The sequence below is a fragment of the Rhamphochromis longiceps genome, linkage group LG5, assembly GCF_057381845.1.
Source record: "Rhamphochromis longiceps isolate RC_006_pf linkage group LG5, R_longiceps_female_GT1.1, whole genome shotgun sequence".
Lineage (NCBI taxonomy): Eukaryota > Metazoa > Chordata > Actinopteri > Cichliformes > Cichlidae > Rhamphochromis > Rhamphochromis longiceps.
In genome coordinates this window covers 16569741-16620913 of record NC_140561.1, presented here as the reverse complement: position 1 = coordinate 16620913, position 51173 = coordinate 16569741, and the positions used below count along the sequence as shown (strand labels likewise).

The 51173-nt window shown below is 39.1% G+C and overlaps 2 protein-coding genes across 2 annotated transcripts; both read left to right on the top strand.

Moving 5' to 3' along the window:
* Positions 1-6382: 6382 nt before the first annotated feature.
* On the top strand, positions 6383-10463 carry LOC146669511 (keratin, type II cytoskeletal 8-like). Its single transcript, XM_085406144.1, has 9 exons — positions 6383-6791; positions 8092-8300; positions 8399-8459; positions 8562-8657; positions 8766-8930; positions 9040-9165; positions 9255-9475; positions 9565-9617; positions 9727-10463. The coding sequence occupies exons 1-9, from the start codon at positions 6468-6470 to the stop codon at positions 9813-9815; spliced, it is 1344 nt and encodes a 447-aa protein (XP_085262270.1). The 5' UTR covers positions 6383-6467; the 3' UTR covers positions 9816-10463.
* Positions 10464-30478: 20015 nt separating this feature from the next.
* Positions 30479-35691, top strand: LOC146669510 (uncharacterized). The gene is made up of 7 exons (XM_085407804.1): positions 30479-30547; positions 31713-31892; positions 32353-32465; positions 33205-33280; positions 33381-33536; positions 33984-34073; positions 34514-35691. The coding sequence occupies exons 1-7, from the start codon at positions 30479-30481 to the stop codon at positions 34727-34729; spliced, it is 900 nt and encodes a 299-aa protein (XP_085263930.1). The 3' UTR covers positions 34730-35691.
* The last annotated feature ends 15482 nt before the right edge of the window (positions 35692-51173 follow it).

The window sequence follows — 51173 nt, the reverse complement described above, 5'->3', positions numbered from 1 at the left end:
GGCATGCACTATGAAAATCCAAACATGCTGAGGGTTAATAATAATAACGGTTAAATATATGACAACTTTGTTATATTTGTTAAACCTCTTAGCATATTAAGATTTGCAGCAAAACAACTGCTAAGGCTGCTGGGAATACCGATAGTTGGTAGGTCTAGTAGGCAAACTGAAAGCTTGAAAGAGTTTGAAAGTTTGGGCGATCACAAAAGTCAGTTGGATTTTGTAGCGGCTTGCTTTGAAATTTGATCTCTCACACACAAACCCACATACCCACAGAGAGACAGAAAGACACACACAGACGCGCGTACAGTTTATATTTGTTCATCACCTCAGACAGAACTGATGCTGTTCAGTTGTGGCACAACTGTTGAAACAACATAAAGAAAATAGAACAGAAATGAGAAAACAGACAGTGCAGGTACTGTCTGTGACATCAAAAGCAGGTGTTTTCAAATGCCCACAAGCAAATGAGCTGGTTGCTAGGCTTTCATTTGGCTAGACAACTTTCTTCCCGGTGTGACAAAGGGTGAGTCATCGAGTTAGTCTGCCGTTTGTGCCAGAGTTCCCATGCGTGCCTACAACAGTAGTAAGGTGGTTTTTGAGCACGTCTCTGTGTGTTTCTGTGCGCGTGCATGTGTGTACACTACAAGTTAAAATGTTAAAGTCCAAAACTGTAAAGCAATATCTCTTGGTGATGTCTTACTGAACTGCGTGGGTATGTCTGAGCGTGTGTTAGCATGCCAACAAACTGTCAACATTGTGACTGTGAGAACTTTGTGAACAGCAGCAGCTCTGCAATGCAGCTTAGCATCTTAGCATCGCTTTGTTGTGTTAACCTTTATAAATGTGTCCCAGTTTAACCACATTCTCCTGGTTTGGCATCTACAAGATATTTCAATGCATGACTTGTGGCTTGTGCTGTGTTGTAAGGGTGTGCACCTTGATTTTTTTTTTTTTTTTCCAGGTGGTGAAATTCTGAGGCCTAAGAGTAAAATCCAGGGCGACATCACTCCCTCCTAAAGAACACACCCACAAACTTAAGCCAAAGCAAGCACAAAGGGGGCCATTGATGTGTCCAAAGGTTTTGGCTTCTCTCTTTTATGTCCACTATTCCTTTCATGTTTAGTCAATAGTTTACATTTGATTGTAAAGTCCACTTAATACATAAGGCTTTGATAATTTTCTAGCGAGAATACAAATGAACATTGCAGAACACAGGACAGAAAATGTGTGCAATTCTATAACATGGAAAGAAATGTGCTTAACATAGAGTAATTGTGGTGCTGTACAAAGACACTGAAGTCACAAATGAAGAAACGTGACCCTGTTTCAGATCTGGATTAAAGTGATCAGACAAGTGTGAATATCTGTTGGTATAGAAGTGAGAGAGACAGATGTACATCCTTTATTAATTCAGTTGCAGAGAGAAGAGAGAACATCACAAATTAGCTGTTTATATGAGCATACTTTATCAGTATGCTAATATACAGAGTGGTACAAATATTCGTTCAACAGGTCAACTTGTGGCAGTGTCTTAATGAATTTCTTTGGATTTCACAGTAATCAAGAGGTTGAATTATTCATGAGTACCAATATTTACTATGAAATGAATATCCACATTAATGCTTTGCTAGGTATGCATTTGTATCACATAATGTTATAAATGCAAGTATTTACCAGGTTACTAAATGCTTCTTAGACAGCTCTGTGTAACTTCCTGGTTTGCTTATGCACAACAAATCTTTCATGATGATGCTATCCTAGCATGGGTGGTGACTTTGTTTGACTTCAGGTGTATCGGCCAAGTTTCTCTGGACCCCCCGAACCCTGGACTCTAACACTAACACACAGTTAATTCTATATTTGTTGTAAGTCTACTTAACATCAAAGGTCGATGTAGCTTGCTGATGTTTCTGTACCCAGTGGTTTAAATGCAAATCTGTATGTAAAATATGTACGTATGCAGGCACGTTAAACGTAATCTAAAGGTTGATATCTGGGTAAAGAATGTAAATAAAAGACACAAGGGCATGCATATTTATAATTCGTTTTTTTGTGGGCGGATGTCATGCATGGTGGTTTTTACTATTAAAAACCACCATACGAAGAATTTGGTATCACCTCTCTGAAAAACTCAAAATAGTTTTATAACTGGTGAAACTGTTGCACAACTGTTTCCTTGGTCACAGACTCAAGAATTCGTAAAGATTAGACTTATTAATCAGACTTTCACAACCTGCTTATTTTGACAGGAATGTGCTCCACCCAAAGTCACATCAGACACGAAGATGACTATCTCACCCACAGTGGACAGATATAGTGATCTGATAAACTAAAAGTAAATAAAGTAAAAGGAGCAGCAATTGTTTTAATTATTAAAAGGAGCGACGAAATAATTATGAGCGTCCATTCCAGCTTGACGAAAGAGAATGCACTTTGTTAAGTGCGTTAAGAAAAGAACTGAGTTCAAACTAACAAGATGCAAGGCATAGCTGCTCAGCAGGTTTTCTGCAGCTAGAGGCAAGGCCAGAGGCTAAGCTTCAAAACAACAATGGAAAGTTTAGATCACATTAACAAGAAAAAGAAAATGCAGGTAACGTTTCGGCTCTTCAGAAGTGGAGTTCCTTGTTTTGTGCTTCACTTTTACTACCAAACTTTTCTTTGAACTGGACATGAGTAATAAACAGAGAAGGTTGCATGTTTAGCAGATTTTCAATTACAACCTGAAACATTTCATTTTTTAATATATTTGACTTGAATAGGGATCATAATGTAGAAAATGAACATGTTGTTGTATCTAGTAAGACTAGGAAGTAGCAATACTCAGATTCAAATTTTATGCCACCTCATCTGCCTAGATGCTGCTTTATGGATGTAGTTGTTGTCCTAACCATGCAGCAGCGTACCTATTAGTTAACATGTGCCACCAAGTGATCCTAATAAAATGTTTCAATGTGGTGAGGTGGGAACAACTTCTGAAATCAACTCCCCCAGCCTGAACATAAATGTTCAGTTTTGTTAGTATGTTGCCTTAAATGGGATACAGCAATGCAACTTACAGTACTAGTTAGATACTCATCTCAAATGTGCACTGCATTCACAGATTGAACATAGGTTTCATTCACTCCATTTGATTCCTTATTGAAAAAGTCAGTATGAAGAGGCATAGCCTACCAAACCACACCTTCACAGTGTAAAACTGTCCACACCCTGGTCACACATACTACAGTGGTACAAAAGGGAATTCCAGAAACTAGGTTATAATATGTGCCGTAGTTTTTTTTTGTTTATGAGATATAAAATTATATCACTTCACAATGGCACTTTTTAAATGTTTTGAGACCTTTATTCAACCATAACTTGCAGCCTATCACATGTTCCGTCAGTCAGGTGTGCAGCTGGAATAGCGCTGTTACTGAACTCCCCATAATTACTGAGCTATGCTCTGATAGTTTGCTCCTTCACAAGTATGTAAGACAGGCACGAGAAAGCCATTCAGAGTGGGTGGAGACAGGTTTTTAGAGTAAACACTGGAGCCTGGACACATATAAAGAGTTGGTCACAGTTCTTGAAGCCCAAAAGAAATAACACTGACACATTTTAACTCATTTTAAAGGCTTTATACATCTTCACAGGAAGCCTGACTTCAGTGTTTTGGGTTTTGCACTTCAGATTACTCAGACTTGACCAGCTTGAGCTTTTTAATTGTGACAATTGTGTGACAAAATTTAATTGTGTGATGGGTCATGGCTGATGACATTTTAAACAAAGACAGACAAAACGTATAGCGATAGTGATCTGTCGTGATCACTTTGTTGCTACATTTACCAAGATTTTATTTGAATTTTTTATTTTTGTCTTTGCTTTTCTACTGGAACTGCACCACTCCTAATTCCTGTTTATCAAATATCTCAATGAAACAATTGTTTGGACCAGATACCAGGGCCCCACCCTGTTTGGTGATTCCTACTGTGTGGGTTGACTTATTGGCACTCAAGTTTGCACGCTGAGAATTGCTGTGAAAATACCGCACAGCATTAGAGACAGCACTGAAACTGATCTGTTTATGCAGGTAACATAATCCCGGGTCTCTAACTGACTGTAATGCAACTGTTTGAATTCAGTGAGATACAAGAGTGGAACATGCATTTTCTCAGAATCACAGCTGGGCAGCAGCTAGTTGAGCTTTTAGAGTAAATTCCACACCACGGTAGAAATTAAAGGCATGTGCATGTGAAAAGTTGGGGAAGAATGAAAAAGAATGCAGACCACTCCCACAAAGGTACAGAGGTGAGAAACTAGTGTGCCAGTGTTTAAGTATGGGAGCGGTGGGTGCGGTAAAGTAAGCACAAAAAACAACCACTCAATCTTGAATGCACATTACTGATTCATGGAGCAGATTATTTTCAGTCGAACAAGGAAGAACAAACTATAAGCGTAAAGCATTATTTTATACAACAATGTTCTGGCAGCACTTATGTTGAACTCTGCCTGGGGCATTTGACTAAATAATACTTTATTCTTGAAGTTTATTCCTTTCTTTGCAGTAATCCATGCTTGAATCTCTCAGGTTTGCGTAAATACTGATAACACAGATGAGTTAAGATGTCTAGAATCAGTATTCAAAATGCAAAACAGTGTAAAAGCAAACAAGTCCAATGCAAATGTGTATTTAACTAGATGCACAATGTGATACATGCACTTTTAATTGTAACTACAGGAAAAGATTGTTTGAAGTGAGTGCAGTTTCATGTTGGATTCTTATTGTTTCTGTTGTGATGCAGATGCCTCATTTGCATTTGCATGTAGTGAACTATATGCAGTATATTTTTAAAACTTGTTTTAAGGACTGTGTGGACATTTGTTTTGCTATAGCTATAACTATACTGTACTGTGCAGCATGCTAACACAATGCTAACACAATGCTAACACAATGCTAACAGCACGCTATTCTTTTAGACGCAAACATTTCTCTCTAGAAAACTAGCAACACTAGGCTGGGCCATTTGTTTTGAATCATGACAAATGTCTTTACAAATGGCAATCATAGATGGTAATATTATTCGACTCCACGTACCAGACCATGTATGGCTGCGGTGGTAGATCTGTTATACTAGAATGGGCACTGGTACATTCAACTGCTCATGAATTTAGCCTGTTATAATTAGGTGAATATGGAAATACAAACTTGCTAAATATCAGGTTCTTATAATGCTGTTCGGATGATTGGTTGGGAAATGATTTGTTTGGCAATGCTTCCAATGCTACCTTGATGCCAGGGACAGTAGTCAAACCGCTGGTGCACATCTCAGCTACATATTCTGGCCTATACTCTCTAATAAGTGTTTCATGAATGTCATTACTGCTGAAAAGATTTCATTGTTCATGAGAATTTTAGTCACTTTCTTGTGCTTCCTAAAACTGATCTTGACTTCGAATGATTTAATCGTAGTTTTGATCAGAGAGGACAATACAAACGAAGTGAATACTAGTGATAAAATAGCACATACGACCGTACAAGCACCATCCAAATTTTGGTTATTTATTGATGCATTTTGTTATGATGTCAGTGAAAAGCTTACACAACTTAAACAGTAGTTAGGGTGGAGCCAGCTTCATCTAATTAATATATAATGATGGGGTTTTTTGTTTTGTTTTTTACAACTTTTGGACCATTGTATGGTCTGATCCAGTGCTTTATGTTAAGGTGTTACTAAGAACTAATCAGTAACTGTTATGGTATGTAAGATATTGCCATATAAATTTAGCAAAGGAAAAGTATGGTATGTGCAGCATGACACATGTCACACTTAAATATATTAACCTGATTGCATCTGCTAAATAGACAGTACATAATGAATGCACTAATGAGACAAAGAGTCATAATTTGAGTAAAGCTTAGTATTACTTTGGTGATTTGTTTGTCAGTGGTTGGAATATACAGTATGTGCATGCTTTGATAAGAGAGGAGAAAGCTAGTTTATATGAAAGAATGTACATATCAAGACTACTTGTGTGTTGGTAGTGTATAAGTTTATGTATTTTGTGATATATTTTGACTGTGATTCTAATTTTTATCTTTTGCTTCAGTGGATGCAATAATAAACATAGAGAATCCATAAAAGGTTTTCTTTGTTGTTTTTTTTTATTCCACTTCACTTGGCTCTGCGTTACTTGTTTGCTCCTTCTCCCTTGTCCTGTTGCAGGGTGTGTCCAGGCTTATCTCCCTGACAATCCCTCCCTACCTGTTTTACAAGACTGGCCACTCCTGTCATTGAGAGCAAGAAGCGTGTAAGCTGAGGTGGAGGGAAGGCTTGAAAGCCAAACTCAGAGGGCAGGTGAAGATCCTCCCACCAGCTTGTACAGCCATAAAAGCAGCGAGAGTGTGCTGTCAGACACTCAGAGGGACTTGGCTCTCCTTTTGAAGACTTCTCAGCGTCAGTTTGCTTCTGCTCAACAAGTTGAAAATGTATCAACCCAGGAAGGCAGCATCAGTAGTGAGCTACAGCAGCAGCAGCAGGAGGTCGGTTCCCACCTCAAGCTCCTACTCCATCAAGAGAACCACATATGGTGGTGTTGGTTCGGGTTTTACTCCTAGCATAAGTGCATCAAGCAGTTATGGCCTTTCTAGCCAACCACTACTTGGACAACCAATCACTGCTGTCCAAGTCAACCAGAGCCTGCTGGCTCCTCTGAACCTGGAGATCGACCCCACCATCCAGGCTGTCCGCACCCAGGAGAAGGAGCAGATCAAGACCCTGAACAACCGTTTCGCCTCCTTCATTGACAAGGTTTGTTCCTCTGATCTCTCTGTCTGACTGCCTGTTCTATGTACAATTTACTGCAGGCCTCATTATTGTGGTACAGAGAACTTGCATGCCTCTTGGGCCAGATTTATCTCTTGCTTCTGCTACACGTGAATAGTTCAAAGTTTTCATCTTGGATATGTGAATGAAAACAAAAAGAATTAGAAAGTTAAAAGTAAGTGAATTGTCTAGCACACTAATGGCAATCTGTTTTCAGACGAGTACCACACTCAAAATGCAAATATGCTCTTGACATTAGCAGAACTGACAAAGAAAGGCAGTTGTGACTCTTATCTGGGTGGTGTATTCACCAGTGTCTTACAGCCTTTGCGATTAGAGAAGCATTTGAAAACCTCAATTCTGTCAGAGGTCATGACAGAGTTGATTTTAAACTAGCAGCTCCATTTAAAATCTGCTCTGAATAACAGCTGGCTTATAGCCCCGTCCAAGCCTATCTATCCACTGTCTAAACATGGGTGGCGATTACAATGCAACCACTCGCCTATTCCTCACTTGGCAGACGAGCACAGGGAACAGGGAATTATCTGCACTCTGTCTGCATAGTCCAAAGTCTGCAATTTGCACATTGCACTTATCACCTGGTTGTTATAGGCAACATGAGGACAGAGCTGCAAATCAGCCTTTACTTCATATAGATGTTACAGTCATACTGTCTGCACTGATGGGAACTATGGGTCATGGGTTTCTTCGTGTGAAACTGTAAATGGTATACCTTGACACTCGGACACACAAAACAACAAGTGCTGCAATTCTTTGTCTTCTGTGGTTTAACTGCCACACCCAGTTTTTATGGCTGGAGAGCCAGTGTGGCTTTCAACAATGCACGTAGGATGACTCATAGCCAAATTGCAGACCCAATAAGAGAAATCCTCAAGGCCACGTAGACGTTGGCGAAACATCTGCATGGAATATTCTGCATTATTTAAAGAAAAGAAAAGATAAAATGATACGTGTTCCAAAATAAAAAGGCCTAAAAGTTTACTTTAACACTTTTAGTGTACATTTGAAGAACTGCCTTCACGAGTCACAGCTGTTGTGACTGGGGCGTGGCAAGTCAAATAGATGTCTAGCTGCTCACTCAGTAAAGTTGTGCAATCTTTATATCTGATAACAAAAGTGCTGCACATTATACCCTTCTTTAAAAATTAAAAGAACCAAACCACCAAACAGACCTCAAGCCACATTCATATATGATTCAACGTTAAAAACACATGAAAATGATCAGCATCTGATCTTTTGTCTTAAATTTTGTGCTGTTTTCCAGGTGCGTTTTCTGGAGCAGCAGAACAAGATGCTGGAGACCAAATGGAGCCTCCTGCAGCAACAGACCACCACCCGCTCCAACATCGACGGCATGTTTGAGGCTTACATTGCCAACCTCCGCAGGCAGCTCGATGGGCTGGGTAATGAGAAGGTCAAGCTGGAGTCAGAGCTGAGGAACATGCAGGGCCTGGTTGAAGACTTCAAGAATAAGTAAGTGTTTACATGACACATATACCGACCAGCACCTCCTCTAAAGAGCAGACATAAAAAACGGAGAGGTGCTGATGTATTGCATTGTGTTCCAACAGGTACGAGGATGAAATCAACAAGCGTGCAGCAGCAGAGAATGAGTTTGTGCTCCTGAAGAAGGTGGGAAAATGTCAAGATGACCCTTTAAGTTTTTTAAAAAATGTGTGACTTTTGATGTGGTAAAAGTGACCATTTTTTGTTTGTATGTGACATCATTTCCAGGATGTTGATGCTGCCTACATGAACAAGGTGGAGCTGGAGGCCAAGGTGGATGCTCTTCAGGATGAAATCAACTTCCTCAGGGCTATCTATGAGGCTGTATGTAGTTTCTAATGTCTAATTTAACCAACTTATTGTGATTTCTCTTTTTGCACCCTAATAATTGTTTTTAACTTAACTGTTTTCCATAAACAATTTGTTCTGTAGGAGCTTCGTGAGCTGCAGAGCCAGATCAAGGACACCTCTGTCATTGTGGAGATGGACAACAGTCGCAACCTTGACATGGATGCTATTGTGGCTGAAGTGCGTGCTCAGTATGAGGACATTGCTAACCGCAGCAGGGCTGAAGCTGAGAGCTGGTACAAACAGAAGGTGAGGGAGCAAAGCTGATGCTCATCCCCTCTCTGCTTTTAATACACACTACAAAAGGTCTACTCTCTGGATTATGTTTCTGATGCACCTTGTATTTTTTTCATAATAGTATGAGGAAATGCAGACCTCTGCTGGACAGTATGGTGATGACTTGCGCACAACCAAGGCTGAAATCGCTGAGCTGAACCGTATGATTGCCCGTCTTCAGAATGAGATCGAGGCTGTCAAGGGACAGGTACATTTCAAGGCCTTTTACTCTGAGTACACCTTATAGTGTAAAAAGATTGGCAACTATTAAAGAATGCGTGACATGATTCTCCACAGAGGGCCAACCTCGAGGCTCAGATTGCAGAAGCCGAGGAGCGCGGTGAGCTGGCAGTGAAAGACGCCAAGCTCCGCATCAGGGACCTGGAGGAGGCTCTGCAGAAAGCCAAGCAGGACATGGCCCGCCAGGTGCGCGAATACCAGGAGCTCATGAACGTCAAGCTCGCCCTGGATATTGAAATCGCCACCTACAGGAAACTGCTGGAAGGAGAGGAATCCAGGTGAGATAAACTGAATTGTTTAGTTTCATGGCCCATGCATTAGACTCATATCTAAATTAAACACTAACTCTCTATTATTAAACCATTAGACTGGCCAGCGGAGGCGCCAGTGCAACCATCCATGTGCAGCAGAGCAGTGGTGGTAAGTTTTTTTATAAAAAAAAAAAAAATCATGTATAAAACGTAAGCTAATAGATGACATAGAGAGGATGGATCATCACTTTACATTCATGCTTTGCTTTCTTCTCCAGGACTGTCCAATTCCTACAGTGGTTATAGTAGCGGTGGTGCCATCACCAAGTCTACAGTGTCATCTGTCAGCAGCAGAAGATACTTCTGAAGTCTTTCAAAAAAGGAGAGCCGTCCCCCTTTCCCTTCAGAAACTCTTGAACTTACTCTAAATCTCTAGCTTTTTCATGGTGCTATTCAATGCTGTTAAACATGTTCAACCAGAGTGCTGAATATGCCCCCAAAATCTGTGATTCCTAACACGGAAACTCTTGACTTTGTTCTGTTCAACAACATTGTAGCAGGAGTTTCTGAAGGGATTCTTAGCCTTTAACACACAAGGCCCAGGTCAGTTAGCGAGGGATCATTTCGTTTCTTTCTGCACTGACTTCCTGAGAAAAATAAATAAATAAAAAATGGAGTGCTAAAAACTAGGCAAGGAAAGACCTTTAAAATCGTGTCAGGAAGAAGAGCAAGTCACTGACCAGATCTGATCACTGGAAAAAATACAGGAGTTTGAAATTTGTGTCTTTACATGTTTACAGTTAAACTTTGAACTGATTGGTTATTGTCTCGCTCTTTTTTTTGTTGGTTTTTTTGTTGGTTTTTTACTGTTCTGTTCATTTTTTCCCTGCTTGGTTTTGCTTTCAGACTAAAACTACTTTGAAACCAGATTTATTTTGTAAAGCGACACGACTGAGTGTTGCTGCAAACAACATCGAATAAATCCAAATGAAATAAATCTGAGATTAAAAAAAAAGGTTGTCTCTTACTCTTGTTATTGTTGTTGTAAATGAAATTATTCCTGACTACTTCAAGCTGAGGAAGTTTTTTTTTTTGGTTTTTTAAACAGGAAGATTTCTTTGCTGAGATTTCACATGGGGGCAGTGCTGCCACAGTTTTAGACTTTGAACTCAACCAGGTAGCATTCTCCAAATATCAAAGTCATAATTCATGTTTCAGAGGTTTATTACGTTATCGCTCAGAGTGATCACACAACAGCTGTAAAAAGGACAAAAAATCTGACCTTTTTAATCCAACAATCACTTTGACAGACTGCTGTGTCAGCAAAAGAGAATATCTGTGTAACATGAGCAGTAGAGATAACAGAAACGTAGCGTGGGAGGTTTCAGTTGGGAATTTACTGCATCTGCAACCATATGACACAAACATAGAAAATAGGAAGTGGAAGGCTCCAAAGCAAAGGGTTAGGCAAACAATGGCATTTCTATGATGGTAAGAAATAAGTAATGCCGCAAATCTACGTCTCTGTTTTTCATATTGTGAATGACTTAACAATAGACCGCAGGCTTTTTCTCTAAAATATTAGTTTGTGAAACCAACATGCCTCAATGCTTCAGATTAGAACAATAACACTCTCCACAAAGAGGTGGACAAAAGAGTAGGGAAGAAGAAACACAAGTACTACAGTCTACCCTACATTCACCACGAAATCCAAACACTGTGTCAACATACAGTATTTATATTCAACACATGTTGCAGAACAACTGCTTGCAGGATTTTACGCCTTGACCTTCATATTGTGTGAGCTCAAAAACCAACAACAAAACAGGCCGAGTTATTTTTAAGTGTGCTATTTTCTGCACACTCAAAGGTGTATTTTTAAATGTGCCTCCCGCATTTAAGTCTACATTGGCAGGTTAACAAGAAAAATCCCTTTTATTAGCTTCACCTGGAGCACAAAACTTCTGGCAGTGATCGTACAATTTATTGACTTTAATCCCAGAGGAATTAACGTCAGATCGACTCAACATAATTGTTCCAGACACACGCCAATTGCTGTATTCACTCGTGTTTTCACGTTAAACCAGTTACATCACAGCTGAAACAGTTGTGAGGGAGTTGTCTTTTCACCCTGAGGTGGCCAGAAGGAAATCACACTTCCTACAGTTATAAATGCTACATTTATCCCCAGGACAAACCAACAGTTTTGGCTGAAACACGTTAATACTTGCACAGCTTGCATACCTGCTTTTCAGTGGCACGGTGTTTCCTGCTGTGCAGCACTGTTATTATCCAGTATATGTCTATTTGGGCAATTAAGACAGACTCAATGAACATTCATTGGCAAATGAGAACAGCTACTCCTGTAATGTTGAGCATGAAAACACAAGAGGCGCAAGGATGGAAAGGCACCGGTCATTAACCTCCCTGGAGAGACTGTAGAGTCTATGAGCAGCTTGTCCTTGAAAAGGATCAGTGGTCTTATTGTTTCACACGTAACAATTTCTCTGTGTCAGCAGGGATGGGACAGAAAACAGGTACTGTGCCCCCGTTTTCAAGGAGAGACAACCTTGCAGGAGCACAGATGAAAAAAAAAAAATGCACCATCCCCTCTAATTAACTAGGCTATTCTTTTTTATACATATATAGATAATCAGGATAATAATAGTGATCTTGAACAATAGCAGAAGAATTAAAATGATGACGAATGCTTGAATTAGAACTATGGTGTCTACAAGTACACGTGGCGCTAACACCTGCGGCCTCAGACAAGTGTGGCTGCAGTAGAGAATAAATCAAAAGACACGGGGGAAAAAAGAATTGTCTATGCAGTACTTACTACGACATATTTGTAGTAAAACACAATTATCTGATAATAAACGCCATTTTAAAACATATTTAGTGCTAGGTGAACAAATTCATATTTAAAAACTCACATTGTTAAATATTAATATATTGATTTTAAACAGGATTTGTTCAGTATTACAATAAGTTCCTACTTTTTTTTTCATTTTTGTTACACTCTGGGTTTGATAAATCTTCAGTTTAGAAGTTTAGTCTTCATTAATTTAAAAAATCTGAGAATAAATATGTTTGTTTACAAGAACCCGCTGAACCTGCTGCCTTTGGATTATAGCAGTTAAAGCTGATTTGTAACATGGCATCAATTGTGTTTATAAGTAATACTTTTGAAAAACATAGACGATGCTACTTTTAGCTTCTCCCTTTGCTCTTCCTGATGCAACCCTGATGGATTTGTGTCTTCTCCCAGGATTCAGCTGGGACGTTTTTCTTGTTAGGCGAATTTGCGAACAACTACACTATTAAGCCACTTAAAAAACATTCACGCACCTATATAAAATTATTTGACACAAAGGTCAACCAGTGATGAGAGTATAAAGATCAGCCACTGTTTACAGCATTAGCAAATTCCCTGGTATAAGGCAGTCATATATTTTATTAGAGTAATAAAAAAAAGCTGCTTGATGTAAGTGATTGTTAATAGACCTTTGTGTGTGAATGCATGCTTATGAACATTACAAGTTTGAACTTTTTTTTGAACTGCTAACTGGGTGTGAAGACTAATTATTTAGAAATCTTACAAGGCATGTATGAGCTTTTATATTCAGACAACACACAACAGACCCGAGAGCACAAGATCTCATTCAAAATGAAGCAAATTTCATTAGGAGTCAGATCTATCATAGAAGATGACCTTTGTTTTCTTTGCCCTTACTGCTGTGTGAAGAAACACACTAATGAGCTATTGATTAAAAGTGGGTGGGTGGGTGGGGGGTGCAAGCTCTTAGACAGCATTGGAAGAAATCCTCCGGAGTGATAGCCAAGACTGACCGGACCCTTAACCCAAGTCCTGCACCACGATTGATAAACATTACACCTTCCACAAACCCTAACACCTCTGCCAGTGCTGGTGAATATCAGCAGCCGCGACTGGAAACACCAATAAGCTGTGCGCTGTGGAGTGTGCACGGGTCAGATCACTTAGTGTCTCTGTCAGGTGGTAATGGGGGGCAATGTGTAAGTGTGGGAATGTGGACTGAATTTGACTCAATCCTGAGTGCAGGACTGAATTAAGGACGTGGATGCAAATCCACATTTGCTAGATTGACATTCTTCAGCCACTGCATTTGATTCTGTTTCGAATCATCTAATCGGAGAATCCCGACTGTTTTGGCGTCACACCTCCTGCAACATTTTCTAAAGATGACTCTTGTCCCATCAGCGTAAACAGACAAAACCCCCTCAAAAACAGGATATATCTGACAAAAGGGGAAATATTTACAGCTATAATCTGCTGTAACAGGTAAGCAAGTGAAAGTCAAGGTTTCACAGCCACAGCAAGAAGCATGGAGTAATTGGAAACATGCAGACTGAATGAAGTTCAATGTTAAAAAAAAAAATCTTTAAAAGAGAAGAAATCTAAAAAAAAAAAAAAAAAAAAGCAATGTTTACAAATGTTGGACCTCAGCTGTGTTATTCCAGTCTGTCCTGGTACAACAAAATGAGGTGCGTGTGTAATGTCACGCTATATTAACCCAGTCAGTCCACAGCAGGTGAGAGATAGGCTGTCTTGTGTTAGCGCAGCTGCTTTGTGCCCTCCAGCTGATCTGTTGTAGCTCCTTTCCAGTGTTCAGACACTCCAGCTCTTAAATAGGGTTAGATTTATAGTGATGTCAGCTCTGTTCTTGCAGCTTTGGCCTCAGTAAGAAGCCACTCTTAAGGAATTTTTTCCTTTTTCGTAATTCTTTTATAAAATTTGCATGTACATTTTGGGTGTTAAGCTGTAAAATATGTAACACAATCAGATATTTTCGATTAGTTCTTAATTGTACTTATTAAACAATCATCTGTCCATTTTCCTGAATGCATATCCAGATCAGGGTCATGGGGATATCTTAAACAGTGATAACTAATTCATAGCGTCTTTTCAGTTCCGTTTCATTGGATACAAAGTGATGCTTCCTCTTTTCTTTTGACGCTCGCCACAGAACATGCATTGAAGCAATTGCCTGAATGTTTGCTTATGTATCCTACAGCAATATTTCACTTCTCCGCAGGCACTGGCTCTGTCGTCAGTGACAAGGCACCGTGTTTGAGTGATGGCGCTGTGAGGCGGGACAGACTGATGTGTGGAGACAGATTACCTGTGCCAGGGCACCTATACCAACCTATTCAGCCTGTGGGAAATGATAGATGCCCGGACTAATTTTAAACTCTGAACTAAATTCCTGTTACCAGAGGCAGTGATGGGGAACTGGGACACAGCTGGAGGGTATAGATAAGACCTGCACTCACCTGAGCCTCCACTCTTTCGGTGCCCTTTCAGCTGCCGCGTCGGAAAAAATAAAATAAATAATGACAGGGCATAAATGACTGATTGAACTGAGTGGAGAGTCATTGGGGGCACGTGCTTGTGATGTTGGCTTTGGGCAGCAGCAGTAAAACAATACTATATTAAAACAGCGCAGCTTCAAATACTGATTACAAGACAAAGAAATCATTTTTGTTGACCTCCCAAATTCATGCAACAACTGAAGAAATCCAGAAAACCTTAAAAACTATTGAATAAAAACTTTAAAACATGATCCCCGGAGGATGAATAGTGAATTTGGTGATCTTTGTCTTTTAATTTTAGTCCATAATGAGGTTGCTAACTACTAATGTGAAATGGACTGCCATGTAATGTGCATTATATCCTGGTTCCTGGTGAGTCTTATAGCACCGCTAGAATCTTGTTTTCACTTACCCAATAAAACAGCTTAGACCTCCAAAAATGATGGGACACTGGTGGAGAAGTTGCAGTAGCACTGTCACCTCATAGCAAGAAGGTCCTGGGTTTGAACAGTTGGCCGTAGGTGTGAATGGTTGTCTCTCTGCCCTGTGAGACACTAGGCAAGCAGAAGAAAATGAAATATCCCAGGATATTTCCTCATGATGTGCGCGTCTTTGTTTGTGCTGGTTGTCATAAGTCTTCAAAAATATACAATTTATTTTGTATTTTAGTGCCAACATTATTTCCAAATTCTTATTTTCTCCAGTATTTTTGTTTATTGCATTATAGGAAACCCAATCACAGTGTGCCGTTTAGCACTTCATAAAATAAGATTGTGAACGTGGTGCCATTTGCTCAAAGGACCTCTGAGCCTAGCCTGGCTGAAAACTGAAGTTGTGAGGCGTAACATACTTACATGTAATGTGAATGCAATGTGATTGTACCTGAGGGGGAAAGTGCTTAATCATTTTAATCCCAAAAAGATAACCATTTACTAAAAATGCTGTTCTTTGTTAAACTGCTGTTAAACCGAGAGCTCTACCATCACTACTGCTTTCTATCCTCTTATTTATTTATAGATTTTTATCTTTGATAAAAGTAAGCTGAGAGTTAATCTTCTTTTTGTTTTTTTTTTGGCTTGCTGAGAAATGATTCTTTATAAACAGAAAAAGCACAAATTTTCTGCTTTAGTTAGAGTGAATTGTTGAGTTCCACTGAATTTGATTTGTTCTTATTAGACCAAAAAGGGAAGAAAATTAGTTTGAAGTGCTCGTAGCTTTGGTGAGATTATTGGAAGCATGTGCTCTGTTATATCTCAAGCAACTTTAATGCTCCTCTCTTATTTATTAACTAGTCAGAGAAAAAAAAATCCCTTTATGGTCTTTCCATAATTTATGTCCTGTGGCTTTATTTCCTGGGTTACAGAAGTAAATGTGAAAAGCAATATAATTTGAATAGAACTCATAACCACAAGGTTACCATAAGGTTACCTTGTGTGCTGTTTCATGCGTCCATCCAGGTTTCAGCATGTAGGTAGTTTCATAAAAGAGAGTTTATACTTTGCTGATAAGTTAGTGTGAGTCATTTTATTTTATGATTTACTAGATGCTCTTTTCTTGGGGAAGAAGGGAAAAGCTAGTTGATAGTCTAATTGAACAAGACTGCATGTGGGGAAGTTTTCCACTTGAGGCTAATATAAAATAAAATAGTAAACATCTTAAAACTACACATATAATACCTCAGCACTCCTCAGCACTCTATGCAGCAGAACTCCTGTGTGCTTAGTGATCAAGACAAATTTATTTGTTTTATCTCTCACAAGCAAAGATGTTCAGATAGGAGCTTCCCCTCTTGCTTCCACTACGACGGATATTGGAAAACAGCTTTTTTTTTTTTTGCCTGTCCCATTTGGATCTTTAGCCATGAGAATTGTTGTCTGAAGGCCAAGAAAGATGCCAAGCGGATTTATTTTACCAATTGGATCATCATGACCATGCCATATCGGTCCATTTGATTGACCTTTATTATAATTAGGTATTTATTTGATTTGATTTTCAGTTGTTACAGACGGGACAGACATGACTGGGGGACAGGAAAGGGAGGAAGAATGAACGAAAGAGCGGGAGAGAAAGAAAAACAGAGGGGAGAAGAGATGGTGAGAAGGGGGAAGAAAAAAAAGAAAAACAAACAAAACACCTGGATCACCTGTATGGAGATAAGAAAAAACAGAAGAGAAAGCAAACAAAAAAGTACAACACCATCACAATAAACTAGCTAACAGTAGATAACAGTAGATACTAAATATTACACGTTATTGTGCAGCACACAAGATCGACAGCGCACAATGTGCTTTGAGGTAGCAGCCAAGAAAGGTGTAGTTTGTGTCTGTGTACACCAGTGTGCACACCTGTGTGCATCAGCACACTTGTATTCAAAAGGTTTCTCCATGTAATGATCTGCTAGGGAGTGTGAGGAGCCATAGCCCCGTCCCCCAGAGCATGAAGCAGGTATGGAGGAGATCCAGGCCCCAGACATCCAGAGGCCCCAGAGTACGAGGACCCAAGGAGGACCACCAGGCAAACGGCTTTATAGTGACTGGGATGATTGTATGTGGCCAGTTTGCACACACTTCAGTGACTGATCAGAACGTTTTTTCAGCTGCAAAATGATTAACTTTAGCAATTTTTTTCTATTTGTTTCTTTCTGTCTTACTCGCTCTTTCTTGATCACATGCTTATTACTTTTTTTTTTTTTTTTACCATTTTATATACATTTTTGAACAGGACCACGTTAATTAAATCACAACATGTCATCTATGAAGTATCAGCAAAGCTTTCATGTGTAACCAATTAATGAAAGCAGCCTTAAAGTTGTATGTATGTTTTCATGAGCACTGACAACGGAAAAGTTTTTAAATGCAGTATTGATCTGATAGTCCTTTGGGCTCTGTGGAGACAGGATATAAGACTCATTATCAGACAAATCAATGGGTTTGCTAATGCTGATTGGTGTCTTTAACTTTGCAATCTATAGCAAGGAAATCTCTATCTAGGCTTAAGGACATAGTGCATTACAGAGGCATTACAGAACAGACCGATTTGCGAAAGCAGGGAAAGGATACATGGAGGAAATTATTTCAAACTTTCTAGTTTTAGTATAATTTTTTAACCCCATATCTGACTTAAGTAAGATCAAATTTATCTGGAGCCACATGCAGTGTGAACAATAAAGGGAACAGGACAAATACACCTGAGCACTTTAGAGGCTTCTCAAAGAGGTTGCTTAACACTCTGCAGTTGTATGTTTTTCTAAGGTGCTTAACAGATCTGTCAAAAAAGGTTTCTTTTGACCTAATTTCATTATTGAAATTAGGTCAAGAGAACCAAACTTCTGAGTTATATTTAACTCACAATGAACAATGAAATGAGTTCTGCTCAGTGTACACGCTTGCTGAAATGGATGAAACCATTTCACAGCTATCCCCCAGGTGAGTCCTGTCTGTCGTGGTGATGGAGGATTTCTCCTGGTATGTGCAGATAAAAACAGTCCCAATGATCATTTAGCCATCCTGGCGATCGCGCTCCGTCCACCTCATCCCCGTGTCTGATCTTCACACTACAACCTCCCTGCTCGCCCGCCTGCCAACACCTCATGGGGTGTTTAAGGGAGATAAATGAGCGGCGGCCTTATCGGGTAATAGATATCCTATAGTGGAAGTTGGATAATTGTTCTGTGTTTTCATTCTCCCTTCCCTCAGAGTTTTTTATGGCAGTAAAAGGAAAAAAAAAAGCTCCTCTGGTCATCACTTCATACACACCTACAACACTGACAAACACAGGGGAGGATATTTCAAGAATTTCATCAATCCAAAAAGTGAGTTATATAGAAGTGTTTTTGTAGATTTTAAAGTATGTAATCTATTTAATAAAACACATAAATAAATAATAGTGTGTGTGTGTGTGTGTGTGGGGGGGGTCTAATAAATTTGGGCTTTTTTCTTCCAAACATGATTTATTTCTGCACAAAATCTGAATATCGGCCAATTCAAAATTTGACTAAACGTCGTCTAAAAGCACAAACTCCCGGGATTCAAATCATATCCTATTTTAAGATATGAACACCGAAGCAACAATAGTTCCTTACTTTGTAAAAATTAAGTGCAGTGCTGCAGACTATTGTCAGTGTAATACCACAAAAAACAAGCTGCTTTCAGGCTTCTAGGTACTTAATAATAACACACAAGTCTCGCAAACCTGTAGTTCCCAGCCCTGAAATTTAACCAAGTTAGCTGATTTTTCCTGCATTCTCACTTCTTTCTGCACACACGTTCTTACTATTTAAAGCAGCTGTACACCATTCTCTCATTTTAAATGGTAAATACTGTAGTGTATCTGTTGCTGATTAATATTCTACCAGGTATCAAACCTTATCATCTCTGCTGAGGTTTGATGGCGTTTACATCTACGCCCTTTTTAACTGCACAGGGGGGGGGGGGGGGGGGGGGGGGGGGGGGAGGCAGCTACAGAGACATCGCGCTGATCAACTTTGCGTGTTTTCTTTGAAAAAGTGTAGGTTATTGCTGAAGACAAATTGAGCAAGAGAAAACAAGAAAACCAGATTAAATTGTGTGGTGTTATTGAGGTTATGCAAGACTAATGGGATGTCAGCCCCTATCAGATCAGCCTGGCTCATGACCCTGGGTCAAACTGAAAAGCTTTACAGAAAACACTGTCACTGTGCTTTCACAGCAGCTTTTAAGATTTACTTCCTCGGCGCCTATAAAGAACATGCTGGGTGTAACAATCTAAATTGAAAACTGCTGGAGGGGAAAATGATAGTGTGTCATTGGCAGGGGGGTGCCAGCAGTGGAGGGGACCGTAAAGAGGCAGTGACAGGTCGACGCGTTGGTACCTATCGGGGGAAATGATTGCCTCCGTTAGGAGAAAACAGAGGAGGGGGATGGGAGGATCGGACGTGCAATGTCATCCACACATAGTTTAAAACTTCACAATTCAAACTGTCTTTTTGAGAAGTTTCAAAGACTCAAATCAAGTATAGTAACTTTTACCAAGTATTGCTGTGATACCCTCAAAGCCCAAAATAATAGTTATAGGTCACGGGCCATAAAGACAAGAAATAAAAGACACAAACAAAATCTACAGCAAGGAGAAATATCACCTCAACTCATCACAAGGTCAGTCAGGTGATCTACAGAGATTGAGAAGTCACTGATGACATCTACTGGACAGGTGTTGCACTACCACTCTTAGAAACTATAAAACTACATTCATTTTGTGCCACTTTTGGGCTAGTCATGGATTATAGACACACATTCACCATCAAAGTCTGCGCACAGCTGCAAGTTCTAGAAGTTACTTCTGAATATGCATTTCCTTTTATTTACACCTCAGATCTTTCACCTTTGGCCAAAATAAGCAAACCAAACATAGCTCAAGCTGTATCGGTGAAACTAACCCCCAATGGTTATCATAAGAAACTGCAAACACTGTTATTAAAGACTTGGCTCTAGCAGCTTATGTTTAAACAAAGCATATGCAAAAAAACCTACCCCCATAAACACATGGCTGAGCTTCCCCATCAGCTCGCTCTTCTTTACAGTCGGATGAGATGCAGCAAGCTGCAGCAATCTGCTGTGACTGAGAGAACTGAATGCTGCTTTGTGATCAGCTACAAATATAGAAAATCCATTTGTTCTCCTCCAGCCACAGAACATCAGTCATACAGACAGTCCCAGTCCACCAGGAGTTCACAAGCCTTTGGCCAACTTTCTTGGAGGTCTGTGGTCCATGAAAGGTTTAAAAATAATTGCCCTTTCTCCTCAGTTCTTCTGTGAGTGTATGTGTGTGAGAGAGTGCACTTGAGTTCAGTCGAGTTGTTCAGAAAATCAAAAACAGAAATAGATGTTCAGCAACAAAATTAAACTCAGCTGAAAGATAGCAGCTGTGTAAAATGAAGCCCACACAGTGCAATCCACTGGCAAGGCACTTCATAGTGCTGTAGCTTCACGTCTCTTTTTGTCTTTTCTTTTTGTCATCATATATTTCCAGTAGTGAAGCTACACTGAAGCTATCACATTCAAAGCATTTTTTTTTATTTTAAACACATTTAAAAAGAGAATTTAACTACTTATATTTCCATGTGTAGTTTACATAAGTGAGCAGATGTTTTAATAGAAGCACTTGTTTTATATTCATCCTTTAAAATGAAGATATTCTGAAAAACAGTTGAGCAGTGTTTAATAAAGTAATGTGAAAAAGTTTTATAGGACATCACGTTGGAACGAACTGATCAACAGCAAATATGAGCACCTCTAGAAAAGCACAAGTATTGGCAGTTGATGGTTTCACCACATTCTTCCCAACAGCGCACAGCCAAGCAAATTCAGCCGAAGGTCAAACCGTGCAATGCTCAGGAAAACAGCAAAAAACCAGTAGCTACATCCCAGACTTCACAGGCTTCTGTTAGCATTTTAAATGTTTAAAGATGATGACAGCAGAAAAAAAGACTGAAAAACAAGGGAAATGACAGCAGAGCTTAAGTTTGCAAAGTTTATAAGATGTCAGGAAGACCAAAGTGGAGATGTTTGACCATAATACATTGCACCATATTTTGTGAAAAGCAAGCACAGCATATCAGCACAAACACCTCACACCAGCTGTCAAGCACAGTCTTGTTTTGCTGCAAAAGGATCTGGTTCACCAACAGGACAATGACCCCAAGCACTCCAGCAAATCTACAACAGAATGGCTGAAACAAAAAAAGGAATCAAGTTGTTGCAGTAGGCTAGACCTCAACCCAACTGCGTATTAATGAAGTCCTGAAAACCTGAATGAACTCAAGTGATGTTTTAATGGAGATTAGGCCAAAAAATTCCTCCACAATGATGTCAGAGAGTGATAAAGTCATAGAGAAAGTGAACAGTTCAGTTAAGTTATTGCTGCTAAAGATGGTTCAACTAATCTCCCTCCAGGTACACAGCTAATATACAGGGAGTGCAGAATTATTAGGCAAGTTGTATTTTTGAGGAATAATTTTATTATTGAACAACAACCATGTTCTCAATGAACCCAAAAAACTCATTAATATCAAAGCTGAATGTTTTTGGAAGTAGTTTTTAGTTTTAGCTATTTTAGGGGGATATCTGTGTGTGCAGGTGACTATTACTGTGCATAATTATTAGGCAACTTAACAAAAAACAAATATATACCCATTACAATTATTTATTTTTACCAGTGACACCAATATAACATCTCCACATTCACAAATATACATTTCTGACATTCAAAAACAAAACAAAAACAAACCAGCGACCAATATAGCCACCTTTCTTTGCAAGGACACTCAAAAGCCTGCCATCCATGGATTCTGTCAGTGTTTTGATCTGTTCACCATCAACATTGCGTGCAGCAGCAACCACAGCCTCCCAGACACTGTTCAGAGAGGTGTACTGTTTTCCCTCCTTGTAAATCTCACATTTGATGATGGACCACAGGTTCTCAATGGGGTTCAGATCAGGTGAACAAGGTGGCCATGTCATTAGTTTTTCTTCTTTTATACCCTTTCTTGCCAGCCACGCTGTGGAGTACTTGGACGCGTGTGATGGAGCATTGTCCTGCATGAAAATCATGTTTTTCTTGAAGGATGCAGACTTCTTCCTGTACCACTGCTTGAAGAAGGTGTCTTCCAGAAACTGGCAGTAGGACTGGGAGTTGAGCTTGACTCCATCCTCAACCCGAAAAGGCCCCACAAGCTCATCATTGATGATACCAGCCCAAACCAGTACTCCAGGTTGATGTGGACAAAATACTAATTTGCCTAATAATTCTGCACTCCCTGTATTGGAGATTATGAATCGGAATTTCAGGAGCAGGACCACGCCTCCAAACACGCTCCTTCTGGCTGTCATCTATATAGGTTCCCCCAGTTCTGCAAGCTGTTCATTCTCGTTTACGTGGCCCACCCTCCCTCCCTCCTTGTTCTCAATTCTTTAACGTCTTCATTTCTATTTAGTACGTGGGGATCTGCCAGGCCCGGGAGCCATCGCCTGTCCCCTTCAAGGTCTTCCCCAAACCGCAGCTCAATTCATGTCAAAGCATTCACTTTTACCTACTAAAACGCTGTCAAACCTAAAATGTGGACGTGGGCCCAGCTAGTGAAATGAGCTATTGTACACTTGTACGAAAGCATCTGTTTGTCAAACTCATCTGCGAATTCCCCCTGAAAAACACCAGCCGCTCTCTTTGCTCTCATCTGTACCACTGACCCAAACTTTGATGAGGAGATGCCTGATTTAATAGCACAGAGTGTAAATTAAAAATGTAGATTTTAGACCAGAAAGTAAAAGTAACATGGAGTTGTTCTTTTCTCTCCATGTCCAGAGAAGGGCAACGATTCCAGTTGCTAGTTCCTTTGACCAACAGTCTTAGCAAATGCTTTTCCTAATTTCAGGTCTTATTGATTACAGCATGTTATCTATTAAAAGTAAAAAAGCAGTGTGAGTATGCAGTGTTCTTCAGTTTCCCAGTCTAATCCATCCCTCGCTTGTCTCATCACATATACAGTGTGCTTCTAATGCCAACAGAAAAGAAAGAAAAATGTAACACTCTTCTTTAGACTCAGCAGTTCAGAAGTGACAACTGAAGAGAAACAACGTACCTTTGCACCTTACTACAGAAGAGGATTTGTGACAACTGATCAAGCAACCCAAGCCGAAAAAAATAGAGTTGTATTAAGCTTATCCATGAAGAATGTGCTGACAGATAAGTGGGAAAAGACAATCTCAAACTAGTTATTAAGACTGGAGGAAATTTACTCATGAATAATGTCTCACTACTTCAGGGTGTCGGTAGTTTGGGTTGGATTGGGATCAGGTGGAAGCAAAGTGGGCAGTGAGCACTCTTGAATCCGATTTGGTCAAATTTTCTTTCTGGGGAAAACGCTTTAGATAAATGGCTTCATAGCAAGACTCTCTAAGCCAACAATCACTTTGCTGTTCTGCTATTAAAATAAGCTATTAAAGAAAATAAAAGAATCATATAATCAGCCATCACTGCATTACGTATTTTTCTTACAATAAGCACAGACCTCTGCAGCTTACTGCCTCACAGCACTCATGTTTAGTCAACAGAGAATAAAAACAATAGATGCTGTATGGCTTTTTCAAGCTCTTAGAGCACATAGGATAATGCACATATGTGGTCTTATATGTTCCCCGGCTCCTACATTATGCTGAAATGTCCTGACAAATAATTTGATCGATCTTGTCAGGAGACCAATCTGCTCACCTCACTCCCTACACACTTATTGATGAGGCACGTGTTTTTCATGGGTCAAGTCATTTTAATTAGTCCTCATGCCAATATCACAGGCGAGCATTCGCTGCGTCTGACAGCTTAGAGGAATCCTAATTAAACCACGCTCACCCACTCACTTACTCGCACTCCCTGGGGTCGAACACAAGAGCCTCTGATCAGGCTTGAGCTGAGTGAAAATAATATATGACAAATATTATCGATTAGGCGGTCGTAATATTAACGGCCCAAGTGTTTCGAATTCAGCCAAAAACCCTGCTGAAGGTGAGGTTTGTGTTCTGAATCACTTTTTTCTGTCTAAACTAATTATCCCAGTCAGCCAGGGTAAAGGTAATGTGGCCCTGACTGATTTAGATTAATGCTACACCACAGCCGCACACAGCCAGCCAGCGCTTTACCGCTTCTAAGCCCCTGCCACTTTTACATCCGACAACCAGAGAGCTGGCTCAGGATCCCACAAATGGCTCTGCGATAGGTGTTTCGTTGTCTTATTAATGAGATCCAACTAGAGAATACAAAGCATATGCTGTAGTTTGTCTTATAAACAGCCCTTTAACTGAAAAAGCCATCATTATAATTGCTGATGATGGTCGCCCCTGCTAATAGCTCTGTCCTTGAATACAAATGTAAAGGCACGTGCTGCACTTTCTCAGGCTTTCGGGTTTACGTTGAATTAAAGGAATAATTTAAAATGTATTTAAAGTTGCATGCTTTTAACAAAATGTTCTTTTTTTTTAACACTTATAGCTGAATACTGGGAGATATAGCATCTCTCCATTGTCCTACTGTTCACTCAGTTCTCTTAGTCTACAGGAACAACCCTGCTCCCCTCCAGACACACAAATTCTCCTGTTTCTCTCTTTGTTTACAAATTAATCCAATCAAGTCAAACCTGTTAATTAGTGAGGGTTAAAGGTGACGCTAGGTATGCCTGTCAGTGTATAGCAGGCTTGCCCGCTATAAGCAAAGAGTTCAAGCTGGCCTCTCGCCCAGTGTTGGACAAGCGACTGAAACAAATGGATGTACTCCAAGAGGGCGCCACAGATGGCTGGTAGGATCGGTCTGGATTGTGCTGTGATTGTTATTCCTCACCACCTCGAAGCAAATTCCCAGGGTAATTAGCCTGATTCCGATTGTAAGATTAATAAAATTATAAGAATTTTTCACTTCTGTGAATACATTCAGTAAGAACCTCCTAATATGGCACTTAAAGGCACATGTAGAGCATTTCAAATTATTTTCACCCAGTTTGTACACATCTTTCTCATTTTGTCCTCTGTAGAGGAAGTTGTCCAGCGCACAATTAAATTTGCTTTCCCCGCTCCAACAACTGTGAAGAATTCCTGATTTAAATTCCTCCTGACTGTACAATCCTATACGCCATGATCTCTTCTTCCACTTGTAATGGCCATGTCTCCAGGCAGCTCAGCCTCCATTAGTGACACTGATTAACCCCGTTCACCGCTTGATGGGGCTGGACAGGCGATGGATCTGAGAAGAGACCGGTCGAGGAGAGAGGGAGCCTGAGAGGACTTGTTAAAATGTATGAGTTTTATCACATCTTGTTGAGGCTACTTCATTTGCTGTCTGAAATGGAGAGAATGCAGCCGAATGAGATCTGGTATTGGATTTTCATTGAGGAGTTGACTGGGCTGCCAATTAGATGTAATTTGATTGATGCTCTTCTAATTTGTTCGCTCTTCAGCTGTAAGCGGCCACGAGTTCATCTGAAAATGCAAAGTAGATAATTTTGAATTCTGGGGAGAGCGAGAGAGATCTTTTGATGCTTTGTAGGGGAAAAAAAAATCACAGTTGACTCACTTCATGTACCCAAATTTACATCGTGCCAGTGCATCTACGCACTTTTCATGTATTACAAGTCGAGAGATGAGTGGAGAGTTTTTTTTAATCTCATTTTCACTAAAACTGTGGACTGTCCTTATGAGGTGCCGTAAGGGACATTATTACTGAAACGCTCTCACACACACTACTGAAATTTTAGCTCTCACACACACTACTGAAACGCTCTCACACACACTACTGAAACGCTCTCACACACACTACTGAAATTTTAGCTCTCACACACACTACTGAAACGCTCTCACACACACTACTGAAACGCTCTCACACACTACTGAAATTTTAGCTCTCACACACACTACTGAAACGCTCTCACACACACTACTGAAACGCTCTCACACACACTACTGAAATTTTAGCTCTCACACACACTACTGAAACGCTCTCACACACACTACTGAAACGCTCTCACACACTACTGAAATTTTAGCTCTCACACACACTACTGAAACGCTCTCACACACACTACTGAAACGCTCTCACACACACTACTGAAATTTTAGCTCTCACACACACTACTGAAACGCTCTCACACACACAACTGAAACGCTCTCACACACACTACTGAAATTTTAGCTCTCACACACACTACTGAAACGCTCTCACACACACTACTGAAAAACCAAGTCATTTCAGTTGAACAGGAAGGCATTTCAGTTGAACAGGAAGGCATTTCAGTTAAACAGGAAGTTAATTCTTGACAAGGAAACTGAAGGAAAAAGTGTTAGATTTCAAACAAACCACTACACAGATGTCTACTCAGCAACCTGTTAGTTAGGGGTGGGTTTTTATAATCGATTTATTGATTAAAATCGATTCTGGCTTGGATAACGTGAAATCGATTCATTAAAATCCTGAATCGATTTTTTAATATAAATTTATTTTGCCCAAAATGCCAGAATCTCTGGTGAAACCTCACAAAATTTCAACAACCACCAAACAGCTAAGACAGTAAATGAGAGCAGGTACACGGCTTCTGCACAAAGACGTAAACACACAGCGCGGACCCGCGGATCAGAATCAGTGAGATGTCGCCTTTCTCACCCGACAGCACGGACACGGTCGGGGCTGAAAGCCGACAGCTCGCTGACTCTGATCTGTCGGCAGGTCCGCGCTTTGTTTTCACGCCGTTTTTGCGCCGATTCTAAAGCTGTTAGTTTGATCTCTCTCCAAACAATATTGACTGAACCAGCAGCAAAAGGAGATCCAAACTGCGCTTCACATAAACATCGTCATGAATTCCCTCACTGTTTTGCTTCCACCGCGATAAAATCGCAAGTCATGCACAGCCCTCTCTCTCTCTTTCTCTCTCTCTGTACTTCAAGAACAGTTTCCCGTTTAAAAATCTGTTTTCTGTATTATTCGCTTGCTTGTTATGCACAAGTCTACTGTTGTTTACAGCGCAGTCGGCCGCTGTTTTTTTTTTTTTTTCATTTTACATACTTCCGAAAAGAAAACCTAATTTCTGCCGTTCAATACTGAATAAATTTAAACTTTTTTAAATTATGCAAAATGCAAAACGTTAGCCGTGTCTCTAATAAAACCGCTGTAACGTCAGAGGTAACGTTCATATGTTGATTAATGGTTTTCTTTCGTTTTTGATGTACTGCAGAATATTTTTTATAAAATCCCAGGCCAGGAAAACCACCTTCATGTTTTTATGTGTTTTATCTTCAGCTACTTTGACACAAAGGTATCTGCTGTGATGCTCACACCTTTGATAAAGTCTTGCGTGTGTCAGCTTCCTTTTTTTAAATACAAAAATATGTAAATGTACTGATCTGAATTATAATATTTCTGACTGTCAAAATTCCCCATAATCAAATCGAATTGAATTGAATCGAATCGTGGAACAAATCGATTCTGGACCTTAGTGAGACAGCTGCATTACTTAACAATATATTAGCCTCAGCATAAGTCAAAATTTAGAATAGCGGGAGACGTGCATTATCCTGGTTATTTTTTTGGCATATGTGCTTTTTGTCTTTTTTAGCAAAGAAAAAGATATCTTAAAATCATCAATAAAACCAGGGAGAGAAGGCTTAGCGTTCCTCCATTTAGCACAATGGATATGATATTTACTCAAAAGTATGATGATGTTAATAATGTCTGAGACATCCAATGCTAGATGATCCATATAAAAAAAATTATGATGTAATTCAAACAGTGGCACATCATTAATATTTAGGGAAATCCAATTTTTTAAGTTGCACCAAATACATTGTCTGATAGGGCATAGGGGAAAAAAAGATGTTCTAGGGTTTCATTTTCATCAGTACAAAAAGAACACTGATCCACCTCAAAGCCAAATCTCTTTTTTTAGAAATTCTGCCACAGTATTAGTTTTGTTTAAAGTGTGTTTCTTTAACTTTAGGTAGAATAGGCTATTTCATAAATTTTTAGTATGCTTTATCCAGTGTATATGAAATAACTAAATTAGAACCATGCCATGTAACCATTCTGTTGTAACTATGAAATATTTTGTCTTTGAAGAAACTACTAACAAATTTCTTATTGCATTTTTATCAAACAGCTGACATTGCCCTAGCAATAAATTTGGGAGCACTGATGAGAAATTATTGTATATCATAAAAATTTTAATCAAATGAAGCAGAGGCAGTGGGACCAGTTCACAAAATTTGTTATATTCTCTTTGAGAACAGTTTAGACAATATTTTTCTGAAAAGTCTGTGTAACTTAGAATGACACCGTTATCATCCAACAAATCTGTTATGAATATAATATTTTTGTTCAAACCAGTCACTCTTGAAAATAGATTTTTGATTAAGTGTTATTACCCTATTATTCCATAAGGTTGAATTATGGGGAGAAGTTGTGGGTAAATCTCATTTTCCCAAAAATGCAACGTCTGTTTTATAAAGTTTGATATCTTTATGGGGATTTTATTTGCCGCAAAATCACATTTCGAATAAATTCTAATCCTGTATACTATTTTATTAAACAAGAATCATGGGATGTGGAGCTAAGTAGAGTCTGGCTGTGACAGACAAGATTTTAACCATTTAATTCTAAGGGTGCCAACCATAAATTCCAATTCTGGAGTTTTGATACCACCTTTATTGTATCCCTTCACAAGCTGAGATCTTTCTATGTAATGGGTTTTATTCCTCCACAAAAATTCGAACACATTTCTATTTATGGTTTTCATGGTATTTATCGTTTTTTTATTTTTATATTGTTTACGTGGCGCAAAAAAGGTTGGGGACTGCTGTACTAGCAGGTTGCTGAGTAGAAATCCTTGTAGTGTTTTGAAATATACCACTTTTTCCATCAGTTTCCTTGTCAGGAAACAACTTCCTGTTCAGCAGAAATGCCTCTGGTTTCAGTGGTGTGTGTGAGAGCGTTTCAGTAGTGTGTGTGAGAGCGTTTCAGTAGTGTGTGTGAGAGCGTTTCAGTTGTGTGTGTGAGAGCGTTTCAGTAGTGTGCGTGAGAGCTAAAATTTCAGTAGTGTGCGTGAGAGCTAAAATTTCAGTAGTGTGTGTGAGAGCGTTTCAGTAGTGTGTGTGAGAGCGTTTCAGTAGTGTGTGTGAGAGCGTTTCAGTAGTGTGTGTGAGAGCTAAAATTTCAGTAGTGTGTGTGAGAGCGTTTCAGTAGTGTGTGTGAGAGCTAAAATTTCAGTAGTGTGTGTGAGAGCGTTTCAGTTGTGTGTGTGAGAGCGTTTCAGTAGTGTGCGTGAGAGCTAAAATTTCAGTAGTGTGCGTGAGAGCTAAAATTTCAGTAGTGTGTGTGAGAGCGTTTCAGTAGTGTGTGTGAGAGCGTTTCAGTAGTGTGTGTGAGAGCGTTTCAGTAGTGTGTGTGAGAGCTAAAATTTCAGTAGTGTGTGTGAGAGCGTTTCAGTAATAATGTCCCTTACGGCACCTCATATGTCCTCATTACTTGTAAACAGAAAAAAACCCAATGGAGTAAATCACTTTATTTCTGTCTACTTTATATAAATCTAAAAAGGGGTTTTTTTAACCACAAGGCTTCACTTTGAGAGCTTGGATCCTTATAATGTCAGAGACGGTGTCTAAACAGCAGATGCCACCTGCACAAAAATCGGTCATCATCAGTCACCTAAAACATGTTTTTTCTCTTGTACAGGCCCAATGCAAGATTTCCAGATATTCATCATATATAATAATTCAAGAGTAATATTACAAGTAGTTTCTTATTACAGTGGCATCTATGGTGTGATGATCCATCCTTGCAAATTGAGGCAGTATGGTTTCTTGAAAACAAAAGAATTTTTCACATTTCTTTTACATGTAACAACCCCGTTAACTTTCCCCCCTATATATATTTTTCTTGTAAGGTTACCATTTTTCTTTTCTTTACTTCCTCCCCCTTTTGTTCCTTCATTGTTTCCATTCAAGGTTAAGTGCACTAGAAATCGAAAGACAACAAGTACTGTGAGCCCGGACACATAAACATTAAACATGCTTGATTAAAGGGATGAAAGGGATACACCTCTCTGGCAGATCTTGTTGGCTCCACTTGCAAATGAAAGAAAGCCCTGTCACTGTCTTGCCAGGTTCAAATAAGATGGTGCAGATAGAGGACACAGACTGTTACATCCTAAACAGACTTTCTAAATTCTGCAGCTGCTGTGAGGTTAGTTGTCGTAACTGTAAATGCCAGCTTTGGGCAGCATGATGTAGAAGTCAGCGTTAGTCTATGTCAAAAACAACTCATCTACCATTAAAATGTAATTAAGCACTGTAATCAAAGAGGATATACTTTAGGCTGACACCCGTATGTTAGAAGCTAAAGTCCTACAGAAATAATATTTCTATTGTCCAAAATCAATCAATATGCAGATTAAATTTGATTCACACTAAAACCGTTATTGTGTGTAATTTGTGCTTTATTGTGTATACTGTGTTAATGCAATGCATATGATTTGTATGTAAATAGGAATGTCAATCACTATTATGAAAGAGGTTAGTCAGGTTAAGTCAAATATAACAATGACAAAAGTCAGATTTCTCTTTAGTTGTAAATGTTGCATTAAACCTGCATCATATGACTGCTCAGTAGATTATTTATATCAGGTAAAGGCGCGGCTTGTTTATGGTTTCTCTCTCTTCACATTCAAGCTTGATATATTTTTAAAAAAGAGTCAGACAAGTTATGCTGATTTTAGTTTGCTTTCATACATCAGGTTCTTCCCTGCTGAGGTTTTCTGAGGTGCACTAACGGGAATTACATGCTGTGGAATTGAGAGGTAGAAGGTGTTGGCGCTCCCTATATCCCCGAGGAGCTGGCCTGACTTCTTTTATCTCAAATGAGCAGATCGGAGGACTGCTGATGGATTGCTGACTGCCTGTTAGAGATTTTCAGCTCTGCTGAGTTTATGCCTGGTAAGTTATGTTTGGAATCTGCACTTGCATGTAAACAAGTCTTGCTTTTATGTACAGGTTATGTAGCTACATAAATATAGTCTGAGCCTAATATCTCAGAAGCACTAATTGGGTCGGAAAATGTAAAAGTAGCATTAACAGTTTAATAAAATAAACATTTAATTAATCATGTTATTTACAGTTTCAAAAATTAAATAATCAGCCACATTACCCTCTGGATTTATACCTGCAGTGTGCAGAATTAATTATTTGATCCCAGCTGAATTTCCTCACTTAAAAAGAAATGAACAGTTTCTAATTTTTATGGTTGTTTCATTTCAATAGAGAGAGAGAAATTCAGAAAAACACAAGACATAAAAGTTAGAAATTGATTTGAATGTCTCTAAGTGAAATAAGCATTTGATCCCCTACAACAGAGCCAGAATTCTGGCTCCCAACCTGTCGACAGAATCAGTTTCTTCCATTCCAGTTTCTCCACCACCACGTGCAACATCAAAGAGCTGTCAAAGGATGTGAAGGACAAGACTGTAGACCTGCGCAAGGCTGGAATGAGCAACAAGACCATCAGCAAGACACTTAATGAAAAAGTGACAACTGTTGGTGTGATTATTCATAAATGAAAGAAATATAAAATGATTATCAATCACCCTTTGTCTGGAGCTCCATGCGAGACCTTGTGCTGTGGTTAGATAAAACTTAAAACAAGCTCTTTGCCATCAACCCAGCCTACCGTGTTTGGAGGAAGAGAAATCCTGGGCATGATCCAAAGAACACCATCCCCACACTCTAAAAAATGATTCATGGGGTTAGTAAGTAAAGCTTAAAATTAATAGCTTTTTCTGCATAAAAAATTAAGTTTGTTGCATGTACACATTGTAATCAGTTGATAACTTAATTTAATGAGTTGGTCGAAATGAAAATAAAGAAAACAGTCTTAGCTCAGTAATATATCGATTTTGAACAGACATTTCTGTGTTAACTTAACATGAAAGTGTATTCAGTTAATACAACTTAAAAATCTCGTAAGCGTCCTTTAAAAGCTGAGTACAAGGCTGACTTGCCCGGACATGTTGTGCTCTCAGACCACTGATCGAAAGAAACGGAGGCAAAGAGAGAAAGCAGAGAAGCGGCATTTTGTACGGAACATTATCAAACGTTAAAGCTTTGTGGTGAGTACAATTTTTTGCCTTGTTTTATTCACAGCAGCTAATAACTCTAACTTTAACTCTATCAACACGCACTGCAAGAAATCCTTTTTACACAACACTAAACTCTTCCTCGGCGAGTGGTGGTGATAAGCTAGTAACGTTACACTTCTGGCTAACTTGTGAAGTAATTCAACCGTAACATTAGTCTTTGTTAAGTTTTGTTTTACGGTGGCAGCCAAATGGTGTTAATTGACACTGAGCTTCTGTAGCAGTAGTTTTAACTCTGCAAAGACAGGGTAATACACGTTTTTCTTCTTTCTACTTTGAAATCGTTGCAGCGTTGATGAAGGTTTGACCAGCAAAAGGCTGGGCCATTTTACATTCATGACTAAACAAATGTAGGTTACTGAGTATACATTCGGTTTAACATCGATGCATTTTGATGTTTAAGTCCTAGAGTTATTTTTATGTGAGATTGAAGTTTGTTAATTGAGCCCTAGCTGAAGAACAGCCTGTGTCAAAGTTCAGTCAAAAAACGCGGGCGAGGAAGCGAACGCCATGTTGTAGAAACGCCACAGGAAAGATCTTAAGTAACATTCATAAACTAGTTGTTTTAATGACATTACATTGAGTGTGCATTAGCACATAAAATATAATTTTGCTCTTTTGGGTGTTAACTGCAGATACATAAGCGCAGTTGTATCACTTAAGAAAAAATATCTTTGATTTGGAAACATAACATAACATTCTCCATTCGCAGGCAGGAAGTTGTCAATCAAGCACCAAAAATCAATGACCTGAAAGAAAGATGGCCTGCTCTTTTTGATGCAGTTCAGGTAAATATTTTTCCATAAGATAATTTGCAGTATGTATTCTTTTAAAGTAAACTGTATACATTAACATGTTGTGCCTATTTGTGCCTTTTTTTTTATACAGATAAACCAAGAATTCAGAAGAATCACCACTGTTAACCTGGAGACAACATTCATGGCAAAGCTGGACCAGTACTCTCAGAAAATAATGTCCTTGCTGTCCTCAAGAGGAGGGGCTGCAAAAATGCGCATTCGGCGCATCCAGAACATGCTGCTAGAGGTATGAATGAATGAAATGTAGTTTATTTCAAATAGGATAATCCACTTTTTTTTTCCAATAGGTGATATTGAGTCTTAAAAGGTAGCTGTTTACAACTCAACTATGTCAAATTATTGTTTAGAGCTTGAGGCACAAATATCAATTAAAACTATAAATACTTAATAATAAAACAAATTATAGGTGATGTGGATCATGATGGCAGAGTAATTTGCAAGATTTTGCAGTTTTTCTATTTGTTACCTGGATTTTTCAAGTTCATGAATTGATCATTTCAGAGAAATGGCTCTTTGAAATGATCAATTCATTATTTTGATTATCACTGGAAATCTATAATTGGTACAGTTCAGGCCATATAAAGTCAATCCTTTTTCTTTTTTTTTTTGGATGTAATTATCAAAAACCCATCCTCCTCGAAGAGCAGTTCGACATTCTTTTTCTTATTCACAGGACGATTCTGTGGAGAGAAGGCGAGAGGTCGCTATCCGTGGCTTAGTGGTGTATCTCAGGGAAAAGGAGGAGGATCTCTTCAAAGAGCAGGTAAATCAGACATGACTATACTTTGTATTAGAGCTACGATCTAATCTATTATTAATTGATTTCTAAATTAATCGGCAACTATTTTGATAATTGATTGATCGGTTTAAGTAATTATTTTAGAAAAAGAAGTCCGAATTCTCTGGTTTCAGCTTCATAAATGTGAATCGTTTCTGGTTTCTTTACTCCTCTATGACAGCAAACTGAATATGTTTGACATTTGAGGTCATCATATTGGGCTCTGAGAAACATTGACATTTTTCACCATTTTCTGACATTTTCTGGACCAAACAACTAATCAGATAATCGTCAAAGGAGCTTGCAAAGAGAACCTTCACAGACATAATCAGATAACTAAAATTGTTAGTTGCAGCCCTATTTTGTGTTACTCTCATGTATAAGTATGATTACTTAAAACATTTATATTGATTCTGATCTACCAGGATGGTGGCGGCGATATTACCAATGAAGTGATGAAGATTGTAACCAGAGGTGCCACAACGTCTGATCCAGCCAGCGCAAGGATCATACTTGAAGGAACAGAAGTCCTAGCAGACCTGGATGTACCCAGAGCCTGTGCCTTGCTAATGGGGCTGATATATGCACTCAACCTCAGCTACCCAAAAGAACTGAAAAACACTTTTGAAAAACACTTTTGAAGTGTTTCAAAAGATATTCCTCGAGCTGGATGATCTGAAAGCCAGTCCTAAGGTAATGTCACTAAAAAGTAAACTGTTGTACTAAAAAATGTGAAGAGTGAGGCTATCCTCAAATTAAACGGGAAATGTTCCACTGTTGTTTGCAATGTGTTGTGTTACATACTGTACAGTAGGCAGTAGGTGTAAAGTTGAGCGTTGAGCATTAAGTACACCTAGTTAAAAATAATGCACTTTAAAAGGATAGCTCAGGTCTTTTGAAGTGAGGCTGTATATGAGGTACATATGTATTGTGAGTGTATTACACACAGTAGATGGCAGTCAGTAAGCTCCACCTACGGAGAAGCAGACGGGGCCACCGGCACGCAAGATGAGCCTCCATCCTAATAAAACTGATGTCAGTTTAAATGTACATTATATCAAGAATATGTGTACTGCTTTATTTTGCTATCAGACAGCCTTTTCTGTGAGGAAAGAGAAGTTCTACTGCTTGTTGTTTCAATCGCTCTGGCCCACCAGCGTCCATGGACAAAAACAGCAATTTTACCTGACAGCACACAGGAGTTGCTGGTCTCCTGCTGCCTTGATCAGTAAGTGTAATTGTGTTATTTGGTGACTTTGGTGTTAGTTCGGGTTAGTTCAGATTTACCAAAGTCACACAAACAAACTGAGCCTATCGTGCGTGTTGGTGGCAGGAATGTGCTGACTGCTGTCTACTGTGTGTAATACACTCACAATGTACTTCATACTTAAAAAAACCTAAACTATCACTTTAACACAAACAAACTTGAATCAGAGCATGACTGTCAAAATGTTCAGTCTTTTTGAGACAGATTTACAGGGGTGTTTTATGTCATTTATTTTATGGAGGCAACAATTTTGTCTGCTATTGAAATGTCAATGAGTCTGGAATGGTGGACTGGTGTTCTAATAAACAGTTTGATCATAAAACTGGAATTTCAATGTGTAATTTATTGTATAATTGTAAGTTATTGTAAGTTATTAGTACTCAAAAAAATTAAGGTAACAATTTGCATGGATATTTCTGAGTAGAATAAAAGTAAAAAAATAAGTTTTAATAACTAAATGGAGTAATTTTTTAAACAATTAAAATTAAGTTGGTTCAACTTAATTAAGCTTGTAGAGGACAAAGCAAATCATGTTGTTTGTACGTAAGGAATAGAGTTTGCCTAACTAGAGAACTCTTGTGGCATTTACGCTATAGTGGCTAAGCTGAAGTAACTTAAAAAGATCCATGCAAATTGTTACCTTAATTTTTTTACGTTAAGCCAGCAGATCTTTTTTTAGAGTGCACAGTCAAATGGCGGTGGAAGCATTATTCTTTGGGGGGTTTTCTGCTAAGGGTACAGACTTATATCAGCTTATATCGGTTGGTGTAGGAGGATTTACTTTATTTTTGTGCCACAAAAGCACAAGAACCCAACTGCAATCTGCAACCTGAACAGAAGTAATGGCTTTATACTGGTAACAGAACGTCAGCCCTTTGCAAGCATCTGCACAGATGCATGCTAATACAAAGCTAGCCAAGCATTCAGAATGATGTTAATGTTGAGTGCATGTTAACCTCAGCCCACCAGGCAACAAAGGCTGTCCTTAGGCTGGTTTTCATCTTTGCATTGTTGGCACTGTGGTTATATGTAAATACTTAAAAACGATTGTGCGGTTTGTGGGACTGTAGCCTGCAGGTTTATATTTTTAACTGGTTATAGCCATCTGTAATTATAAGATGGTACATTTTAGGTCATTTTATGGAGAAATGTGAAAGTAATGTAAAGAGTAGCGTAAAAAATTACTTTCTATGGTGAGTAATTATGTTACATACTGCATTACTTTTAAGAAAAGTAACAAGCAATTTGTAATTTTATAATACAATACTTTTTAAAACAATGACCACGACACTGGTTATTATTGATGAAACCCTGCAGCAAAAGTGGATGGACTATGACAAGACAGTAAAGTAAATACTTTGATGAAACTTCTTACACGATATGACAGAGCTCCTTATGACATTTTCTCTCTCGTTGCTGAGACAGTGGGGTACTGATTACGGTTTAGTCCGTGAAATCATTCCCAGCTGGTTTCTCTCGTTAAGAGCCGAACTCTGACATTAGCAGCGATTACAATGTCTGTGGGTCAGTCTGTGACTGAAGTCTTTATGTGAGAGAATTCACTGGAGCACAGGCCACAAAATTAGCTGTTTGGTATGCAGACAGACAGACTGTATTCCAATTGAGGCGTCACACTCTGATCCTCAGCCTCTAATCCGTGTTGTTCATGGCCACAACTGTGCAGGAATGTGCTTCCCATTGCAACCGAGTGATTAGGGTTTTTGAAACATCTCAGAATTGTATTCTGTGTCATGCTCTCCATTTTAATCACACTCTCACACTACTTATACTTGAGAAAGTCTGGTATTTTACCCATACTTTGACACTTATACCACAGATGTGACTGTTTGCCTTTAGGCAATAGGTCACTTAAGCAAATGTTCCACATACTGGGATTGATAAACATACTTTTAGTGGTGCTACCTCTGCTTTATGTGATTCTGGGCTCATTTACTCTGTGCCAACCCACCGTTTTGCACCAAAACTGAAAGTTAAAAAAAAAAGTTGCATTTAATGTGAAAAATCTCTCAAGAACAAAAAATGTAATCACTATAAAATAGCTGGTTCCTGTGGATGTCTGTTGGCAGGCAACAAGCTTTTCAGGATCTCTTTAAGTAGCAACAAGGTTAATCTCCACAATGTGGGAAGAGAAATGTGAAACTGTGCAAATTTTGCAGTTATCCAAAGTAACTGCTTCCCCACCATTCTCTCCACATAAAACACCACTTTGCAAGTCCATTTTTTAAACCCAGTCTCACATAAAAATGGTGCATTAGCAAGCATGGCAAAAATGTCTACTTTAAGTTTCATTTAATTCAAATTGCGAGATGCCAGTAGTTTTGGCCTATTACTCTGCAATCATATCACAAGACTGTCAATTATCTTTCTTTTCTATCTAAAAATAGGTAATGAAATCATTTGGAGATTGGATTGATGGTGTAAATTCAGGTTTCACACAATCTTTGATTAGGTTCACACATTTCGCTGTTGGTTTTATGACAAAGAGGCAACAACTGTGCATTTTCAGAGTACTACAAGACTATGAGTTTCTTGCAAAGTCACTTAGTTCAACTACAAAATATTACAAATGACACTGGGCCAATGACGATTCTAGAAAATAAGTTAAATCATACATTAATTATATGCAGCTGATTTTGTTTCAAAATGAGTCACTCGCTGGATGAGGCAGATGCAGAAAGTTATCCACTCTAAATTTACAGCCTGCTCACAGAGATCTCCACCATCACTGCTTTTTTAAATGTTTTTTTATTTAAAAGCAGTAAAAATGTGCAGGCAGAAATCCTAGTGCACAGGGAGACACTTTCAAACTTTTTAAAAATCACAGTGGGTGAAGCCTAGAAATGCTCATCTCTAGAGAGTTGCTCCTTATAAGCCCCGTTGTTCATATGTCCAGGGCAGAGCTGAGCTTTGCCTTCTACACTCTGTATTGTGTTAAAGTTGCTAGTCCTCACAAAACTTTAGACTAACTATAGACATTTAAAAAAAAAAAAAACAAACAACATCTACAAGATTCATATGCAATAAGACTATGATTAACATTACAGCAAATTCAAAAGTGTTAAATGTTTTGGTGTTAATAGTCTTCTTGCAAAAGTAGAGTTAATTTTACTCTAAGCAGAGTCACATTCTTTTAATGTAATTCTGAGGTGTAAAATGATAGTAGTTAAAGTCGAGTGTTAAAAATGAGTGTTTCTCTGTCAAATCTGGAGGTGTTACAATGGAAACATTAACTCTTGACCTCTTAACTCTGAACTCCTACAGGGGCTATGACACCAATAGAGTGAATTCACAGACTCCGCCCCCAGCACGGCTCCAATCGAAGCTGAAGTGAAGCCGTTTCAGAACATTTTGCTCTACATATTTGAGTTGTTTGCCATGCTTGGTAAGTCATTTTTTTCAATTATTATTATGAGCTTTTACTTCTGTGGCTCTTTGGAGTTGAGACAAAGCTGTGTGAAAGGCATTAGCCATGTTGCTCGCTGATAGCATAATATTCTGTTTTAGCTAGCTGAAAGGTATTGTTTGCGGGCAAATACCACAGCTTTGAAAAAAAGCTTGCATGTGAATTTTCAATCAAACTTTTGGTCAAATACACCTAAAACAATGTCTAGAATGTGAAATGTTGGTATAATGGTGCTACTTGAAACGATCGGCTATAAAAACGAAAAAAAAAAACAAACAAAAAAAAAACACGAGCTAACAGCAGTAGCTGACGTCCTGACTGGATTCTACGTTAGCATAGATCCCTCCAGAGTTTTGTGCACACGGTTTAGGTAAAAATGAAAAAGGTTGAGGTTTTACATTTAGTTCAGTATTACCTGTTGCCTGTGTCTTTGTCTTTTGGGAAAATACTTTACGCAAGTAATGGCTCAAAGAGGATTCCTTTTTTTTTTTACTGTGCTGCAATTGTTTACTGGATTATTTGTGCCATTAATTAGTGTCAACTAATTTTTATTCAATCTCCGCACAGGATATGCTTGTGAAGATGGAATATGGGGGAGAGCAGAAGTGCGTTGAAGTTCCACAAAGGGATGAATGAAGGACATGCATATTGTATTGAAGAAATAAGTGATGAGATGCTGTTATTTGCATTTACCATGTCAGACCTTTTGATAAACAAAATTCTAATGAAAGTGAGAACATGTATACTGTTACATCTTTCAGAAAATGTTTTGAAATTGTGGTGCACAGTTCAGAATAAATGTTTTTCAAAAACCATTGCATCTTTTTAGTAAATGTTTATTTCCAAAAGAAATTTCTAGAAGTTCAGAACAGTAAAATTCCCGCTTTTTAGAATGAATTAGAAGATAACTCTTACGTAGTTAAACTAAAATACTCTTTGAGAGTTAATATATAAACTCCAAGTGTTAAATTATCAACTCCAGACAGATTTGGTGTTTAACACTAAATCAGAGTTAACGTACCAACTCTCCAAAAAGAGTTAAATTAACACTCTGGTGTGGACCCATATAGACACTTTAATAGTGTTGAAATCAAATCCGACAGTGTTAATTTGGACATGCTGGATTTGCTGTGTATTTTTAAAGCCATTGACTGCTATCTAATTCAAGATAAAAAGGTCACAAAGGATTTTTATGTTTTCAAGTTTAGAAATCCCGTTAGATCAGGTAAAAAGAGGAACAAAAGGACATCCAGTGTAAAAATCTGCTGGTGACTTCCTGTTACAAGGGAGCAGTCAAAAGCAGTTAAATAGTTAAATGTTGTTGTTTTTCATTCAAGGAGTTTTATAATTATCTCATGTTAATTTTACATTAAATAGTTATGATATTAGTTATCATATTCCAAAAATCTCACAATATATTACTATATACTGTGCTATATTAACTGAAATGTCTTGATTGAAAGACAAAATCGAGGACGATGAACTGATTTTCCCTCCAAAATATCTTTCCAGGGGGCGGAGCTTCAGAAGAAAACATGACCACTTTCTTTTACTTCATCATAACTAACGTTGAAATGACTGAATTCTAATAGACTGAACATCCTTGAAGAATATGTGAAAAGTGCAAAACTAAATTATGTTTAGATGAGAAATATAAATTAGTCATGTTTGATATATGAAGTCCACATTTGCAAACAACCACCCAGTTGCAATTTTTTTCAACGTGGATCTATCCTGCTTGGTATGCATGTCATGTTACAAAGTTCAAATCATCTTAACCTGGTTTCTTGTGGGGGACATTTGTGTTCTTTGCACTCAAATGTCCCCCACAGTCAGCAGATCTTAATCCAATAGAGCACCTTAGTAAAGATGTAGTAAATTGGAAGATTTGCTCATTGATTATGGAAGTGCGTCTGACAAATCTGCAGTAATTGCGTGACAGTTTCACGTAACTATGGACCAGCACCTTGTTGAATGAAAGATTTAAGACAGTTCTGAAGGCAAAAAAGCCAACGTGTGTACTAGCAAGGTGTAACTAATTAAGTGACAGGTGAGTGTGTCTATGTTTAGTCCAAACATTCCTTCTGGGTTAATGGAGGATGCTGTGCAATGGATTACTGGCACTGGCAGGCCATTACATACCTGGAAGCGAAAGCTAATCAGAGTGCCGGCAGAGCAGCAGAACTTCTGAAATTATCACCTTTGTTTTACCTTTTAACACTCTACATCTGTGCTAATGGTGTTGTCACAGTGCTGACATTTTTATGGTTGCCTAGAGCACATTTCCAATGCAAACACTGCACGGAGGCGTCCATAACTCACAGGTTGTACGATTCACGCATAAAAAGGACATAAATTAAGCACAAGAGGACAGGAAAAGCAAGAGCAAATCTGTCAAGCAGAAAAGATTTTGCTTGAGCAAGAATCCTTCAGAGTTTTAATGCTGAGCTACACAGTCTCATTAAGGAGCACGTAAATGATTTAATGTTTTTAGTACCTTAAAGATATGTGCACAATCCACATGACATGACACGAGAGAGTTTATTATTATGATATTGACAAGTTTTTTTTAAATTTTACTTTCAGTTAACTAAACTATTTCATTCTCACTTGTTTTGTATTTTTTACTCAAATCTTTTCATATTTTTAAATGAATCCTATATTTATTATGAGTAATATAGTCAAAGAAAAACAAAGTACTCATAAGTAAATGTAAGTATGCACTTTTTCTGTCTTGAGGGATTTTTCCAGTCCTCTATTACAAATTACATTAATTAAATTAAAAAAATTACATGGTACAAAGTATTACTATGGTTAAAAAAAAGCAGTTTTTGAGCTGATAAACCATGTAACACAAGCGAGAAAGCTCAGTAAAAAGACCTTTATGAATTTCAGTTTATTAATGCATAACTTTGATTATTCATGATACTCATTACTTTTTATACAGCAAATAGCTGAATGTCAGAGAAATGACCAAGATTTTGGTCAGTATCCATTAGTGTGAAGAAAGATGATAAAAGCAGGGTCAGAAATATTTTAGTTATATGGCTAATAAGTTCCCCTGGGCACAGTTTAGTTGACATCTAGATAGACAGAGCCTTATGAAAGTTCGCTTAAGAAATGTTAGAGTTTAGATTAAAGACCCATATGCAGGACTAGGGCAAAAAGGGAGAACTTTAATTAAAGTTAGAAAGAACAAAGACTTGTAAGGGAGAAAGCCGAACACAAGATCACTATAAAGTCTGTGCAGGTAAATCCATACCAAAGCCCAACAATGATCCAATATAAGAAGGGAACAAGCTCTGCGGGGAAAGGAAAGAAAAGTAAAACAGGCGAGTAAAATGGCATTTTTCTACTCTGAGTGCTCTTTACTGCGAGCCAGCATTCACACAGTGCTTTGTTCTACGTGGCTTTCTAAGTATCATGCCTACTCATTTCATCAACATGCAGCTTGGAGGAGCCAAGGGAATTTAACCACTAACCTGATTAAGAGACAACATGCTCTACCTCGTGAGCCACAATCACAGGGGTTGAAAAAAACTAAACAAAAAAAAGGCCAAAAAAACAAGAAGAACAAGCCAAGACAGAAAGAAAGTGATTAACATGATTAAAATTCTACTGTGGTAAATAAAATAAAAATAATTCCCCCGACATGAACCTTGGACAGGTTTACCTGCTCCAGACCTGGGGAGGGAGGTCGAGCGAGACCACCTCAAGGGCCTTAGTCCATGGAAGAGACAGCTGAAGTGTAACAGTCAAGGGTGGAGGCCCCAGATGGTCCAATTAAGAGCCTGATCTGCCTAATCTGACCCTGAGCATTGTTGTTATTTAACTTCTGTGCCAATCAAGACTTCAGAGCTCATCACAGCACAGAAACAGCTTTAGTGAAGGTTACACTAAAGCTGTAACCTGACCGTGGCTACAGCTGTAACCTGACCAACCCCCTGACCGTGGCTCAGGGGGTTGGGAATCGCATCTGTAACCGGAAGGTCGCCGGTTCGATCCCTGGGCTCTCTGTCCTAGTCGTTGTGTCCCTGAGCAAGACACTTTACCCTACTTGCCTACTGGTGTTGGCCAGAGGGGCCGATGGCGCGATATGGCAGCCTCGCTTCTGTCAGTCTGCCCCAGGGCAGCTGTGGCTACAACTGTAGCTTGCCTCCACCAGTGTATGAATGTGAGAGTGAATGAATAGTGGTATTGTAAAGCGCTTTGGGTGCCTTGAAAAGCGCTATATAAATCCAATCCATTATTATTATTATTATTATTATTACAAATGATCTTCTTATGGCCTCTGACAGTGGACTCATCTCTGTGCTTGTCCTGCTAGACCTTAGTGCAGTGTTCGATACTGTCGACCATAATATCCTATTAGAGCGATTAGAACATGCTGTAGGTATTACAGGTACTGCACTGCAGTGGTTTGTATCATATCTATCTAATAGACTCCAATTTGTACATGTAAATGGAGAGTCCTCTTCACACACTGAGGTTAATTATGGAGTTCCACAGGGTTCAGTGCTAGGACCAATTCTGTTTACATTATACATGCTTCCCTTAGGCAGTATCATTAGAAGACATAGCATAAATTTTCACTGCTATGCAGATGACACCCAGCTCTATCTGTCCATGAAGCCAGATAACATACACCAATTAGTTAAACTGCAGGAATGTCTTAAAGACATAAAGACCTGGATGGCCGCTAACTTCATGCTTCTTAATTCAGATAAAACTGAGGTTATTGTACTCGGCCCTGAAAAGCCTAGAAATATGGTATCTAACCGGATTCTTACTCTGGATGGCATTACCTTGGCCTCCAGTAACGCTGTGAGGAACCTTGGAGTCATTTTTGACCAGGACATGTCCTTCAATGCACATATTAAACAAATATGTAAGACTGCGTTCTTCCATTTGCACAACATCTCTAAAGTTAGAAATATCCTGTCTCAGAGTGACGCTGAAAAACTAGTTCATGCATTTATTACTTCCAGGCTGGACTACTGTAATTCATTATTATCAGGATGTCCAAAAAACTCCCTGAAAAGCCTTCAGCTAATCCAAAATGCTGCAGCAAGAGTACTGACAGGGACTAGAAAGAGAGAGCATATTTCTCCTGTTTTGGCTTCCTTTCATTGGCTTCCTGTTAAATCCAGAATTGAATTCAAAATCCTGCTCCTCACATACAAGGTCTTAAATAATCAGGCCCCATCTTATCTCAATGACCTTGTAGTACCATATCACCCTATTAGAGCACTTCGCTCTTGCTCTGCAGGCCTACTTGTTGTTCCTAGAGTATTTAAAAGTAGAATGGGAGGGAGAGCCTTCAGTTTTCAGGCCCCTCTTCTGTGGAACCAGCTTCCAGTTTGGATTCGGGAGACAGACACTATCTCTACTTTTAAGATTAGGCTTAAAACTTTCCTTTTTGCTAAAGCATATAGTTAGGGCTGGACCAGGTGACCCTGAATCCTTCCTTAGTTATGCTGCAATAGATGTAGGCTGCCGGGGGATTCCCATGATGCATTGAGTTTTTCCTTTCCAGTCACCTTTCTCGCTCACTATGTATTAACAGACCTCTCTGTATTGAATCATATCTGTTATTAACCTCTGTCTCTCTTCCACAGCATGTCTTTTATCCTGTCTTCCTTCTCTCACCCCAACCGGTCGCAGCAGATGGCCGCCCCTCCCTGAGCCTGGTTCTGCCGGAGGTTTCTTCCTGTTAAAAGGGAGTTTTTCCTTCCCACTGTTGCCAAAGTGCTTGCTCATAGGGGGTCATATGATTGTTGGGTTTTTTTCTCTGTATCTATGAAGCGCCTTGAGGCGACTTATGTTGTGATTTGGTGCTATATAAATAAAAATTGAATTGAAATTGAATTGAATTGTCCATAACAACCACAGTGTTCAAGCATAACGGTGCTCATAAGTGTACGTGGGATCACAATACGCTAAATGGCAGGTCGATGATTGATTTTGTTATTGTTTTATCAGATCTGTGGTCACATGTCTTGGATGCTCAGGTAAAGGGAGGTGCTGAGCAGTCACTACATGGTGATGACTTGCATCACCAATCACTAATTCAGGCATCATCATAAATTTCTACATAAAACCAAATCAATGGCCTCTACTTTGGTGGTATCAGGGTCTTGTCTCTGCTTTTTGCAGATGATGTAGTTCTGTTAGCCTCATTCAGTGGCGGCCTGGGTAGTGACAGGAAGAATACTATCGCGGATATGAACAGGTAAAATGAATTTCTTTGAATGGTGACTGGGCTCTCCCTCAGTGATGGGGTGAGGAGTTCAGTAATTTGGGAGGGACTCAGAGTAGAGCTGGTACTCCACACCAAAGTATGAGGGGGCTCTGAAGTAGATCCAGGACATGATGGAGAGAATGAATTTCCCAGCTGGCTTGGGAATGCCTCAGTGCATAAAGAGATGAGTTGGATGAAGTGGCTGGGGACAGGGAGGTCTGGGCATCTCTGCTTAGGCTGCTGCCCCCATAACCTGGCCCTGGATAAGGAGCTGTTGATGGATGGGATGAAAAATAATAAATGAACTATTATACACAATAAGTAACTATGTTTTTTCACTCTAGTTTGAATTTAGAAAATCCAACTTAGATATTAACAAATCCCACTTTGTGTATATATTAAAACAAATTTGTGCTCCCCCTCTGTATAGTTCCAGTGGTTCCACTTAGCACAGTTGTACCATTTATTGTAATTGTACTCAGACACTGCGACTACCTCTTAAAACAAGCATTGCTTCTCTCTTTTCCTTTTTTCTCATTTTTATTTCAACAATCAATGCATGCTTGAAATGAGCTGAGTGTGTAACAAGTCGCACATCTTACAGTAAATAATATTTTCCCCAATGCACAATGTTGAATGTATACAGTTTCTCGCTATATATGAACAAAGCCCAAACCTTTCTGTAAATGCAATCAGTAATCTGCCGCTTTCATCCCAAAGAGCAAAGGCAAATCCAACTGAAAAGAAGCAGTAATGCCAACTGTCAGGCTCCTGTAAGGGGACGGTCACCAGATGTGGCAGAAACATGAAACAGTGAGTAGTAAAGCAGCAGGACTGGATTCACTGCTCTCGCACAAAGAGAAGAACACTAACACAACAAACATCTATATATCTATCTATCTGTTGTGAAGGTGTGATATCACTGTCTCTGAATGTACAATGAATATAAATATTAAAAAAAAACATCCACATCAATAAAACAGGACACACCTTTTTCTGGTGACTATGTGGTAAAATTGGGGGTTATTTGCATTTCAGACACTTCTAACAGAAAGTACAAAACTGTCATCTTTCATTCTTGGAAAGAACAACTGCTGCCTCTTCTGCCTTTTATCCTCACAATAAAGTTGGAGCCATACTGATGCCTTTCCAGTGCTGCTGTTAAGCTGATTTTTTACAGCCCTGGCACACTACACCAGAACCCTTGTTGTTCGTAAGACGCATGAATTCGCTAGAGGGGTGCTTTGGAGCACATGCCAGTTTATTGGGTGAGCATGGTCCCTCGGCACATGAAACTGTAATAAAAATCCATCTGTTAGAAGACTGATGGTAAGCCAGTCCACTGGAACAGAAGCTTGTCCTCTGGATGTTTGTGTCAGGCTTTTGCTTGTGATTTTTTAGACACTTGTGGAAAAATCAAAAGTATGCTCTTTGTTTTTATGCTTGATTCTCATAAAAATAAAAGGGAATGTGTTCAAGCCAAAGAAGACAACCTATTAAACACACTGTGATCTACAATGTTCTCACATGCTCTTAAGCTACATAGCTCTTGCATTTCAGAGACTGTGAATGCTTAATGATGAACCTCTCATCTCCTTTTGAAGGCGATGACAATGTATAATAATGTTGTCATGACAACAGGGCAGAGAGTAGGAATTAAGTAGGTATGCGCACACAAGAAAATGCAAAATTGATTGACTCTGCATAATGTACCCTGAATGTGCGCTCTGTCTTTGGGAATGCTGATGAACACGGGGTGAGTCTCGTCAGAAAACAACATTCTGCAACACCTCAGGAATTATTAAGCGCATCTTTCATCTCTTTCTTCATGTGCCGTACACTTGTAAGTTCACTTTTTCACGAGCAGGTAGATGTATTAACATTACTCAAACATTTACCCATCTCGATAACGTATGACGGCAAACAGAGTTATCACAGTGTCTGGTTTCATGTCTGTGAACGTCCTTACGGTCAGGTCGGCTGGGGATTAATCTAAGCGAGGGAAACAGGATCTCTGTGATCTGAGGGAGCATATGTTCACATGATTTAAACAGAATGATTGAATCTGATGTACAATGGGCTGTAAGGGACTCTATATGTGCCAAATGCTCAGGCTATTCAACATGTCAACGTGATAAAATGTTATCAAAATTCTCCCCCTTGCAGTGCTGTAGTAATGTTTGCCAGCTGAGCAGGACAAGAAGCATGACTCCCTGGGGAAATTTCCAAGTACAAGCTTTGTTTCGGAAATGTATTATTTCATTTTTTTCTTGAAATATGAAGGCGCATAATAAATACAAGCGACAACAGGGCTCCCTGTTGGTTTCAAATAGTGACACGCTCCTTAAAAGATGTACAGCGGCTGCCAAAACAAATCACTGCCTTCTAGATAACTGTCTTTATTATGTTGTCTCTTCAGAAGGGGTACCCTGCAGGAACTTGTTGAAAGTGAAATTGAAACTTAGAGCTAAGCTGATGAGTTAATGAATTCATAAGACGACGCTAGGGGCCTAAAATGTCTCAGATATGTGGTCACATGTCTAGTTCGTGTTGCTTTTGCTTGCCTGTCAAAACACGGGTCACTTAGCTGGCAGGTGGCAGGCTATTGTGAACTCTGGAAAACCAGACCCTGCAGTACTGATGAAAATTGGTAGAAGATTAAAAAGCAGTTGACTACAATCTCTGCCCACTGTGCTGAAATGCCAAGTGCTGCTGAGAGCAGGAGCGCAGACTATTGCATCACCTCCTGTGCAAAAACCTTGCTTTAATGAGGGTGTATTAACACTGCATGGTTTAATAGGGAGAATAGATCTTGCTTGTCCAACTCCCCATAGACTGCCAGTCATTGTGAGTCCACAGAAGTGGCATTTATATCCAGTGATTACAAAGCTGTTGGCTGAAGAGTCATTTGCTTATAAAGGGCATTTATTACGCAGGAAATAATTTTCGATTATTGATTCTTTTTATGTCATGAAACATTAATGTTTTTAGTCTAATTACAACTGATGCTCATCCTCATATACTGTAACGTATATTATGCACAACATTCATCACTACCAAACCTATAGCTTTGCCTATGCCTATTTCTGTCAAGCCACATTAGCCTCAGGAGGAAGGCGGTAAAGACAGAGGTGGTTAATGTTCTGCACCTGCACCTGCCGGGATACTAGCTGAGGCTTCTCTTCGACAGCCAGTTAAAATTGTACCAGAAATGAACAGTAAAGATTTACTGGAGCGCAAAGCCATATCCAGTGAACCAGGAAATGGTGCCGGGGTTCTTGCCATCATATAATTTTTCCTGAACATTCAGTGAGATGACAGGTAGAGACAGAGGAAAAGAGGCTGTGCAACAGTGTGCTTGACTGGTGATGAATTCTGTAGAGTGTGAAAACACTTTCCGTCTATTGAAAACTAGTGTCATGCTGTAATGTTTGTGAAGGGTCTTGTCGAGACAAATGAGAAAGGTTGGTGCTACAAAGGATGGGTTCGACAGTTTCCAGTCTGATAGCTCGGCAGCTGTGAAACGTGATTATTCAACCACAAAACAAATTCAGCGTTCCATTTAATTTTTAAATTCTTGAACAAATATTTTTCACTGAATCCACTGAACCAGGGAAGGGATTAGTAAAGGAATGTTATATTTAAGAGCGATCGAAATGAACCTGTAATGTGTACTTTGAATGTCCAGTAATTACTGAGGGTTGAGAGATTTAACTTTTTTTGCTCACATCAGTTTTCTCCTCCATTCGACCCCCAAGAGGTAGAGTTTTCTCTCTGTGTAAGCCCTGCACGTCTTCACAAGGGTACGGCAACATTTGACTCACAAAATTGTCTCGCTTTTAAAAGCAATACCTTCACCATCCACATGCTGAAAAGCTCAGACACTCAAAAACTGTGAGAGAGAGCAAGAGATGCCTCAGGATTTAAATATACATGCTGCAGCGTTAAATCCCCGGGGATAGTGTAAAGAATCCAAAAGTGCTCGGATAAACAAAAATGATTGAGCGTGTCTGCAAATGCACCCACATTTTAAATCCTCATCGTATTAAAGATGATGTTACGTAGCTCCCAAAGCTTTGTTTAATATTCATGAAGTGCTCAACACCTTGGGAGCTCCGCACAATCTAGAGTAAAAAGAAATATTGTTATGAAGCCTGGTAAACAGAGCATTGAAGAAAGAGTGGAAAACCCCCATTTATCACACACCCACTGTCATTTCCTCATCCTTTTTAAACTAGCAGCATGAGCTGCAATAGAGTTCAAGAAGCCAGGGGATAATGGACTAAGGTGGTTTCCATGGACAAGAAAGTCAAAATGGCAATGACCACCAAGGATGGTCAGACACATGGACTGTCATTCTAATATGTAAAATAAAGGCACGTTTTTCATCCAGTGAAACACTAAACACAGTCCTTTGATTGTGATGTTATTACATTGACAAAATCAGTCAACCTAGAGATTTAAACACCTGACAAAAGCTTCAAAGCCACATTTACCAGGATTTTTTATTTTTGCCTTGATGACGCACACGCAGACACAACTTGAAAACAATAATGCTATTCTTTTATGGCTGGCAAAGATAAAGACCTAAAGACCTAAACACCACACAGCAGAAGCAAGATAAGAACTAAGAGGGCAAACAGCTGTCTTGAATCCGTTTGATCTGATTGACACGGCTGGGAGGAACCTGTGGAAAAGGCAGCGCTGAGGAGCACGCTAACAAAGCCACTTTGCTTAAATGTATCACTGGCTGATTACCTTTAGAGATTATATATACTGGTAGTGATTCAGGGGTTATCTAAAAGTGATGTAACACCATATTTGAATGTTGGTAAAGTGCTTGGCACTGATGCGTTATATTTCTGTAACAGAAAACGAGTAGGAAAGCTGGGGAACTTACATTTAGGAATTTCCTGTTCCTGTACAACAGCTGATGCACACTGCACAATATTCAGTTTTATTGATTGTTTCAGCTTTACTGGCACAGTATCAATGAGTAGGTGGAACTAGAATATGAGATGGAGTCAGGACAAATCAGTCAAAGTGAGATGGAACTACTGTCTTTTTGTGCTTATTATTTTAAAAATGAAAATGTGAAAGCAATTTACCTGGCAGTTGTGCAAATTGCTGTACTTTTTCCTTCATAAATATCTATCCACATAAGAAAGGCGTAAAGGTAATTTTCTTTTGAAGGTAACTACAAAAAAGCAAGCATTTAAATATAATTAATGGTCTGAACATAATTAAATTTATCCCATTGAGAGCAAGTATTGTGCATTACAATCTCTGTTGATTATGATAGTTTGCTCATAAGGAGAAACAGGCTCCCTTTCTAAAAGCAGCAGGTAAAAAAGAAGGAACTGAATGTGTCAAAGTGAAGTGAATAAATAATGGATGTCATGACGCTTCTGTGGAAGCTGTTGGCTTTGAAATCCACTCCCTGGTTGAGTCACACTCCCAGTTCGCTCCCTTCATTTTACATTTAACGGGCCCATCATCTCAAACGCGCGTACAGGCACAAGCACACACAGGCATTTTCTCCTCATCTCTAGCTGGGGCTGTCTGAGGCAGTTAGTGCTAGAGAGGTGCTGATCTCACAGCTACCAGGCAGGTGTTGTGTCCATCTTAGAGGCTAACGTCTGCATACATCAGCTTCAATTTCACCCTCGGTTCTCGGGGCTTGTGAGCCAAGCTTACAGCCACAGGAGGAGACCAGAAGGCACCATCAGCCAAGAGCAAGAATAAATAGCTATATGAGCCTCTTTCGACCAGCTGGTGCATTGTGAAAATGGCAGGGTTTCTCAAAGACCTCTAAGGTTAACTGGTTTTCTTTTGTAGCGGCAAAATTATATCTAAGCTCCTTAAATGGTGCTGTCTGCTCATGTTCATATTTCGAGGGAAAAGGGCTTTAAGCTGTGGATGTCCCAAATGTCTTAACAGCAAATAAATCATTTTCCAGTATTACTGACACCAGGAGATGACAGAAGGTGCCTTGGTATTAAATACCTCATTAAAGTTGAAGCAGACGAAATTGATTTTACGTCCCCACATGACTCTATTACAACTCATACAATAAGGAGTGCTCAAACTTTAATTTAAAGAAAAATATTCCACCCTCTGCAGAAAATTTAAAATGCATGCTGTGAGCTCCAC

Excerpts from the sequence above, each read along its gene's own strand:
- LOC146669510 (XM_085407804.1), top strand. The coding sequence starts at position 30,479 with ATGGTGCAGATAGAGGACACAGACTGTTACATCCTAAACAGACTTTCT. Across the intron at positions 33,281-33,380 it reads CTCTTTTTGATGCAGTTCAG|ATAAACCAAGAATTCAGAAG; the intron begins GTAAATATTTTT and ends TTTTTTATACAG. Across the intron at positions 33,537-33,983 it reads TCCAGAACATGCTGCTAGAG|GACGATTCTGTGGAGAGAAG; the intron begins GTATGAATGAAT and ends TCTTATTCACAG.
- LOC146669511 (XM_085406144.1), top strand. The coding sequence starts at position 6,468 with ATGTATCAACCCAGGAAGGCAGCATCAGTAGTGAGCTACAGCAGCAGC. Across the intron at positions 8,301-8,398 it reads GTTGAAGACTTCAAGAATAA|GTACGAGGATGAAATCAACA; the intron begins GTAAGTGTTTAC and ends GTGTTCCAACAG. Across the intron at positions 9,476-9,564 it reads CTGGAAGGAGAGGAATCCAG|ACTGGCCAGCGGAGGCGCCA; the intron begins GTGAGATAAACT and ends TTAAACCATTAG.